Source organism: Aquarana catesbeiana, linkage group LG05 (genome assembly GCF_042186555.1).
Source record: "Aquarana catesbeiana isolate 2022-GZ linkage group LG05, ASM4218655v1, whole genome shotgun sequence".
NCBI lineage: Eukaryota > Metazoa > Chordata > Amphibia > Anura > Ranidae > Aquarana > Aquarana catesbeiana.
The window spans coordinates 47,943,123-48,009,407 of NC_133328.1; the positions used below are offsets into that span (position 1 = coordinate 47,943,123).

The window sequence follows — 66,285 nt, forward strand, 5'->3', positions numbered from 1 at the left end:
CCATGTGTCCAGCGCCCCGCATGTAGATTAGGGGGCCGGACGCATGGATAGGGGGGTGGTGCTCCTGGGCCCCTAATGGACGGTTCGCCACTGAAGGCTACAATATTCTAACAGTTCAATAGTGGAGATTCAGATTTCTACACACGGTGAATGGTTCTCTTTAAATAAGTGTAAGGCAAAGCATTTATACCACCTTGCAAAATCACAAATGACACACAACACACAGATGACATTTCTTTTCTATATTTCTTTATGAACAACTGCAAAAGTATTGGCACACATGCTACACGGAGGTCCACGGAATGTTTGGCACTGGCAGCCTACACATGTTTATTACATACAATTGTGATCTTTGACAACTCTTATGCTCATGAATACATGTTTTAAAACTTCTCTTTTTTACAAATCTCTTGATTTAAAAATTTTTTAAAACCCAATATCACTACAAAGCTGATGTGATGGACTGCTGAAAATACAAAACACAGTACAAGCCGCTATTAAAATCCCTGTAACACCGAAGGGTCAATTCACTAATATGTAGGAGTTATTCTCATTAAGTGTGGTATTTTATCACATGATACATTCTTCTGCAAAACAGTCAATCTACAAACATGCTGCTGAGGTGTGCCAGCGCGGAACTACAAGTCCCATGAGACATTGCAAGGCTGACAGTTACAAGCATGACGCCCAAAGGCAGAGGCATGATGGGATTTGTAGTTCTGCAACAGCTGGAGGGCCACAGGTTGAGTATCCATGCTGGTACAGGCTGCCTGCAGAAAATTCCAGGAGGGGGCGGAGCCAGACCAGTCGCCCCACATAAGGAGAGAGAGCAACAGATACCGGTCTCCATGCAGGGGGCAGGGGTGCCGCCCCCCTAATCCATGCACCTGGCCCCCTAATCTAAATACGGAGTGCTGGATGCATGGATTCCAATGGGGGGTTTTATTTTTAGAAACACGTGATTAGAGCCAGATGCTTTACTAGGCTTCAAAAGAGGGTGGGTTCAGGGCGCAAAACACTGCGCCCCGAGCCCATCCAGTTGTTTGACAATTATTATTCGCTATTGTCTTCCTGATTCTTCTCCCGGCCAACCAGGAAGCGGGTCCTGAGACCCATTACCCGATTGGCCGAGAGGAGAAACGATCCTATTGGCTGCCGAGGAGACGCAGGGGAAGCCGCCGTGAAGCACCAGGAGTAGGAGACGCAGGGTGAAGCTGCCGCCCGGAGGAAGTGCTGCCCGCCACCTAGATGGGGTACGTACTGGGCTGGTGACTGACCGACGGACCGACTGACCAGGGGGGTTTCCTGCATGTGAACTCTATTTGACTTCAGCTTTAATTCCTCCAACTGCAGCCCAGATAGTAAAGTCCTAGTGCTGGGCTGCCCGCACCTATGCGCTGTAGTCCAATGGACTTGAATGGGACTGTGGGTACCTCTCATTCAAGCCTATGGCACATTTGGGGTCTAAAAAAAATTGCTGGAAGATTCCCACAAGGATTTTTCCTGGTGTAACAAATTTACTTTGTACTTTGTCTACCATGATTATTTCCTATGCACAGCTCCATCTACTGGCTATAATGTGGTATTTTCTTGAAATACCTCAAACAGGAAAATACTGAAACTTGGCCACTAGATGGAGCTGATAATAATATGATTAATTCCTATTAGACAAAATATGATGAAAATTTGTTACGGCTGTGCAAACGCTTGTGACACTCGACCAGCGTTTTTGTAAAATAAATTGACCCCTTAGTGTGAAAACCCAGGCAGCTCAGCATTAGACTTTTGCCAGACATTGTTGGAGGCTGCAGCTGTCGGAGAAAGTAAGTATGGACCTGCTGGAGGGGGGACCCAGATCTATAGTACATATTAAGGGCGATAAGGAGGGGGTGGGGGGGACTTTTGATTTATAACTGTATATGTACTTCTCCCTAAAAAACTAAAAATATTTCCCCTGCCTTCTCCCCCCTGCTTCTCTCACATCACATTTGGATATTATTTTTTTTTTTCCTCATAAAGTTTTTTGGCCTGCAAAGCAGAACTTCTCGGTCATCTTTGCCTAGGCTAGACTAGAATGAGTTTTGCAGATTCTCAACATGTGAACATGTGCTTCAAGGTTTTGGGTCCTGGTAGAGCCCTGCACCACATTTGCACATGTGCCAAAAGACTTGGTGGGTATGGAAGTCACAAATCTCATCATATCTGCGCATACACAGAAACTTCCTTGCACTTACTGAGATGTGCATCGAGGCTCTGCCAGGACTCGAAGGCCGAGCACAGCCCTTCAGTTAGCGCATCTGCGCAAGTGCCAGACTGACAAAGATGGTGGAGCTAGGGAAGAGGTGGGATGAGGCCAAAGATAAGGAGGACTGAAGTTCCTCTTTAAGGAATGGTAACCCCTGCAATATTCTATTCTATTTCGAAATTCGAAAGACGGATATATTCTTTCGATTCTATTTTTTTATTTTACACTTAAAGTGGAGTTCCACCCAAAAAAAAGGCATTACTGTGCAAGAAATAAAATGAAAAAAAACATTTGGAGATTTTTTTTTTACTCACCTCTTAATGCCTGTTGCTATGTGGTCCCTTGAAATCTTCCTCCTTCCTCACCTCGGCTCCTTACGTCACTTCCCTCGGTGCCTCCACTCGCTACTGCTCCTGGGAGATGTGTGTTATCTTCCCAGGAGTCAGTGGGCAGCGCCAAGGGCTTCATTGCCATCACAACGGGGCAGGCACTTCCGACGATGTGATGGCAACCTGATTCCTGCCCCCTGTCGAATAATGCCCGCCCGGTACTATGCACGCGCAGCGCTTGCGCAGTACGGAGCCGCTGAACATTGGATTCCACTTTTCGGCAGCTCCATACTACGCAAGCGCTGCGCATGCGCAGTACAGGGCGGGCACTATTCGACTGGGGGCATTTCTCGTCAGAACAACGGCACTGCGAAAATTACTCAATGCGCATGCGCGAGATCGAGGAGAGAACGGGCACTGTATCCCGGAACAGGATGCTTGTGGGCTTCACATGCCCACAAGCAAAATGAAAACGGCCAAGAAAGGACTAACAAACTTTATTTAAGAGATAAATCCAGACATCGGGGGACACATTTTACAAAAGACGTGAGTGTTCAAATGCTAATTTAAAAGCTTCTGAAAGGGTTAAAAAAAAATTGATTGTAGTTGGAACACTGCTTTAAGATATTGCTCAAATTGATTAAATAACATGTAAGCAGGTGCAGTCTACTTTCTCCATTGCAGGTGGCGCTCATCCACAGCGGCAATGCAGGTGAAGGAGGAAGTCGCGAGGAACCTAGTTCCTCTATGATTTCCTCAGTCACCAGGATTCAGCTATCCGATTGGATGCCGGCACCCTATGTGACTTTGGCAGCCATCTTTGTCAGGCAGAGACTATTTAAGACTCTGGCCCCTTGTTTTGGCATGCATTGCGTGAGTGGCCAGAGTAGGGACAGGTCACCCGTCTGTCAGGTCCACCAAGCTGACATCAGTTCCGCCCTATACCCACAAGGGTCCCAGGACTTCTCCTCCAGCCCTGTGAGCACCTCCAGTGGCCATGGTTTTCTATCATCAGTGAGACCAAGACACTAAGCAGATTTTGCATTTGACTACAGATATATACTTGACCGAAAGTATCGGTACTCGTACTCGCTGATAAAAAAAACGGTATCGGTGCAACCCTACAAAAACCTTTAGTGAATAAGGGATAAAAAATGTTAGAAGTTAAAACTGCCAAATAACAAAAATAGAGCTCACCCTATATTGTGGTGAATTGACCCTCATGTAGAATATCTAACACTCCACAAATACACGGAAAAGTGCACCAATCAAGTTTTCTAAAAAAAAGTTCATGAATGTTATTGCCACAAAATGGAGGCGATACGGAAAATTGCACTACCCACCGAAGTGGTCTTCTATGACATCTTGGCTTTATCTGACATCCAGATATCTTGGTCTTGGTCATCATGTTCAGCTATATGAAAGCTCTTGTGTCCATTTTTTAACATTATAGGGATCTGTCATTAATTCTGTCAAGGTTGTCAAGTCTTTTGTGCCTTTTTAATGGTCAATCGCCCCTTTCACATGGAAAGGGGAAGTAGAATACTTCCCATTTTTGATAAGACTTGATGATCAGAAAGAGTCACCGCCATTCCCGTGGAATAAGAAAATGGATGACTTTCTTTTTTTGATGAGGCTCAGTGATGGGACAGTTGTCTATTTTGCTTTTGGTTGAGTTTTAGGACTGTTTTCTGCTCATCATAGAAGTTGAAGCCATGTTGTTCTGGGCTAGTAGTCATTTTTTTGTCAACACTTCACAAGAATAGAATCTCTAAAAGGATAAATTCACTTTTCTATACACATATACTTTTTTTTTTAAATATGGTGTCTGCTGCAAAATGCAGTACAATACTGTTCACTACAATTTATACCTCTTCTCCACTGCATCATACCTCCCAACTTTTTGAGATGGGAATGAGGGACATCTATCAGCAAAAGTATGCAGGCATAGGCCACACCCCTGGCCACACCCCCTTAAAGGAGAATTGTACAAAAAAACAAGATTAGTTAAATCCACAAGTGCTTTTTTTTTACCACTACCTTTATATTGGCTTTTGGAATTTACAAATGCAGCAATTTAGAAATCAGATGAAAGGTTTAGTGCTGGAAAACATTTTTTGATAGATAAAAAGTGAATTTTATATACATCTATATAGATCAGACCAAAATGAGGGACAAATGAGGAGGAATGAGGGGCATTGCGCCAAATCAGGGACAGTCCCTCAAAATCAGGGACAGTTGGGAGCTATGCTGCATGGAAGTAGTGGGACCTTAATGAAGGAGTCTTAAAGCGTGCTGGATTATTATCCTCAATTGGGTTGATTTACTAAAACTGCTGAGTGCAAAATCTGGTGCACCTCTGCATAGAAACCAATTAGCTTCCTTTTTTTTTTTTTTGGGCAAAGCTTAACCAATTTAGCTCCAGGCCTTTTCTGGCACTTTTTGTTTACATATCACAATCAGTATTTTTTTCTTAGAACCCCCAAACATTATATATTTGTTTAAAGCAGGGTCCCTAGAGAATAAATTGGTGGGTGTTGCAACTTTTTATGTCACACAGTATCTGAGAGGTTTTTCAAACGCAATTTTTTAAAAAAATACACTTTTTGGAATTTTAATGCACAAAAACACAATATAATACCCAATTGTTTAGTAGAATTTAAAAAATGATATTACGCTGAGTAAATAGATACCAAACATGTCATGCTTTAAAATTGCACACGCCCGTGCAACAGCAACAAACAACGTACATTTTAATATTCATAGACGGCACTTTAAAAGCCTTTACAGGTTACCACTTTAGATTTACACAGGAGGTCTGGAGCTAGAATTACTGCCCGTGATCTGATGTTTGCGGTGTGTGAAACGATCGATGTTTGCACGCGTGCGGGACCAACGCATGCATTACCTTTGCACACGAGCATGGAGGGATAGGGGCACTTTAAAAAAAATGTCCGTTATTTATTTATTTTTACACTGTTGCTTTAATTTTTTTTTTTTTTATCACTTTTATTGCTGTCACAAGGAATGTAAACATCCCTTGTGACAGCAATAGGCATTTGACAGGTACTCTTTATGGAGAGATCTATAAGACCCCAGATCTCTCCTTTGCCCTTAAAATCATTTGATCACACCAGATCAGTGTGATCAAATGCTTTTCATTTTCAAAAATGGCGCTATTTACTTCTGGGGGAAACCGGAAGTGATGTAAACTCATCGCTTGTGGGTTCCTATATTATAGACGTGATCAAAACTGTTCCTGTCTTTGTTCGCCTTTATGATCAGCCGGGTTCTGCCAACTGCTTGATCGGGTGTCCTGGTAGGATGGTATAGCCCAATGAAGCTGCGGAGGGGGGTGGGAAGGGGGGGCGGGAGGGGGGGTTAGGGCGTCTCCTCTGCCTGCTTGTCAAAGTAATCCAGAGGCTAGTTAGCTGCTAGGATTGATTTTAAATGAGAGCCGACTGTCAGCTCTAAAAAACAATACCTGGATGATGTCTAAAGCTCCAGGCATCATCCAGGTATAATGACTTGAAGTCTAGCGATGGCGCCGGTAGTAGTGGTGTTGAATAAGCTGACGTTAGAAGCTGATTGGCTAACATGCAGAGCTGCAGCAGATTTTGCACTCTCCAGTTTTAGTAAATCAAACCCAATAAGTCCAACCCCTGCCCCCTCCATCAAAGGGCCACCCCTTTGTGCAGGACTGTTGGTTTTCTTTTTTTTTGTACCCAGCACACTGTCCTCTGTACAGGCCAGCCTGTGAGAGGTGCATGCTCTCCAGTTTTTATTCAACCATTCTGACCTAATGATGACAACGTGATATCAATTCAGAGAAGCATAGCGCATGCTGCATTTTCATTCCTGAGTATTTGCTATTTCTTATGCTTGAAAATGATTTTATATGGAATGCATGCGCTATGCTTTTATGAATTGAGATTTATGCCCATTATATTGGCCCTTTAGGAGGTTTTTAAAACAACTCTACTGCCATGAAAAAAAAAATTAAAGAGGAATTGAACTCTGGATGCTGTGCCCAAGAAATGCCAGGCAGAGGATAAAAGTCTAGTCGCCTGTGGTCTCCCTGCTCTGAATCTTTTCCCCATTACTGACTTACCATGACTTGTTCTGCATTGTGTCTAAGCAGAAGCCATCTAAGTAGAGGCAGGGCTTTGCTACCTCATGTCTGAGTCTCCAGCAAGGACAACAATCAGCTGTACCTTAGTGACATTGCCAATACAAACCATCTGATACTAGCAGTCAGAGGCAGCAGTGCCTCACATCTCACAAAGCAGATACAGTGGAACCTTGGTTTACGAGTAACGCAGTTAACGAGCATTTTGAAAGACAAGCAACTTTTTTTTAAAAATCTGACTCAGTTTGCGAGTGTTGTCCCGCAAAACGAGCAGAATTCAAGCTAATGGGGTGTTCAGTACCGCATTTGGTCAGAGGTGCAGGGGCGCCGGTGACACTCGGAACGGTTCGGAGCAGTTCGGAGCCGTTTGGAAATACTCGGAATCACTTGTAGATACTCAACCACCTCGTAAATACTCAACCACCACTTTCCGAGCCTTTCCGAGGCTTTCCGAGTTCAGCTGAGCTGTCCCCGAGTATTTCCGAGGCTCTCCGGCGCCCCCCCACCTCTGGCCACATGCGGTATTGCATGCAATAGAAGTCAATGCAGAATGAATTAAATTAATTTCCATTAACATCTATGGGGAAACTCGCATTGATATGCGAGTGCTTTGGATTACAAGCATTCTCCTGTAGCAGATTATGCTCATAATCCAAGGTTCCACTGTATACAATTATGCACAGGAGTGCCTAGGCACACTGACATCCTGGGAAGGGCACTGCTTTTTTTCAGGTGTAATTTCAGTCAAAATGTAGGTTTTTCAGGGTACGGCTTAGCACTATTATAGCAACTATAGCACATTGTTTTTTTGAGTTCAGGTCCACTTTAAGTCGCCTTGCAAAATAATATAAAAATACTTAAAGTGGTTGTAAACCCTCACATATATAAGTGACTGGCCTCAAGTGATACACAGAGATGAAACAAATCCTCCTACATAAGTTGTATCTGTTTATCTGTAGTCTTCGCTTCTCTACATCCGTTCAAAGTGCTGAATTTATAAAGCTTGTCTGTGTTGTCAGAAAAAAGGGAGCAGGGAGCTGAAATTACACACTGCAGAGCTCAGTGAGGAGAGTTCTGACAACTGATTGGAGGGAAGGACACCCCCCCCCCCTTAACACAGCTTACAGGAACAGAGCTGGGCTATCAATCAGCTGGAGGTCTGGAGGTCCCTCCCCTGTCACCTTTTTTCTCTTGGAGTCAGGAAAACTTGTCAGAAGTTATTCATGCAGATAGCAGAGGAATGAAGCAGCTGACAGAAATGACGCTCAGTGCTCTTAATTGAGACACTGTAGAGGGATATGCTTTGTTCATATTTCATGTCTGAGGTTTACAACCACTTTATTAGCCCTGCTGATGGAGATTCCTATCTGCACTTTAGCAGCCAGAGAATCTTCAGCCTGTGTCCCCTGCTACACTCTGTGGTCCTACCCATGGACCACTAAAGGTGACTGTAGTGATGTGGCAGTAGGCGGGTGGAAACACAGTAGGGGACACAAGCATCTGACATACTGGGAAATTTCTTGAATTCTGAAGACTCTTTGATCACCATAGATCTAAAAGTGCAATAGCAGAAGTCACTGATTGCCAGACTGGCAAGTATTAATGATCCTCTTTTGCAGTATGCTTTTTTAATTATTTTTTTCTGGCGAGGGAGTTGCTTTAGTAACTGGATTAAATAGGGATATTGTCTATCTAGTTCTGCTTTAAAGAAAAAATGAAGAGGTTTCATTTATCAAAAGTGTCTTAGAGCAAGGGAAGACTCTTGCTGTCATTTTTCTGGCACAATTTTTGAAAATGGAGGAAAGCGGCGTCTGGCCACTATAGATGACCTAAACATATCTCCCTACACTTTTGAAAAAAAAAAAACTCCTTGTATTTTGCTTGTCTGATGTCACTGTAACATATGATGCCTTCTGCTGTCTATAAAGATAACAGAAGTACTGGTATGGCATTCCCAGGCCATAGGGTAAAATCCCCATTACATGACTGTGACTCTCTCAGGGGAGACGTGAGCCGCTGTGCTGCTTGTGTTCACCTTAAACTGACTCTTCTCCCATCCCCTTTTGATGCGGTGGAGCTTCTTGCTGACGCATGGGCACAACAGCACAATCTTGCCAAGGATGACTATTGTCGGGAGGACCAGCGCTATCACAAAGTTTGGCGGAGTGTAAAAGCGGTAGTTCTCCTCTTCGAAGGCTCGTTTCCAGCCATATATTAGAACATGGAAGGTGCTGATTAGCAAAGCCACATAGCCAAGAGTAGACTGTGGGGGGAAAAAAAAGACAGAAAAGGTTAAAAACAGATTCGAATGTGCAGATTTCTACCTCTAACATATTTTATAAACGTTTTCTATATTTTAAATATACAGTGGCAAGAAAAGGTGTGTGAACCCATTGGAATTAATCGATTTTCTGCAGGAATTTGCCATAAAATGTGATCTGATCCTCATCAAGGTCACAACAATAGACAAAGGCAATAACACACAGACAATTCTATTCTCTCATCTGTTTATTAAACATGACCATTAAACATTCACAGTGCTGGAGGAAAAAGCAAGTGAACCCTTATGCCGCGTACACATGACCGGACTTTACGGCATACTTGGTCCGGCGGACCGGAGTCCGTCGGACAATTCGATCATGTGTGGGCTCCAGCGGACTTTTTTTCCCCAAAAGTTCAACAGACCTAGAAATGAAACATGTTTCAAATCTTTTCAATGAACTGGTTGAAAAGTCTGCTCCTCTGTATGCTAGTCCAACGGACAAAAACCGACGCTAGGGCAGCTATTGGCTACTGGCTATGAACTTCCTTGCTTTAGTCCGGTCGTACGTCGGACTTTGGTTGATCGTGTGTAGGCAAGTCCGTTCATTCGGAAAGTCCGTCATAAAGTCCGTCGAAAAGTCTGCAGGACAAAGTCTGCCGTAAAGTCTGCTCGTGTGTACGCGGCATTGGAGTTAATAACTCGTCAAACCTTCTTTGGCAACAATGACTTCAAGCAAGTGCTTTCAGTAGCTCTAGTTTAGATCTGCACAAAGTTCAGGAGGAACTTTTTGGCCATTCCTCTTTAGAAAACTGCTTTAGCTCAGGCACATTGGAAGGATGTCTGGCCAAGATCATTCTACAGCATTTCTATGGGGTTAAGGTCTGGGCTCTGATTGGGCCCCCAACAGGTCAATTTTCCTTTTCTGAAGCAAGATTGTGGAGGGTTTACTTCAATACTTTGGGTCACTGTCCTGCTGCATCACCCAACTTCTACTAAGCTTCAGCCACCCTGACATTATCCTGTAGGATATTTTGGTAAACTTGGGAATTCATTTTCCCCTTGATGATGGCAAGTAGTTTAGTACCTGAGGCAGCGACGAAAGCCCAAATCAGGATGTTCCCTTCAACATTCTTCACAGTTGGGCTGATATTTTGATGTTGGTAAGCTATGCCATTTGTTGTGTCAAGCATGCCCAGGAAATTGCAAACCTAGGCACACTCTTTGGGGGAATCCAAAAGACAGTTTTGGAGTTCCAAGTTGGAGTTTTATATAACTGTATTAGTCAAAAATCAGACCAGTGGCATGTTAAACTAGGTTTATTGAGCAATTGCAAACAGGAATACAAAATGGCACAAAAAGGGTTACAATTATTACAAAGGTAAAATATCAGTGGAATGACTGCAGATGGTAACCCAGGTGGCCGAGGACAGTAAATCTGAAACAGGCTGCACACAGGCTGCCCCCCCCTTTTTACTTACCTGAACCCGGTCTTTCCAGCAATGGGGGCGAGCACACCAGCTCTAGCTGTTGTCTCGGGTCCTGATTGGATAGACAGATAGCAGCACAGCCATTGGATCCTGCTGCTGTCAATCAAATCCAATGCTGCGGGAGCCTTGGGGCAGGGCCGAGTCCTGCTGTCTGTGTCAATGGACGCAGCAGCAGGACACAGGAGCGCGCCCGCATGAGTGCCTCAAGGGAGAGCGGCTCTCCAACAGGGCACTCGAAAAGAGGAGGAGCCAGGAGAACCGCTGAGGGACCCCAGAAGAGGAGGATCAGGGCCACTCTGTGCAAAACCAACTGCACAGTGGAGGTTAGTATGACATGATTTTTTTTTTTTTTAAACAAACCTTTACATATCCTTTAAGGATTTACAGAAGATCTGTAAAGAAGAGTAGACCAAAACCCTCCTGAGATGTGTGCAAACCTGGTCACCAACTACAAGAAACGTCTTACCTTGTGCTTGCCAACAAGGGTTTCTCCACCAAGTACTAAGTCATGTTTTGCTTGGGGATCAAATAATAATTTTACTCACTGAACTGCAACTCAAATTTATAACATTTGTATAATGTGTGTGTGTTTTTTTTTTTTCATTTTTGGTTGATTCTCTCTATTCTTTAAAATACACCTATGATAAAAACTATAGACCCTTCATTTCTTTGTAATTGGGCAAACTTACAAAATCTGCAGGGCATCAAATAATTATTTTCCCCACTGTAGCTGCAATTCAAGACCAAACAACTATTTAACTTTGCCTTTAACTGGGCCCCTTGTATTCTTCATACAGAAACGTTTCATTGTCCCTGTTCAGCCCTTGGGTAGCTAATGTGTAAGAAATGTGTAAAATTTCACCTCTTCATTCCCCATAATCATTAGAGGATTAATCTTTATAAGCTTAATAGAGGATCAAAAAGATAGGAGAAGGAAATAAGAAGGTGATAGAGAAAAGCGGCTTTATTCTTTGGAGAAAGTAAAGTGATCTCAGCTGTTAGATGAAAGGCGGAGTACAAGTGACGGCTGGGCCTTCTGACATTACAAGCACATGGACAACTGCAACCAAATCAGTTATTGGATCAGGGATCAGTGATGATCCCGGTGCTGGATGGTCTGATGGTCTCAGGGATGACAAAGCATAAATAAGCATGAATTTAAACTGTAATTAAAACCATTACAATGTGCACCAAACACCATTGGATGGGATTGCACCTCCTGCAGTTACAGCCCAACGTGAAAAGGATGAAACAGTGAAATTACTCCTGATGGAGGCTGAGATTTTAGCTGACATCATTCCAGTGCAGATATAAGTATGATCTCCGTTATCTCTCAGTATCATATCATCAGCTTCCTGCTCAACATTCCCCATATGAAGACATTAATGAAAGCATTGCTTTCTCTCTCCAGATCCTACACAATCCTGCACAGATAGACAAAGCCATTGGAAGCTTCTCAGTAGGTCAATATATTTCTGTATAAAAACATTGGATTGATATCCCAGTATTCTGCAGATGTGTTGATGATTGTGGAAAGCACTGGAATATCTTTAACGCATGTATAGAGCTCAGAATATGAGACAGAAGCAGGACGGGGTGACCTAGTTAGTGATAGCAGGAGGATCGCCGGGAAATGATGGCTTGTGTTTAATTGCAGAATATTTTATGCAAAACAGACAATTAGAAGTTGTCTAAATTTAGGATCACATTGAAATTAGCAAACGCAGTTGATAAACAACAAAAAAAGTGCAGCGCGTACAATCAGGAGAAGCTGTATCTTAAACGGCCATAAATGATAAATAAATAATACAGTGACAACACATTAAGTAGTGCTAAATAGTGAAAACATACAGTTGTGCTCATAAGTTTACACACCCTGGCAGAATTGATGATTTCTTGGCCATTTTTCAGAGAATATGAATGATAACACAAAAACTTTTCTTTCACTCATAGTGTTTGACTGAAGCCATTTATTATCAGTCAACTCTGTTTACTCTTTTTAAATTATAATGACAACAGAAACTACCCAAATGACCCTGATCAAAAGTTTACATACCCCAGTTCTTAATACTGTGTATTGCCCCTTTTAACATCAATGACAGCTTGAAGTCTTTTGTGGTATTTGTGGATGAGGCTCTTTATCTTCTCAGATGGTAAAGCTGCCCATTCCTCTTGGCAAAAAGCCTCCAGTTCCTGTAAATTCTTGGGCTGTCTTGCATGAACTGCACGTTTGAGATCTCCCCAGAGTGGCTCAATGATATTGAGGTCAGGAGACTGAGATGACCACTCCAGAACCTTCACTTTATTCTGCTGTAGCCAATGACAGGTCGACTTGGCCTTGTGTTTTGGATCATTGTCATGTTGGAATGTCCAAGTACGTCCCATGTGCAGCTTCCTGGCTGATGAATGCAAATGTTCCTCCAGTATTTTTTGATAACATACTGCATTCATCTTGCCATCAATTTTGACCAAATTTCCTGTGCCTTTATAGCTCACACATCCCCAAAACATCAGTGATCCACCTCCGTGTTTCACAGTAGAAATTGTGTACCTACATCATAGGCCTTGTTGACTCCTCTCCAAATGTAGCGTTTATAGTTGTGGCCAAAAATCTCAATTTTGGTCTCATTACTCCAAATGACTTTGTGACAGAAGGTTTGAGGCTTGTCTCTGTGCTGTTTGGTGTATTGTAAGCGGGATACTTTGTGGTATTTGCGTAGTAATGGCTTTCTTCTGGCGACTCGACCACGCAGCCCATCTTTCTTCAAGTGCCTCCTTATTGTGCATCTTGAAACAGCCACACCACATGTTTTCAGAGAGTCCTGTATTTCATCTGAAGTTATTTGTGGGTTTTTCTTTGCAACCCGAACAATTTTCCTGGCAGTTGTGGCTGAAATTCTAGTTGGTCTACCTGACCGTGATTTGGTTTCAACAGAACCCCTCATTTGACACTTGTTGATTAGAGTTTGAAGACTACTGATTGGCATTCCCAATTCCTTGGATATCTTTTTATATCCCTTTCCTGTTTTATACAGTTCAACTACCTTTTCTTGCAGACCCTTTAAAAATTATTTTGCTTTTTCCTATGAATCCAGAAACGTCAGTGCAGCACTGATTGAAAGATGCAAGGGTCTGTCAGGAGTCCACAAACTCATTGACCTTTTATACACACACACTAATTACAAGCAAACAGGTGAGGGTGGCTAACTTTAGACCCCTTTCACACTGAGCCGCCCCGGGCGTCAGCAGTAAAGCGGCGCTATGTTTAGCGCCGCTTTAACGTCGTTTTAGCGGCGCTAATCAGCCGATAGCGTGGCGGTTTTTACCCCCCACTAGAGACTGAAAGGAAGCTGCTGGCAGGACTTTTTGTGACGCCCTGCCAGTGCAGCGCCCCAGTGTGCAAGCACTGGGTTTGCAGCTGAGGCTTTTTTCAGGCGCTATGCAGGCGCTATTTTTAGCGATGTAGCACCTGAAAAATGCCTCCAGTGTAAAAGGGGTCTAAAAGTGGTTGTACACCCTGTACAACCACTTTTACCTACAGGTAAGCCTATATAAAGGCTTATCTGTAGGTGCTGGAAATATCTCCTAAACCTCCACGGTTTAGGAGATATTTACTAAAAAGCCGTGTGCCGATGTCTACGGGCAGATCGTGCCATTTCTAAAGGGGTCATGCCATGACTGGTGGCTCCCGCCCGCATGTGCAGGAGTGACGTCACAGAGCCAGTCACAGAGCCGGAGTTCGCAGCCCCGGATGGAAGAGGGGGGAAGATGAACGCTCGCTGCTAGTGGGGACAGCGGTGACATCACATTCTTCGGTTTCAGGTATGTGACACATAATGGGCTACTATGCTATGCATAGTAGCCCATTATGCTTTACCTTTGCAGGGAAATAAAGATGAAGTAAAACCCATCAGGGTTTACTTCCTCTTTAATAGCCATTCAAACCCCTCTGTGTCAACTTGTGTGCATGTTATCAGGCCAAAATCTCCAGGGTATGTAAACTTTTGATTAGGGTAATTTGGATAGTTTCTGTTGTCATTATGATTTAAAAGAGTAAACACAGTTGATTGCTAATAAATGGCTTAACACTAACCGTAAGTGAAAGAAATGTTTTTGTGTTATCATTCATATTCTCTGAAAAATGACCAAGAAATCATAAATTCTGCCAGGGTATATAAACTTATGAGCACAACTGTATATATAATGTCCATAGAAATTCAAAAACAGAAAATTGTGGATAATACACCTCTGAAGTGAGTAGAGGTAGATATAAAGAGAAGTCTCAACTGAAACTCTGTGTTAAATTAGAAAGGGATCCAAGGATAGCTGATGTGACACCCAAAACTTATCCACACTAGAGGCTTACCAGAATGCCAGCGACCCCCTTATTCAGGGTGGTCAAAGAACGCTCAGCTAAACAATGGGGATGAATTCCATAACAGCAGCAAGGATATCAGCATAGGTAACTCTCCACAGTGGTAAGGATATGTCTGACAGCCAGATGAATCCTGACCTGCTCACAGTTGATCATTGGATATGCAAAGTGAGGGCTCAACAGAGTGTTGAGAAGAATTGCACATATATTATTCTAGGTAACAAACAGCATGTAAAACGCCAAAGGTAAAATCGGTTCTTCCTCCAGTAACAAAAATGGGCGACACTCTGCTGCGCATGCGTGGTAGCGTGTGTGCGTGGCTTCTCCCTGCGCGTTTCGCCAGAAAAGACGTCATCAGTTCGGGCAGTTCCCCCATGACGGCTTTCTGACGAGCCTCCCGGCCCTTTAAGAACTTTTAGATGCCAGGAGGTGGGCATTTGGGTCATGTGACTGCTGAGATTGGCTGTCACATGATTGAAAAGCTCCCAAGTATGCATTGGGTGCATTTTGGTCCCAGACGGTGACTGTGCTGGGAGCACACAGGGTGTGCGCTCTCTGCACAGTTTTGTGTTTACATAGGGCCGCATATATTCATTAAAGCCCACCTGCTGAGAGGCCACATACTGTATATGCGCATGGCTGGCGGGAAGAGGTTAAAAGAGTGTCTCCCCAACTCCTTTTAAGATTTAATAATGGCATCCCTGGCCCAGGTGTCTGCAGAGTAATCCAGCTTAGGGTGAATGCCCTGGAGCAGGAGGGGTGTGTTTGCCTCCGGCTGTGTCCAGGCCAGGTTTTTGATGATGTCACATGCTGATATTAGAAGGTTTTCCCAGTCCCTCCCCTCTCACCTTTTGTAGACTTCATTGTGGGAGGTAAGGATATGGATCATTTACCACCTTGCCCTTGCTTCTGATGGTGACCTGCATCGGGGCCTGCACTCTGTGATCATGAGCACAGTAGGTTCAGGTGTTATTAGGCACACTTCGCATGCTGCTATTATCCCCACCCCCTGCTCCTCCCCTGTCCCACCCTTAATAGAATTTTGATTTTGTTACTACGGTGTCCCCAGATCAGCACCTGCTCCTGAAGATGTTTGTTTGGCGAAACGCATTGGATAGGACCTTCGTACGTCATATCCAGTGCATGCATTTGCAAGTTTGCGTTACACAGACTGCAATAACCAGGAAGGAGGTTTCTCTTGCATGATTTATTGCACATTTAGTAACAAATGTACAGGGATTGGACAAAAATATGGAAACACTACATGATTTGCAGGACTTTCATCATTCACTGCAAGTGCTGCTAGTAATATGGAGTAATGTCAGAGATTACTGAGTTTCAGAGGGCAAATTGTTGGTGCCCGCTTAGCTGGTGCCTCTGTGACTGAAGTTGCCAATTTATTTGTGGTGTCGCCAGATACAGTATCAAGGGTTATGATGGCATATACAGTTTCCGGGAAAACGTAGTCTGATAAGCATAAGCGCGGTCAACATAGTCAACTGAGACACAACAGGAAGTGAAAATAAATCTCTCATAGACTTTTATGGAGTTGAATTTAGGGGCTGTAGTGTACATGAAGCCTTAAAGGGGTTGTAAACTCCGAAGGTTTTTTTTATCTTAATGCATTCTATGCATTGAGATAAAAAGCCTTCTGTGTGCAGCAGCCCCCCTAATACCTACCTGAGCCCCATCTCTATCCAGCGATGCCCACGAGTGTCTCGGCCATCCGAGACTCTCCCTCCTGATTAACTGAGACACAGCAGCGGCGCCATTGGCTCCTGCTACTGTTAATCAAAGTCAGTCAGCCAATCAGGAGAGAGAAGGGGCGGGGCCGTGCCGCGGCTCAATGTCTGAATGGACGCAGGAAGCTGTGACATGGCTCGGATATCCCCATAGCATGGAGGGAGGGGCCAGGAGCATCAAAGAGGGACCTGAGAAAAGGAGGATCCAGGCTGCTCTCTGCAAATCCACTGCACAGAGCAGGTACAGTATCTCACAAAAGTGAGTACACCCCTCACATTTTTGTAAATATTTTATTCTATCTTTTCATGTGACAACACTGAAGAAATGACACACAATGTAAAGTAGTGAGTGTACAGCTTGTATAACAATGTAAATTTGCTGTTCCCTCAAAATAACTCAACACACAGCTATTAATGTCTAAACCGCTGGCAACAAAACTGAGTACACCCCTAAGTGAAAATGTCCAAATTGGGCCCATATTCCAGGAGCCTAGGCCATCCTGGAAGGTGAATATTGCAGCAAAAGCTGTTTTTCATTTTATCTTTTAATGGGCTATTCATTTTTATCTTGTTACCTTTGCCTGAAGTTCGAATTTATAGTATAACTAATCACCTTTTTTTTTTTTTTGTTTTTTTTTTTTTTTGTTTTGTGCAGAGTGAAGATTAGAACACCAGTTAGGTTTTTATTGTTAAATGTGCCCCCAGTAGAAGATTCACCCACTTTATTTGTCCTGTTTACCATTATCACCAAAAGTGAAAGAGAAATTCCCACATTTTGGGTTGTTACCAGAACATGAATGAGGGGAAATCCTCCATGGGCGACAATAGTTCTACTGACAACCAGGCTTTCCCTCATTTTGGAGAGATTTCCTCCCACTTCCTGTTTTGGCTATGAGACAGGAAGTGAAGGGAAAGCTCCCTAATGGGACACAGATGGCAATAACAACTGACAGGGATTGTAACCCTCCCTTACTCTTTCTGAAATAAAAAAAAAAAGTTTTGCCTTCAGTTCCACTTTAAAGTGATTGTAAAGGCAGAAGGGTTTTTTTGCATTAAGATAAAAAGCCTTATGTGTGCAGCAGCCCCCCTGTGTGCCTTCTGTGTGCAGCAGCCCCCCTAATACTTACTTCTCTTTCCAGCGATATCCACAAGTCCTTCAGCTGTCCAAGACTCTCCCTCCTGATTGGCTGAGACACAATAGTGGCACCTTTGTCTCCTGCGGCTATCAAAGTCAGTTAGCCAATCAGGAGAGAGAGGGGCGGGGCCGAACGGTAGCTCCGTGTCGGAATGGACACACTGAGCTGCAGCTTGGGTGCCCCCCCTAGAAAGCTGCTTGCTGTGGGGGCACTCGGCAGGGGGAGGGGTTAGAAGGGCTAGAGAGGCTAGAAGCAGCAAAGAGGGACACGAGAAGAGTAGGATCTGGGCTGCTCTGTGCGAATCCACTGCACAATGCAGGTAAGTATAACATGATTGTTATTTAACCACTTCAGCCCCGGAAGATTTGGCTGCTGAATGGCCGGGCCATTTTTTGCAATTCGGCACTGCGTCAGATTAACTGACAATTGCGCGGTCGTGCGACGCTTCTCCGAAACGTCCTTTTTTTCCCCACAAATAGAGCTTTCTTTTGGTGGTATTTGTTCGCCTCTGCAGTTTTTATTTTTTGCGCCATAAACATAAATAAATAAAAAAGAGAGACAATTTTGAAAAAAACACAATATTTTGTACTTTTTGCTATAATAAATACCCCCATTTTTAAAAAAAAAAAAAGCTAATTTTGTCTCAGTTTAGGCTGATATGTATTCTTCTACATATTTTTTGGTAAAAAAATGTAATAAGTGTATATTGATTGGTTTGCGCAAAAGTTATAGCGTCTACAAAATAGGGGATAGATTTATAGCATTTTTATTATTATTATTTTTTTTTTACTAGTAATGCCAGCGATCTGCAATTTTTATCGGGACTGTGACATTATGACAGACACATCGGACAATTTTGACACATTTTTGGGACCATTGGCATTTATACAGCAATCAGTGCTTTTAAAATGCATTGATTACTGTAAAAATGTCACTGGCAGGGAAGGGGTCAATGGCGACCCTAGGGGGGGGCCAGAGGGGGCCCTGACCCCCCCAACATTATGCTGTGCCCCACCATGTGCCCCCCCAAAAAAAAAAATTTTTTTTTTTTTTTTTTTTTTACAAAAAATCAATGTCTAAGAGGGAGAGAGTCCCCAGTCAGCTCCTGCGGGTGATTCCTCCCCCCTCCCCTGCTCACTGACACTGCATAATGCGAGCGTTCACACAACCACGGCCACCTGATCTGCTCCTTTACCTGCATCCTCATTGGCAGGGAGAAGAGCGAGTTGCAGGAAGGACTCCACCAGGACTTTCAGTTACTGAAAAAACAGACTGATTTCTCCCGTCCTTAGGACAGGAGGACCAGCCTGTAAATTCCAAGAGATGCCAGACCAGAGCTGTCAATAGCAGGGGCAGGACAGCAAGAGGAGGCTGGGGAACCCCACAGTGGCAGAACACCAGGGCCCGGAGGCAAGACAACCTTTGCAACCCTGATAGTTCTCCCACTGCTTTGGATCCTTATATTTTCTTGATATGCTGGTGACATATATCTCTTGTTTTCTGCCACCCTGGGGGTCCCCAATACAGTAGGAAGGGAGCTCACTGCAGAACATGTGAAAGGGCCCGTTGTGGGGTCATAGTAAAGGGCCCCAGGATATATATATATATATATATATATATATATATATATATATATATATATATATATATATGTATTTTATAGTTGCCCCCCTACTTTTGTCCCTGTCCCCCCATGTGCCTCCCCTAAATTTGAAAGCTGGAGACGCCACTGGAAGGGGTTAACACTAGGGGGCGATCAAGGGGTTAACTGTGTTCCCTGTGTGTGTTTCTAACTGTAGGGGGAGGGGACTGACTAGAGGGGATGACAGATCGTGGTTCCTAGCTATTAGGAACTCACGATCTGTCATTCCTCACAGAACAGAACAGGGATTTGTGTATTTAACACACACGTCCCTGTTCTGCCTCTCGTGCCCACAAACGCTCGTGGCCGGCGGTCATCGCGACCATCGGCCATGAGTACCGGCACCCCCCGCAGTGCAGCTATGGCGATTTGCGGGATTGTGCCGACCTGCCGCAGTATAATGACGGCGGCTGGTTGGCAAGTGGTTAAAAAAAACTAGACTTTACAATCACTTTAAGCTTTTTAAATATTTCCCAGAAACAGAGAACCCTCTATGAGTAAGTCTATAGCCGTAGGACTGTTTTGCTGCAATAAGGGAGGAAACCAGACATGACATGCAAACGCTAAAGGAAAAAACATGAAGCCAAAGTAAAGCTCAGTGTTGACTTAGGATTTCTAAACTGATTTGGAATTTCTAAACTTGAAGTTTTGGTGTTGGGAAATGTGCTGTGTTATTCCGGGAGTAATCCATAAACCCAAACAGGTCTGAAATAAACAGCTACTGTGTACGGCAAATGTAACTGTGATTATTAGCAATGTTCACTGTGGATAAAATCTGTGGAATTTATATTATTATACATGATTAATATAGCGCCAACTGTTCGTGGAGCTTACATTTTAAAGGGAGGTGGTACAAAGGTAATAGCTGCGGGGAATGAACTGATGAAGGTCGCACGGGTATGGTTCTTTGGTGGGTGTGGGATAGGCTTCCCTAAATAAATGTGTTTTTAGGGATCTCCTAAAGGTGGATAGGATAGGAGCTGATTGGACATACCGGGGCAGGGAGTTCCAGAGGATGGGAGAGACTCTAGTGAAGTCCTGTAGACAAGCATGGGAGGAGGTAACAAGGGAGCTAGAGAGCAGGAGGTCCTGGAAGGAGCGGAGGGACGATTTGGGCAATATCTTCAGATAAGGTTGGTGATGTAGCTGGAGGCGATGTTGTGGATGGCCGTGTATGTTGTGGCTAGTAGTTTGAATTTTATACAGTGGGGTAGTGGAAGTCAGTAAAGGGATTGGCAGAGAGGGGCAGCAGTCACGGACCGGTTAGTGAGGTGTATGAGTCTAGCAGCAGTGTTCTTAATAGACTGAAGGGGGATTGCCTGTGTAAGGGTAGGCCATTGAGGAGAGAGTTGCAATAGTCAAGGCGGGAAATAATCAAGGAGTGAAAAAGTTGCTTTGTGGTGTCATTAGTTGGGAAGGGGCAAATTTTGGAGATGTTGCGGAGGTTAAGGCGGCAATATTTAGCCAGTGATTGGACGTGGGGGCTGAAGGAGAGGTCAGAGTCTAGGATTACACCCAGCACCCTGGCATGTGTGGAGGGACCAATGATGGTGCCATTGATCTTAATGGTAAAGTCATAGGGAGGGGACCGGGAAGGAGGAAATATGACAAGCTTAGTTTTAGAAAGATTGAGCTTGAGAAAGTGGTGTGACATCCATATCGATATGTCATTAAGTTTGTGATCTGTGAGGAGATCGAGGGGGTGAGTTGAGAAGTGGAGAGATAGCTCTGGGTGTCCTCAGCATAGAGGTGGTATTGGAAGCCATGGGAGGTTATCAACTGGGCCAGGGAAGAGGTATAGATGGAGAATAGGAGGGGCCCAAGGACGAAGCCTTGGGGTACCCCAACAGAAAGAGGAAGAGGAGCGGAAGAGATGGAGTTGTAAGAGACACTGAAAGTGCGCTGAGATAGGTAGGAGGAGAACCAGGATAAAGCAGAATCATGGAGGCCAAGGGAGTGGAGTTTGCTGAGGAGGAGCAGGTGGTCAGCTGTGTCGAAGGCAGCAGAGAGGTCCAAGAGTATGTGTATGGAGTACTGGTCATTGGTTTTAGCAGTTAGTAGGTCGTTGGTGAGTTTTAGTAGGGCAGTTTCAGTGGAATGTTGTGGGCGGAAGGGGATCAAGAAGGTTGTTGTCAATAAAATAAAAAGGTAAAATGCTGATTTTTGTATAGGGTGCTGCAGGATATCCTGATGATGAATTAATTTGTTAAGGCTGCATTCACACCTGAGTGTTTTCAGCTCGTAAAACTCTCATCTTAAAAGTTCCAAAACACCCAACAAGCAAAATCCTAATCATTTAAATGGCCCCTGTTCACATCTGAGCATTGTGTCGCCTGAATCAAAATGCCTGAAGCCCAAAAAAGTACATGAGCTTCTTTTTAGGCAGATTACAGGCATTTTACCGCTTTTTACATTAGTGATCTTTGGACCTCAAAACGCCTGTACAAAAATGCTGCAAAAACTCAGCAAAAACGGCAGTAAAAATGCCAGAAAAACGCCCTAAAAAATGCCTGAAAATGATACACTCAAGTGTGAATGCAGCCTTAAGCTAATCTCCAGCCTCCATTAAGATGATCACATTCACATGTATTTAAAAAAAAAACTTCAAAATCTTTGTCAGTCACATTAGTCTTTATTGTCTTGCATTGTCTTGGACTGTAAAAATTATATATGTGTTTCAATAAGCATTTTCCTAATTTAAAAAACAAAACAAAAAAAACTTATAAATGCAATACTGTATGTTCTCCTCTACACTTTGTCACTCTTCCATTCCTTCAAAATTCCCCCATCAACTATAGACCCCATTCTTTCCTGGGTGAGGCCAGGTTTCATCCCTGACCAAGACTACAGTCCTTCAGGAAGGGCTTGCCAGGCTACTTTGCAACATTGCAACATTAAAGTTCACACCTTTGCGTGTGCTATTCATGCATTTTTTATGTGTTTTAATACCTTCTGTTTTTTTATAAATAGGAGGAGACTGCAAAATGCATTCACAAGTGTTTTTGATGCATTTCCATTGAAGTCTATAGGCCCAAAAACACCATGAAGACTCCTGGGAGGTATGTGGATTTTACTTCCTGGAATCGATCTGCCCTAAGCTCAAGCATGCAAGCAAGAGACACTGCTTAACTGAGAAACCCTCCTCCCCCCATCCAGACGAAAGAAAAAAATACCCAAGACGATTCCTGGGATGTATGACACAATTTTGGCATAAACCAGGAAGCAACTGAAGAAATGTACAAAAAATAAAATAAAAAAAAAAGTTTTAAAACAAGTAAATTTAATATACCTCCTATCTAGGTAAGCCAGGTACACACTAACAGTTTTGGGTTGCATGAAAAAAAAACTGACAGCTCTGGTCGGGAGTCGCTGTACTAACCATGCAAGGTTATTCCAGCAGTCTTCTCCACTGAGCTGTTGTGCTCAGACAGGGGGACGGCCCCCTGCCAGAACACTATGACCAGCACTCTCTGCCATTGGCTGAGAGCGCAGATCGGGAGTCAGTTGGATGCTGGTTTTCCAGCATGCACATCATACATACACACGGGCAGAATGCCGGACGTTTTTTTTTTTAACCGGCAAATGTCTCCCGATATACTGCTCATGTGTACGGGGCTTTACTAATGCTAGCAGCATAGGGATTAAAAATAGTTCATGTTGGTTTAGAGAGTTTAGTTCACTTTTAACCTGGGAGTATCTCGTAATAGTCACATTCAACTGGACTTGTTCTGTAATGTGGAAGATATTTTGTAACTTATTCAAATTGCTTCTTCCGTTGTAATGAGTCAGAAAAGTCCCCCAGCATTTATATCCACGTAGGTAATACTGACACCTTCATCGAATTACCATAAATTTGGAGATGCTTTTGTTTAAGGGAGGTGTGGAAATTGTGGAACCACCCTGTTCTAGTTACATAACCCCACTCTTGGTGTCAGAAAGGCTTCATAGATACATAGAAGATCATATTCGCCAGCACACCAAGGATCCTCAAATGTCGTCCAAAGGTTTTTATTGCAGAAAGATCAAATCACAAGACGTCCTAATCCTTCAAAGTTGTGGATTGTTGTTAAATCCCTTGGATAGAGATGTTAAAATGGCATTATATATGGAAGATAGATGATATCAGAGGCTCCACCCCTGCTCAGTGATGGTTTCTCCAGTTTGTGATAGATGGCCTCTTTCAAGTCTCTTGCAAACAAGATGACCTCTCTATCCAAAATGTGCACCTCAAAAGAATGTCTCTAATCCTTAAGGTGTAAGAAAACTGCTGAGTTATGATCTGTAGTAGGGATGGGCTCAATGTTTAAGTTGAATGTAAGTTCGACTCGAACATCAGCTGTTCGTTTGTTCGTAAAACAAACAAACTTATGGGGCACTCTCAGCAAGTTCGCCCGCCACGGAGCACCCCATAATGCACTGCAAGATCGCAGTGCATTGACAGCTGCTGATTGGCCAAAGCATGCACCTGACCTGCATGCTTTGGCAAATAACATTGTGATGTGCTGTGAGAGCCATGATTGCCCAAAGGCAGGGTGCCTTTGGCCAAACGTGGCTCAGGGGGAGTCCACGCTCCACACTATATAAGGCTGCTGCTTACACGGCGGCCGTATATAGTGAATGAATACAGTTAGTGTAGTATATATAATACAGTTCAGAGTATATAGTGCAGTTAGTGTAGTATATATATTACAGTTCAGAGTATATAGTGCAGTCCGTGTAGTATATATATAATACAGTTCAGAGTATGTAGTGCAGTCTGTGTAGTATATATAATACAGTTCAGAGTGTATATAGTGCAGTCCATGTAGTATATATAATGCAGTGCACAGTATATAGTGCAGTCCGTGTAATATATATAATACACTGGAGAGTATATAGTGCAGTCCGTGTAGTAAATATAATACAGTTCAGAGTATATAGTGCAGTCTGTGTAGTATATATAATACAGTTCAGAATTCAGAGGCACGCCTGGGAGGATGCAGTCTGGGATGGGTGCAGAACCAGAGGAATGGACTGCGATGTCATGGGTAGTGGAGAAGGGCAGCTGCAGCCAGGGGGGCTGGCAGGGCCTGAAGATGGCTTACTGGGCTCAGTAGCCGCATGCAGGACAGCTAGCACCAGAGACTTTCTATTTTGCTACACTATAAGGGCCCGCAGTCCCTGCCTGCAAAGGGCAAATGCTAAGGCCTGGCGGAGCCAGTGTCAGGCCTATCCACTTTGTGCTAGCTGTGTCTGAACATTAGAGAGGAAGCGATGTGCAGGTGGAGAGAGGAGTGAACATTAGAGAGGAAGCGATGTGCAGGAGGAGAGAGGAATGAACATTAGAGAGGAAGCGATGTGCAGGTGGAGAGAGGAGTGAACATTCGAGAGAAAGCAATGTGCAGGAGGAGAAATGGAGTGTATATACCTGAGTGTAATTGTCCCAGCAAGTTCTGCAAAATTCCATTGGGCATCCTATACTGCTTATACCCCATCCAAGTTCAAATCCCTCAATAAAACATAAAAACAAGCACATGGACTGTTTTTCTGTCTTGGAGTGTCTGAGAGGTGAACGCCGGGCCAGGCAGGGTGACAGGTCTGCCACAACACTTAGCAGCTCCTACGGGGGTACCGCTACATATATATATAAAATACAGTGGAGAGTATATAGTGCAGTCTGTGTAATATATATAATACAGTTTAGAGTATATAGTGCAGTACATGTAGTATATATAATACAGTTCAGAGTATATAGTGCAGTCAGTGTAGTATACATAATTAAGTTCAGAGTATATAGTGCAGTCAGTGTAGTATATATAATACAGTGGAGAATATATAGTGTAGTCAGTGTACTATATATAATTCAGTGCAGGGTATATAATGCAGTGCAGAGTATATAATACAGTGTATTGAAGTGATTAAGGGGAACCCTATGACAGAATTAAGAAAAAAAACTGCGTGGGGTCCCCCCAAAATCCATACCAGACCCTTCGGGTCTGGTATAAATGTTAAGGGGAACTCAATGCCAAAATTAAAAAGAAAAACAGCGTGGGGTCCCCCCCAAAATCCATACCAGGCCCTTCTCAGGCGGCATGATTGACGATAGATGTACATCGCAGGACACTTTTTTTTCTTTTTTAATAAAGGAATTGTCAAAAACTGTCAAAAACTGTCTGTTATGGTTTTCACTTTTTGACACTTTTTTGATGAATGGGTAGGGGTACAATGTACCTGATACCCGTTCACATAGGAGGGGGGGCCCGGTATCCGGGGGCCCTCACGTTAAAGGGGGTTCCAGATTCCGATAAGCCCACTGCTCGCAGACCCCGACAACCACAGCTCAGGGTTGTAGGAAAGAGGCTCTTGTCCCCATCAACATGGGGACAAGGTGCTTTGGGGTGAGGGCATGTGGCCTGGTATGGTTCTGGAGGGGGGGGGGGCACTCACTTGTCCCCCCCCATCCTAACCTCCAGATGCGTGCTCGGATAAGGGTCTGGTGTGAATTTTGGAATTCTATACTGCCGGGAGTCGGCAATAAATTACAGCTGCGACCAAGTTTAAATGACATTTTTTCCATTAGAAATGTTATTATTGCTGCAGCATGTTCTACACATCGCACAGATGTGCCACTTTACAGGCAGACTAATATTTCATTTTTTATTGTTTAAGCATTATTAAAATCACTGCTCCTGAAAAAACAATCGTTTTAAAAACGTATTTTTGCATTGATGCATGTCCCCTGGGGCAGTACCCAGGTCCCCATATACTTTTTATGGCATTAACTGGCATATAAGCCTTTAAAATGAGGACCTTTGATTTTTCAAGTTCGTGTCCCATAGACTTTAATAGAGTTTGCATGTTCGCTAGAACTTTTTGCCTGTTCGAGGTGTTCTGGTGCAAACTGAATGGGGGGGGGGGGTGTTCGACCCATCCCTAATCTGTAGGATCTGCTCTCCTGTTTTGGCCCATTTCTTTGCGGAGAGGTTTGCTTTGTCTCCCCATTATACAGGTCTTTGCATTCCTCACTGCACTGCATATACCATAGATATACTGTACATATTGGATTCTTTTCCTAACACTCATTAGAAGTGGCTTGGATAAGCTACGGAAGGTCTTTAACATGACAAAACAAATTCAGCTGAATGTGACCAACAGCTATTAGATATACTATGACATAGATAAACGCGACCCTTCACAGACATTACCTGAGAGGTTATCACAATTTATATCTATGCCTGCGTGGATTTCATCCGGGTACTCCGGTTTCCTCCAACACTCCAAAGACATGCTGGTGGGTTCATTGAGTCATCTAAATTGGCTCAAATATATGTGTATGTATGAATGCGAGTTAGGGACCTTAGATTGTAAGCTCCTTAAGGGCAGGGACTGAATGTAAAATATATGTAAAATATATATATATACGTAAAGTGCTGTGTAAATTGACAGCGCTATATAAGTAAATAGTCATCAGCGAGAGCGATGTCCTCACGAGACGATAATTGGCCTCGGGTCCAGGCGTCAGCTTCACAGCCAGTTTCCCACTGCGCATCTGCAAGCCACACTTTGCTTTGTGAATGGTCCCACAGCCTTCTGGGACCTGTGATGTGTCCCAAAAGGTCAAAACCAGGTACTTGCTCCCCCTCCTAATAAAAAGTGCCAAATGTGGCAGAGGAGGGGGGAAGGTTGCAACCAAGCGGGACTTCCTCTTTTGGGTGAAGTTTTGCTTTAAATTGGCTTGTGATTTCTCAATGTCGTCAGTAGATGTCACTGGTATCACTGGTCATAGTATGAGATTTCACAAACAAAACTAAGAATATATGAATATTTATATTTTTTGGAGCTAATCCAGTAGGAAGTTTATGCCGCTGGTGCATGCTGGGGGATGATATAAATATTTGGGACAGGCCATGTGCTTGCTCTCTTCTCCTGGGCTGAGGCCCAGGGAGGTGCTGCTGTATGGCGCTCTTCTGTTCTGGCCCAAATAACCTTTTTGGGGTCTAACGTGGTGTGCTGAAGTGGTCACAAAGCTGTCCTGCCTTTTCTAGAGGAAGCTGTGCCAAGGAGAAGTCCCAAGGGATGCCCTTTGCTGTAGAGAACCAGGAAGAAGGCTGGTCTTTCAGAAGGGTCTAGTGACTCACTGAAATTTTGGAACGTTCTTACAGTGTTCCCAGGTTGGCTTAAAAGTTCTGACACTGTGAAGCTGGACATTGATCTGGAGAGTCTGTAAGTGATCTGCTACAGTATCTGGGACCCCTAACCCTCATCTTCGTAACCTTTCTGCAATAAAATTTTAAAAGGACAAAAGTGACTGTCTTCCAATATACTTTCTTGGCCCCCCATTTTAGCCATGGACTCAGCCCTGGTGTGAAATGCTAGCCCGCTCTTTCCTCTTGAGGTGCTAGCCAGCCTTTGGGGTGTCAGAGGGGTGCTAAAAAAAAAATAATACAAATAATAATACAGCTCTTGCTTCAATATACACCTTGTCTTCAGTGGCGTGCCCCACAGAAACTCTGGTCCACCACCAGTATTCTTCCAGGGTGAATGATGGCCAGCATCATTCAACACATTTCATGTAAGCCCAGGAGGACATGGACACATCACCATCTCAGGCCTGGGCTCACAATAACACCCCTCCCTGCAGTTGTTAGGGCTGCCAACTCTGCCACAAAGAGAAGAGGAAGAAGACCTGGAGATGTGACGGAAAAAGGAAAAAACTTCAAGCCAAAGTAAAGTTCAGTGTTGATGTAGGGTTTCAAAAGATGATGTTTTGATGTTGGCAAATATGCTATATTCTTACGGAAGTATTCCTTAAGCCTAAAAAGACCTGAAATAAACAGCTATGAAGCCAATGCAACTGTGATTCTTAGCAACTGTAATGGACAAAAAGGAACTTAGAGTAAATAAGTGATGGACAGAGGGCCCCATAAGATCAACCTAACACAATCAGAGCACTATTGGAGCAACCGAAGGTCCTATGAAAAAACTTTTAAAAAGGCAAAATTTGCATAGATTTAGGAACAAGCCTCGCAATGTGACAGTGCTCAGGCATCGAGCATTGCATTATGGGATGGAGGAGAGGTGGTGTGAATACTTTCCACATATTTTGACAGTTGGGATATTGCAGGGGACCACGGCCGAGCTGTCAGCAAGCTAATAACGGCAAGAAAAGTGCAATGTGGCGTGGTTTCCAAACTTTCCAAACAAAGGACCAGTTTACAGTCCTTTCCAACTAGGGGGGCCGAACTTTGGCCAGTAGGAGAAGAAATTGTTCAGGCGTCAGTGAAAACAAACAGTTCCCTTTCTCTGGTATTAGGGGGTGGAACAGTTCCCCATTGTTGGTGTCATTGGAAGAAATAATGCCCCATTATTGGTGTCAGCGGGAGAAATAGCATACACCATTGTTGGTGCTGGTGTCAGTGGCAGGAATTAGGCCCCATTGTTGGTGTCACTGGGAGGAATAGTGTCTCAAGGGCCAAATAAAGGCCTGCAAAGGGCCGCATCTGGCCCCCAGGCCACAGTTTGGAGACCACTGCTATAATGCCTGCTATCCACAACATGTTTGAAATGACAAAAATAGGTTTAAAGAGACACTGGGGGTTATTTACGAAAGGCACTTGAAAGTGCAGTCGCTGTAAATCCGAGGGGGACATGCAAGGAGAATAAAAAAAACGCATTTTGGCTTGCACATGATTGGATGATAAAATCAGCAGAGCTTCCCCTCATTTCAGATCTACCCCTCAGATTTAAAGCGACTGCACTTCCAAGTGCACTTTCAGTGCAATTTCAAGTACACTTTGCACTTGTAGTTTGCACTTGTAGTGCAAAGTGGATTTGCCTTTCGTAAATAACCACAACTGTCACAATCAGGGCAAAGGGCAATGGGGGTTATTTACGAAAGGCAAATCCACTTTGCACTACAAGTGCAAAGTGCACTTGAAATTGCACCGAAAGTGCACTTAGAAGTGCAGTCACTGTAAATCTGAGGGGTAGATCTGAAATGAGGGGAAGCTCTGCTGATTTTATTATCCAATCATGTGCAAGCTAAAATGCTGTTTTTTATTTTCCTTGCATGTCCCCCTCAGATCTACAGCGACTTTACTTCCATGTGCACTTTCAGTGCAATTTCAAGTGCACTTTGCACTTGTAGTTTGCACTTGTAGTGCAAAGTGGATTTGCCTTTAGTAAATAACCCCCAGTGTCTGCAGATAGCCCACTCCCTAGCCCCCCCTGCCGGTCTATGCTCCAGTGATGGTCAGTGTCAAAGCTAAGACAGGAGAACAACGTCACTACCCCCCTCACTGAACAGTGTTTTGGGCTCCATTGAGGTCCACGTGCTGTCCCATGAAGAAGGTCTCATGCTTGCTTATACCTGGCAGCTCCACTCCGAGAGCTCCTGTGGTGCCTAAAGACAGGGAGGGAGTGTGGCTGGGAAACTACAACTGCCTGGAGGTGGGCATTGTGCAGATAATATCATTTCTTTAAGACCCTCTGTCTGTGCTGACTAAAAGCATTCCGGTACCTGAATGAAGCTGAATTCTCTCCAGTTTAAGGCACTATTGACGGAAGGGATGGAGGTCACCGCCAGCAAGGAGAGCAATCCAAGGCTCATAATGCCGAATGAGATGTACATTTCCACTCTCCACACTTCTTCTTCATTCCACGAGTTATCCACGTTACCATGAACCTACAAAACACGGACCGTTACATCATTGTAGACAGTTTAACAGATTGCTTATAATAAAATAAAGCTTAGAGGATGGGTGGATATGCTGGCATGATCTGACTGTCCAAAGGTGACTCCTAGATCAGACATAAACATGAATACTTGGGTCACCTGAGCATTTGTGTTTTTTGCAATAGAGTGAAGATATGGAAGTAATATGCACACACCTTCAGTACCAGTTTATTTCAGAGAGACACAATAGTGATATTACAAGGTTTCCTTAGCAGTCCAATCATTATTTCCTCTGAAATCTTTCAACTGGTGACATTTATAGTCCACAAATGTAAGAATGTTGCCTGATACAACTAACATTACAAAGATGACCCTGTGTTTATGTCCGCCTTAAAGATGAACTCCAGGTTTACTTTGTTTTCCCCACACTTGTAGCAAGTCCTCTCCTGTGTTTAAAGTAGAACTTTTGTTAGAAAATTAGGTCATGCTAGATGACTTCAGGCTAGCCCCTTTTTGCAGGTACTGCTACGTAAAACATTAATAATAAGTGTCTATATTGTTTAAAATCCAGTAATACAATATCACACCCTGCTCTGCACATGCTCAGTTGCTCTCCATTTTTGGCATTGTGCTTAAAATCAGAGCCACTAGAGGCTGATCTGCTGACAGCCTAAAGATTTACTGCTGCTTGGTGGCTCTTGGCTTCAGCAAAAAAATCACAGCCTCCGGGAACAATGCAAATGCTAACAATGCAAATGGAAGCAATTTACAGCACACACTAATTTTGGTAGCATAATTATTTAATGTGGAATGTACGTTCCTTGCTAAAGAACATTATTTATTATCAAGTTGTTACGGGAATAGTTCCGCTTTAAACTGATTCATCGAAATCCCCTGCAAACCCAGATCTCCACAATATAACTTTTTAAAGGCGCAGGAGCTATCTTGAGCCTACCTCCTGATCTGTACCGTTATTAGCTTTCCTTACCATCAATTACCATATTTTATTCTGAATGAATTTTGAATTCTAAAAGAATATTCCCCAGGATCACTTCAGACATTCAGGCTCAAGCAACTGATCATCAGATTGCACAGCTAAAGTCTGCAGCACCCAGTGCCCAGCAGGGAGGAGTATGCACATTTAAAGGATAATGTGCCATTTACAGAAGCCTGCCAGCCCATCACCACCTGAGGCAGAGCAAAGACCAGCAGGAAGACACAGGGATGACGTCACTGGGTCTCAAAATATTGATTGAAAATGTTTTAATTGCATGTTGATATGGGGGGGGGGGTGAAGGAAGAACAAGGGAAAGTATTATTTAGACACTTCAGAATTAAGGTGGGTGGCTTAAACGTCACACTTCAAACATGTACTAAAAATGCAGCGTCTGCCTATTCTTTTGTTTTTGTTTGTTTGAACTATCATGTGGTGATTGTAAAGTCTTGTTTTTTTTCTAAAAAAATAACAAACATGTTATGCTTACAGTATCTCACAAAAGTAAGTACACCCGTCACATTTTTGTAAATCTTTTATTATATCTTTTCATGTGACAACACTGAAGAAATGACACTTTGCTACAATGTAAAGTAGTGAGTGTACAGCTTGTATAACAGTGTAAATTTGCTGTCCCCTCAAAATAACTCAACACAGCCATTAATGTCTAAACCGCTGGCAACAAAAGTGAGTACACCCCTAAGTGAAAATGTAAATTGGGCCCAAAGTGTCAATATTTTGTGTGGCCACCATTATTTTCCAGCATTGCCTTAACCCTCTTGGGCATGGAGTTTACCAGAACTTCACAGGTTGCCACTGGAGTCCTCTTCCACTCCTCCATGATGACATCACGGAGCTGGTGGATGTTAGAGACCTTGCGCTTCTCCACCTTCCGTTTGAGGACGCCCCACAGATGCTCAATAGTGTTTAGGTCTGGAGACATGCTTGGCCAGTCCATCACCTTTACCCTCAGCTTCTTTAGCATGGCAGTGGTCATCTTGTAGGTGTGTTTGGGGTCGTTATAATGTTGGAATGCTGCCCTGCCCTCCAGTCTCCGAAGGGAGGGGATCATGCTCTGCTTCAGTATGTCACAGTACATGTTGGCATTCATGGTTCCCTCAATGATCTGTAGCTCCCCAGTGCTGGCAGCCCTCATGCAGCCCCAGACCATGACACTCCCACCACCATGCTTGACTGTAGGCAAGACACACTTGTCTTTGTACTCCTCCCCGCCACACACGCTTGACACCATCTGAGCCAAATAAGTTTATCTTGGTCTCATCAGACCACAGGACATGGTTCCAGTAATCCTTGTCCTTAGTCTGCTTGTCTTGAACTGTTTGCGGGATATCTTGTGCATCATCTTTAGAAGAGGCTTCCTTCTGGGATGACAGCCATGCAGACCAATTTGATGCAGTGTGCGGTGTATGGTCTGAGCACTGACAGGCTGACCCCCCACCCCTTCAACCTCTGCAGCAATGCTGGCAGCACTCATATGTCTATTTCCCAAAGACAACCTCTGGATAGGACGCTGAGCACGTGCACTCAACTTCTTTGGTTGACCATGGTGAGGCCTGTTCTGAGTGGAACCTGTCCTGTTAAACTGCTGTATAGTCTTGGCTACCGTGCTGCAGCTCAGTTTCAGGGTCTTGGCAATCTTCTTATAGCCTAGGCCATCTTTATGTAGAGCAACAATTCTTTTTTTCAGATCCTCAGAGAGTTCTTTGCCATGAGGTACCATGTTGAACTTCCAGTGACCATTATGAGAGAGTGAGAGCGATAACACCAAATTTAACACACCTGCTCCCCATTCACACCTGAGACCTTGTAACACTAACGAGTCACATGACACCGGGGAGGGAAAATGGCTAATTGGGCCCAATTTGGACATTTTCACTTAGGGGTGTACTCAGTTTTGTTGCCAGCGGTTTAGACATTAATGGCTGTGTGTTGAGTTATTTTGAGGGGACAGCAAATTTACACTGTTACACAAGCTGTACACTCACTACTTTACATTGTAGTAAAGTGTAATTTCTTCAGTGTTGTCACATGAAAAGATATAATAAGATATTTACAAAAATGTGAGGGGTGTACTCACTTTTGGGAGATACTGTACCTGCTCTGTGCAGTGGATTTGCTCTGTGCAGCCTGGATCCTCCTTTTCTCAGGTCCCTCTTTGACGTTCCTGGCCCCTCCCTCCTTGCTATCGGGACACCAGAGCCAAGTGACAGCTTCCTGCGTCCATTCCTGCGTCCCGTCCCCTCTCTCTCCTGATTGGCTGACTGACTTTGATTAACAGCAGCGGGAGACAATGGCGCAGCTGCTGTGTCTCAGCCAATCAGGAGGAGGAGTCTCGGACGGCTGAGACACTCGTGGACATCGCTGGATAGAGATGGGGCTCAAGGAGGTATTAGGGGGGCTGCTGCACACAGAAGGCTTTTTATCTCAATGCACAGAATGCATTAAGATAAAAAAACCTTCTGACTTTACAACCCCTTAAAGGCTTCATGTACACTACAGCACCTAAACTCAACTCCATACAAGTCTATGAGAGATTTATTTTCACTTCCTGTTGTGGACATAAAATGAGAGAAAATTCCTTCAATGAGACAAGAAGAAAAAAACAGGCAGGGGTTTTAACCCTTACCCACTGTATCAAATATGTAAAAAATGGTTTTAGCTGTATATATACTTTATAGTAGAACTAAACTCTCTCAATCAACATTAACCATTTTTATTCCTTATGCTACTAGCCTTGGTAAATAGATAGGAAAGTATATCATAGTTACTTGATTTAAAGGGGTTGTAAAGGTAATTTTTTTTTTCTTTAAAAATAACAAACATGTTATACTTACCTTCACTGTGCAGCTCGTTCTGCACAGAGTGGCCCCGAACTTGCTCTTCTGGGGTCCCTCGGCGGCTGTTTCAGCTCCTCCCCGCAATAACTAACCACCTTAATGCGAGCTCCCTCGCATGGTGGTTAGTTATTGCGGGCGCGCTCCCCTGATACAGCCGGCGGCTATAGCCGCTCGCTGTATCACTCGGCCCCGCCCCCGGTGCGCCGCGTCATTTGATGTGATTGACAGCAGCGCGAGCCAATGGCTGCGCTGCTTTCAATCCATCCACTATAGCCAATCAGCGACCAGGCTGATCGGCTGAATGGAGGTCGGGAACGAGCGGCCGAGTTTCGAGGTGTCAGGTAAGTAAAACGGGGGGGGCTGGGGGTGGCGGTATTATCAAAAGTTTTTTCACCTTAATGCATAGAATGCATTAAGGTGAAAAAATGTATACCTTTACAACCCCTTTAAACTTTTTTTTTATTCCTTCCATTGCTTCCTGGTTTCTGGCCTAGGCCTAAATGATGTCATACATCCCCGGAGTCCTCATGGGCATTTGTTTTTCTTTCATCTGGAGGAGGGGAGGAGAAGTGGAGGAAGAGCACACCCTCTTGCCTGTGTTTCCTCAGATATGGCTACCCTTTAGAATTTGTAACGGAAGTGACATTCAGTCGCCGTCATCTTGCTACACCCCGCATTTGTCCACAGTAAGGATACAGTAAGAAGGCGGACATCTTGTTACACCCACCGCAGTCTTGCATTTCACACTTATTTTTACCAGTAAACTCTGCATATATCGTGAAATACAGGATTTAGAACTCCAAGATTTGATGTTGAATTTTAAAAGTAACGGCAAGCCTGCTAATCTCACAGGTTTGCTAAACTGACAGAACATCACTGCTTTCAAAAATCAACATCAAAACAATCTGACGGACTTCTAAATCCCGTATTTTATGATATAAGCTGAGTTTACTGTTAAGAATAAGTGTAATAATGCAAGACTGTGGTGGATGTAACAAGATGTCTGCCTGCCGCCTTCTCAGTGTATCCTTACTGTGGAGGAGTGCGGGGTGTAGCAAGATGGCGGCGATGGAACGTCACTTCCGTTACAAATTCTGATGGGTTGCCATATCTGATAAAACACCTGCAAGCCTGTACTAAGGGCAGATGGATTCCAGGAAGTAAATGCTACATGAATCCTTTGCCCACAGGTAGAAATGTTAGAGGGTGTTTTTCAAAGTGATATCTCAACAAAATAAAAACATGGAGACATGCATGGATGAGTGAGTTTGCTTTGAACAATTAATTAAACAGCATTTTTAGTTTAGTTCGACTTTAAGCAGACTTCATGAAAAAGCAGTTTCATTCGCTGTTAGCCTACTGCATGAACATGTAGTTAAAATGACACTTTTTATTTAAAGCGTTACTAAACCCAGGACCCTGCATTTACTATATCTGGTCCCCCACAGTACACAGAACATGGAAATGCAATTATTTTAGTAAATATAAACTGCTATACCTTTTCTCATCAGCAGTATATAGCAGTCTTGTGACTTCTATCAGTGTCTGGTTAAAACTTGTAGGAGGAGTTTTCATCCTCCCCTGATCGTCCTATGAGGCTGCGGGGCCCCTGACTCTCTGTCTGGACAGTGCTGACTGCTCCTGTGGGTCACATGCACCCTCCCAAGAATAAATAAACTATGGCAATTCACACCAAACTGAGCATGTGCAGCTTGCCCCCAAGGCTCGGTTCTATCAGCAGATAGATTGGGGAAAGTAAAAGAAGAGGAGGTTAAGAGAAAACAGGATCAAGCAGCCTTTTTACACAATGCAGAGGATTAACCCCTTAGGTTCAACAGTGAGTATAACAAGCATGCTTTACTGCATATACAGATTGATTTTACTGTCGTGTGTTTAGTATCACTTTAATATCGGAGGCCCTGAGTCATTATCACTCAAACATCTCTCACCTGTTGATAAGCAGTATTGAGAAATGAGTAGCGCTCGGACCTTCTCATAGGCAAGCACATGCTGTAGACCACATGGACGGCTGCAAAGAAGTAGCTGAGCAGACCGAGCTGTTTCCGACACTGCAACCAGTTCTCCAGCCAGTGCGGGAAGCGTCGGTACTTTGTGCCATAATACAGCTGGTGGGCCCCGGCCAGGAGCCCCGCCAAGTACACCAATGATAGGAGAGTGATGGCCACGATTGGTAAGGTCTTATTCACAATCTCTATAGGGATCTTGTAGAAGTCACTCTGCTGGTTTTTTACGTACGGGTGAATGATGTCCCTGATGAAGGAATAGATGAAGAAGAAAGTTGCCAGGCTGATGGCCACCACGACAGGACCCTTCCACGGGGTGAAGAGCCGGAGAGGCAAGTTTTCAATCTCTCGGGAAGAAGATAATGTCCCCATGTCAATTGGAATAAAGTTCATCTGACGAGCAAGCTCTATGACGTGATGGCGCGCCTGGACGTTATTGCTGCAGATATATACCTGAAAACACCACAGAAGGTCATTAGTATGTAAAAAAAAAAAGCCCACCTCATTGTAGGAGCCTTTCAGGTTTTTTTTGGGCAAGTTTCAGCTTTTAAGACATCATATGACTCATGACGTTCCTTGTTTATGAGTTCTAATAAGTGAAACACTCCTGATCATTTTTTAGCAGCAAGCATATTCTGATGGCAAGTATAATGCTATAATGAAATACTTGCCTAAATGATCCCAGCTTTAAGGGCCAGTTTTACATTGCCGCACTGCGGTTAGGCTGCAGCATGGGTGTCCCCGCATTTTCCCATAGATTTTCTATTTGATTGTGTGTTTTTGGTGTGTTTTCTGATGCAGCATGCAAGACTTTGGGTGCACTTTCAGAAAATACACCAAAAATGCGCAATCGAACAGAAAGGCTATGGGAAACCGCAGGTTAAAAGAGAAGTATGAGGTTTTGGGTTTTTGCAGATTTATACTTACCTAGGTGGATGCAGCATCGGTCTGATGCTGCATCTCTGTCCCTCGGTGCCTCTATACTGGAAACCGAGTGATCAAACACTGCAGATTGCTCAGGTTCTCAGAGCTCTCTGAGCAGAGAGCTGGTGACTGTCACTCACCGCTCTTTGCTCTTCCCCCCTCCTCACTCACTGAAGCGATGGGCTGTGGAGGGGGTGGGAGCGGCCGGCTCAGGCTCTCAATGGCTCGCTGAGAGGCTAAGTCGGGTGCCAGTCCAGGCATGTGGGTGGATCCTGACCCCAGTGTCGCGGTCTTGCCCGAGCCTGGACAGGCACTATGACGTCAGCAGTCAGCAGACAGCAGACTTCAGCCCGCTGTCTGCTGAAAACGAGTAACAGGAGTGCAGAACGAACTGAACTCCTGTGATGCACAGGAGAAGTACAGCCAAACAAGCATTGTTTATAAGTTCATAAGCGTTGAACATAAGTTCTATGTGCTGGTTTTAAATATAATTAATTTTATTTATGTTTGTTTAAATAAAATTATAAAACTGTTCTAGTCTGCTCTGACAGCTACTCTTTTCACACAAGGAGCTAACATTCTCCACCCCATCTGCAACACATCCGACACAAAAAATATGTATGTGTTTGATCTCCACTGTGGTTTTTATTTTTTTGTGCTATAAACAAAAAAAGACCGCCAATTTTGAAAACAAAAAACTATATTTTTTACTTTCTGCTAGAAAACATATCCAATAAAAAATGGAAAAATCGAATTTCTTCATAAATTTAGGCCAATATGTATTCTGCTACATATTTTTGGTAAAAAGAATCCCAATAAGCATATATTGATTTGTTTGCGCAAAAGTTATAGTGTCTACAAACTATGGGATACAGTCTATACTGGAATTTTTATTTATTTTTTATAAACTAGTAATGGCGGCGATCAGTGACTTATAGCAGGACTGTGATATTGCAGCGGGTAACTGGACACTAATTGACAATTTGTGGGAACCAGTGACACTAATACAGTGATCAGTGCTAAAAATATACACTGTCACTGTAAAAATGGCACTGGCTGGGAAGCGAAGCTAGGGCAATCAAAGTGTCAAATGTGTTAAATATGTGCCTAGCCAGTGTTTTTGTGTACTGTGTGTGTGATGCTTTTACTCAGAGAAGTGATGGATTTTCTTTCCCTGCTTTGCAGGGATTATGACTAAGCGAACCTTGATTCGTGAAATGCGTTAATCTTGCCATGCCTGCATAGAGGTCTCATGATGTCTTATGATGTATCTTGATAGATTTTTATCTTCAATAAAGTAATTATCACTGCTTCATACCTGGGAGTGCGGTCAACCTTTCTTGAACCAAAAAAAATCCATCATTTCCTCCCTGTGATAATGGAGCTCTGACTTATTTACATAGACAGAGCTCCGTCCTGTGTGTCTTCCTGATGATCAGCGGGTGGCGGTAGACATCCATTGGCCGACACCTGCTGATTGACTTCTGCTGTGACAAATCACAGCAGAAGGGACACACGCCTGCCCCCTACCTGGAAGTATTATGTATATATATATATATATATATATATATATATATATATATATATATATATATATATACATATATATATATATGTGATTCTGCACAACGCAGCCATCCTGTAGCAGTAAATCTGCTATAGGGCAGTTGGCAAGTGGTTAAAAAAGTCACTAACAAATTAAAGCTGAACTCCAGCTAACACTTTTTAAAGTGGAACTAACCCCTTTGCTTTAAGCCATTACAGCAACAGTTTTCAAGGGGGCAAACAGAGCAAACCCAGAAGGAATACCAGAAGAAAATGAAAGCACCCATGACCAATGATGCTCTGACAGTGCATCTGTGGAGGGCATCATTTGATGGGTAAGTCTGACTTAATGTGCTAATATACTATGAATACTAGCACATTATGGCTTAAAGTGGTTCTTAAACCACTCTATACTGTATACACCATCAGCACTGCCTCTTATTGTAGTATTCCCCTCTGGGTGTGATTTATAAAAATAAATGCTGCAAATACCTAATTTCACTGCCGAGATTGCGATCACATGACTGGCCAGCTTTCTCCTTTCCTCCTCTGAGAGATGCAGTGGGCGGGGCTGAGATTCCTCTGCTGATGTCAGCCTGGAGGGGAGGAGGAGAGGAGGAGATAGCTGGCTGGTCATGTGATCGCAATCTTGGCTGCTAAATGAGGTATTTGCAGCATTTCTATTTATAAATCATTCACAGAGGGGGACACTGCAATAGGAGGCAGTGCTGATTGTGTATACAGGTTAGTTTTATGAGAGCAGCAGGAGGGGGGAGGGGCAGCTCACACACAGAGAGGGGAGGGGGGAGGACACAGGAGCAGAGGGGAGAGCAGATAGCAGGCTGCTGATGACAGAGGCATGTAAACTGACCACGGTGTCTGGTCTCAGCAGCCATGATACACCGTGGTCAGTTTACAGAGGGGAGGGGAGAAACTGTCAGGATCAGCCAGGTTTTTTAGGTGTTACAGGGGGCCAAATGACACAGGACAAGCACTGTGTCATATAACATGCTTTAAAGGAGCAGGATTCATTTTTTTGGGGGGGGTTAAGAAGTGCTTCAAACCTCCTGGTAAGAAATATAGTGGGGTTTGTTTCCACTTAAAGGTATACATGATATAGATGGTTCTGTGTAAGAGGTTTCAAACTTACTTGGCTGCTGGCATCCTTTGGGCCGAGTTGCATTGCCCATGCAGAGATGACATTGAACCCCTTAACCACATAGCAGTCTGGGAAGAGGGAGGACAGATATTCGGCATTGGATTCCGGGTACTGGTCCACTCGCATGTTATTGCTCACATCCACCAGAATCTTCCCGCTTAGTAAATGCTTCAAGTCCCATAAAGAGGAATAATGTTCTCTGTGTATTGCTACAAAGATGATGTTGGCTTTCAAAATGGCATCCTCATGGTGTGTCACATCCACCACGTGTGGGAAAAAGTCGGCGGCACATTTTGGTTCTCGGCTTCCGATCACCACGTGATAACCGCACCTTATAAGCCGGATGGTCAAGGATTTGGCAAAGTCTCCACTCCCCAGTATGCCTATTGTAGTTTTTTCCTCTTTGACGCCATTTGTGCCATTGGGTAAGAAAGAGTTGTTCACACTCTTTGGACTTCCCATCATTGTGATGGACTCCATAGTTTAGTAGATTGTCTTCTGTCTGTTATTACTGGAAAAACAAAAAATAGCTTTTAATTCTTTTTTGACTTTGACAAGACATGAAACTTACGGCCCGCACACACGATACGAAAATCGGAAGTAAAATTTTGTCCGACGAACGATCTGCCGATTTTTGGATCGTTAGTACGGTGCTTTTGACAGCCGATTCCGATTTTTCGTCCGACAAAAGCTGGATGTGCAGACTATAAAATTTTTGTCGTACGTGAACCCAACGTCTGATTTTCATTTAATTATTACGGAAATAATTGTAAGCAAGACTACGCATGTTCAGAAACAAAAGAATACATACAAAACTATTCAACACATGACGTCACTTCTGAAGTTGCATTCTGTCACATGAGAATTTTCGTATAGTGAGTAAACTCTTCGCTTTCGACATGAGACTAGCATGCAACAAAAAATAGACGAACGGTTGTCTGAAAATCTGATTGTGTGCATTGTACAATGCAATATCTGCATATACTCTCCATGCCCCCTCCCCCTGCATAAATCGCCTGCTGATAGTATGCCCAAAGCTGTGATTAAAAAAAAAAGTTCGATTTATAATGATCTTACATCCGTCTTATTGCAAGGGCGTCTTTTTGTGAGATTTAGCTGTTTTGTATTCCCCAGGATCTCGCTGGGAGGAGTGTTTCATCACTTGTCTAGGCGCTACAGGTGGAAGATTGGGTAAATATAAAGCTAGGTAGGTTCATACTTGTGCGTCTGCATTTTCATACTTTTTTTGGATACGTTTTTCATGTGCTGTCACTGAAGTCTATAGGGTCAAAACCACACTATGCACCTTTTTCCAAGTCACGTGGAAGCGTGGTGCATAGGTAGGAACAGGCCCTATAGACTATAGGAGATTTTTCTTCTTGTGCATTTTGAATGGAGACTTAAACGTATGGCCAAAGCCTGTCTCTTGTGGTTCACAGGGGCACATTTACTTTTTCTCTCCTGTGACCGAGAGTTAGCTGATGTCTGTTTCCATTATCAGTTGACATAGCAGAGCCACACCAGGCTCTGGAAGGACCCCGACAATATTGTCAGGATCCACTCAGCTACATGATTAACAGCTAGCTCTGCCTCTCAGTGAGCGGTTGAGAGTCAGAGCCAGCTTCACCCGCCCTCTCCTCTGCCCGGTGCTCCATTAAGTGCTGAAGGGTGTAGAGCAGAAAACGGTGACTGATAGCCACAGCTCTCCACTCTGAGTAGACCGAGAACTGAGCGATCAGTGGTCATGTGATCACTCAATTCTCAGTCTTATTGCTGATATCTGATTCCTCCTGTATTGAATTACAAACTGTTGGTGCTATATAAATCCTGAATAATAATTATAATAATAATAATATGGGACAGCTGCAGCATAGGAAGTGAATATGAATGCTTATTTTTTTTAAAACCCCAAACTTCCCCATTAATTTAAAGTAGTTGGATATAACGCAGCACTCCCACTATATAAAATTACCTATTCGAATAGGGGTTGTCCCTGGAAGTTTGAGAAGGTCTGGGCACCGAACACTGACTGATATGCTTAATATAGTGTGTGGGATTAACCCTTTCGTGACTAAGCCTATTTTTGAAATTTGGTGTTAACAAGGTAAAATCCGTATTTTTTGCTAGAAAATTACTTAGAACCCCCAAACATTATATATATATTTTTAGTAGAGGATCTAGAGAATAAAATGGTGATTGTTGCAATATTTTATATCACACGGTATTTGTGCAGCGGTGTTTTAAACACAAATTTTTGGGAAAAGGACACTTTCATGAATTTTAAAAAATCCAAACAGTAAAGTTACCCCAATTTTTTTGTATAATGTGAAAGATGATGTTACGCCGAGTAAATAGATACCAAACATGTCACGCTTTATAATTGCACGCACTCGTGGAATGGCGACAAACTACGGTACCTAAGAATTTCCACAGGCGACACTTTAAAAAATTTTTACGGTTACCCTGTTAGTCTTACAGAGGAGGTCTAGTGCTAGAATTATTGCTCTCGCTCTGACGATCGCGGCGATACTTCACATGTGTGATTTGAACACCGTTTACATATGCAGGCGCGACTTCCATATGCGTTTTCTTTGCTGTGCAAGCTCGAGGCGACGGGGGCGCTTTCAAAAAATTTTTTTTTCTTATTTATTTTATTTATTTTTATATTTATAAATTGTGTTAAAAAAATTTTTTTTTTTGATGACTTTTATTGCTGTCACAAGGAATGTAAACATCCCTTGTGACAATAATAGGTGGTGACAGGTACTCTTTATGGAGGGATCGGGGGTCTAAAAGACCCCCGATCCCTCCTTTGCACTTCAAAGTATTCAGATCGCCGAAAACAGCGATTCTGAATACTGTGTATTTTTTTAAAACCAGCGCCATTGGCAGCCGAGTAAACGGGAAGTGACGTCATGACGTTGCTTCCGTGTTTACAATTAGGAGGCTGGAAAGAAGCTGCCCACGGCTTCGTTCCAGCCCACCCCCAGCCGCCGGAGGCAGCCAATTGGTCACCGGGCCTCCTGATCGAACGGGAGGCCCGGTAAGAGCGGCGGGAGACGGCGGGTGGGGGGGATGTCCCCTGCCGCTCCTCCGGTATAACAGCTGAGCGGCTTTTAGCCTCATTGGTTGTTATACTCGGATAGCTGATTGCCCACTCTAAACAACGCTACCGGGATGATGCCTGCAGCTGCGGGCATCATCCCAGTATAACCCCGGAAAGCCGAGTACGCACATCTGTGTACGCTCGGCGGGAAGGGGTTAAATATGGGAAGTCATAGGATCATGTAACAGCATTGGTATCCCCGCAAACTATCATAATATAGACCATGTCTTGCATCTGAATTACGCTAATAATGATGGGCAGCGATCCCTTCGGGACTATGTACAACCTAATTGTGTTTAGCTCAGTATATTACTTAAAGTGGATGTAAACCGAAATTTTTTTTTTTTTTTATGTCATAATGTAGAGTATAAGATTTCCTATCATTTAATCCCAGTCTTGCCACACACAGTTAATCCATCTCTGAGCAATCCTCTTTTATTGTTCAGGGAGATAAAACTTGACAAACAGAGAAAAACTTTGTCAAATCCTCCCCCTTGCTGTGAGTGACAGGTGATTTACATCTCGTGCACTAGCCTAAGACATGCATTATTTTTTAATTCCCACCCCCACTCCTTTCTTCAGCAGCTCTGCAAGGATTGGCTGTTCCACACCTCACCATGATTTGGCATGCTGAAGTCATGTGGTTACTTTCCTGTCTTTTCACTGGATGTTAGAGATCATAGCAGAAGTTCAGTGTAAGAAATACACAGGAGAAAATGCATATTGACAAGGGGAGTGTAGAGGTGGGCGGGGAGTCTACTGACATCACGACTCCACCCACCGAGCTCCAGACAACAGACCCGCCCACCGAATCTGCAGTTTTTCGGGTCTCATAACAGACAGAGGGGAGACATTTGACAGGTAAAGATACATGCAGGAGGCGTGTATATCCTTATAGATAACCCCTATGGCAGTAGTTTAGAAAGGATGACATTGGGTTTACATCCACCTTAAGGCATTTGACACTGTTGTTACTCTGTTTTCTAGTCTTGCATAACTTGTACTATGTACTATATTCAATAAAGCACCACTGTTTGTTAAAAAAAAAAAAAAGTTGGATATGGCCCTTGCATATACCCAGAGTGACTGGATTTGGGTGATACAAAGAGATGAAACAAATCCTCCTACATAAGTTGTACCTGTTTATCTGCAATCTCCTCTTCTCTACATTCCTTCAGAATTGATGAAGCTTGTATCAGCTGTCAGAAAAAAAGGAGATGGAGAGCTGAAGTAACACACTGCAAAGCTCAGTGAGGAGAGATCTGAGATCTGATTGGAGGGAAGGGACACCCATCACCCCCGTCACCATTTTATTCTTGATGGCAGGAAAACTTGTCATAAGTGAGACATACTGATCATAGAGGAAGGAGGTAGCAGACACAAAAGACACTTAGTGCTCTGGAATGAGACAAGTACACACTATAGAGGGAAATGATTTGTTTGTATTTCATGACTGAGGTTTACAACCACTCTCACATATTTTCTACAGGTAAATTTTGGACCTACCATCAGTAGATTTTTACAGTGGGAATAAGCCGGGGCAATATACACGGAAATTTCACTGCAAGGTCTTCTTTAAAGTAAAAACCTTTTTTTTTGTCAGCATTTTCTAAAACTGATTGCTAAGCAGAAGGGTCAACCTTTACTATAACCACCTAAACATTCTCAGCATCTCCATGCAAAAGTCTTTGCATTTCACAAAAAATCTCTCTAATTTCACATCAGTTCTGCAAAGTCATTTGGTAAAAGCTTTGAGCGAATAAAGTGAGACGGGATGGCAGTTCTGGGGCAATCTGTACTGTTGCTTTGGTTGCAGGGAAAATAAATTTGGATCATAGCTGGCGGCAGATTGAAATGAGATGGTACATTTTATTACAATTAAATGACAAAAAGTATTGTAAAGCATTAAAATATGTTTTATCACTTTCTTGAATGCAAGCAGAATTTTCCTTACATGGAGATTTTTGTGGGATTTACAGTACATGTACAAAGTATATAATGTACACCTCACTTATGTAAAATGCTATTTTCAAAATATCTATTCATTAAAGGATAAGTCCACATGTACACAAGTATTTAGCACCCACTGTCACATTTAAAAAATAGCGCAGCTGTGCGGGGCTTCACCCACACAGCTTCATTATTTATTCACAGAAATCTGTAAATAAATAACCTACAAGTACCATGTTCCACTGCGGCAGATGGCTTGTAGTTCTCAATGAATTGGGATCAATGTCCTGGTAACTGTCTGCCCTTATGGAGATACCGGCAGAGAGCTCTCAGCAGTGTCAGCAGGAGCCTGACATTGTGCCCACGATCCACAGATCGCAGGTGCAATGCTCTGCAGACTTAATTGTAAAAAACAAGTACATGCAAATTTTGTACCTGCAACATCATGTGCATTTATTATTTTTTTTTAGAGAGCTCTTTTTTTATTCAAACTCCCTCCAGGGCTGGGACAAAGGGTGGGCAGGAGGGGTGGCTGCCTTGGGCACTGTGGTATCATGTGAGGTAGGGGGGCACCCACAAGGAGGTTGGAGGGAGGGGATTTGTGTTGAGAGGGGGAATTTGGGGGGGGGGGGTGGCAGGGGATAAGAATTGTTCTAGGAGGGGGGATTTGGGGAGGTGTGCTGTTGGTGATTTGAGGGGATTTGTGTTGGAAGGAGGGATGGGGGAAGAAGATTTGTGCAAGGAGGGAGGATTTTGGGTGTTTTGTGTTTGAAAAGGTAATATAGTAGAGTAGTGGAATTTGTGCTAGGAGGGGATTTTTTTGGGGGGGGGGTGGATTTGTTCCAGCAGGGATGGCTGGGGGTATTTGTGCTATGAGGGGGGATTGGGGGGAATTTGTGCTGGGGGGGGTAGAGTGTCTGGGGAGAGGGGTAGAGTATTTGTACTAGAAGGGGGGAATTTTGTTGGGGGGGGGGGGTGGTGGACTTGTGCTGGGGCATATGGGAAGTGAAAGGATTTGAGCTGGGGGTTAGAGGGGGAGCAAAGAATCGTGCTGGAAAGGGGACTTCAGCAGGGGGGCAGATTTGTACTGGGAGGAGGGGGAAATGCTTATGCTTAAGGGGCAAGCATGCACATTAGTGCTCAGTTTTTTTTAGGGGATTTTTGCTGACACATAGTGCCCTACACCTTGAAAAAAGGGGGGGGGGGCACAATTTGGCATGTTTGCCCTGGGCTCTAGGTGACCTTGTCCCGGTACTGACTCCCTCACATGATCCTTCTTTCTCTTGATGCAGTAGCTCTGAGCTCAGCATTTGAGACCTCTCACCTGTGATGGTGGTGTGAACAATAATTCTAAGGCTCTGTGAGCGACATCCTGGGAGTTTTCAAGTCAGGCCTCATGAGGTATGTAAATTGCAAACATCTAACTCTTTAAAGCGATTGTAAAGGAAAATTAAAAAAAAACAAAACAATAAACATCTCTATACTTACCTGCTCTGTGTAATTAAAAAGGCACAGAGCAGCCCCAAACCTCCACTTCTTGGGTCCCCCGCCAGTACTCCTGGCTCCTCCTATTTGTCCAGTGCCCCCAATGGGAAGCCGCTTGCATGGGGGTACTTGTGTGTGCTCGCTCCTGTGCCCCACTGCTGCATCTATTGACACAAGCATCAGGACTTTCCCCCGCTCCCTCATCACTGGAGTTGATTGACAGTAGCAGGAATCAATGACTCCTGCTGCTATCAATCTGCCCAATGTAGAGAGAGACAGCGGCGAGAGCAGCTGCTCTCATGTACATTGCTGGATCAGATTGGGCTCAAGTAAAAATAAGGGGGGGGGGGGGATCCTGCAGCAAAGACGGTTTTTTACCTTAATGGATAGTAATGGTATTGCACAGAGCAGCCCAGAGACTCCTCTTCTGGGGTCCCATGCTGGTGCTATCCACTCCTCCTCTTTTCCTCATAGCAAGCAAGTGACCTCATAGCAAGCCATGTGCTATGGGGGAAGGTGTGTGGGCAAACTCTGGAGCCGGGCTATGTGCATCCATAGAAACACACAGCGTGGCTTGTCCCCATCCCCGCTTCCTCCTTATAGGATTTAATTGACAGCAGTAGAAAGCAAAGCCTCCCACTGCTCTCTGTGTAGCCTGTGAATGCAGGAAGAGAGGAGCGTTGGATCTAGAGTGATATTGGGTGAGTATTTCGCGAGGAAGGGCACAGTGATAAAATATTTTTTGCTTTTATGCATATCTCATACCTGAGGGGTCACTTTGAAAGCTGAAAATCACTGTAATAGTCAATAATACTACAGTGATAGCTGTAATCTGGATTCAGAGTCCAACAGCTTCCCCACTGCACACTAACCACAGGAGGTTGCTCACTCGGCACTGCCGCCAGGGGCGCCCGGGTGCGCCCCCTCTCTCCAGGCCATCCCCCTATAAGCAATGGATAGATTCATGCATAGCATGAATCTATCCATGGCCGCCGCCCCTCTATTTATGCGTCCGGCCCCTTTCAGGGCACTGGGCGCATGAATTACAGCAACGTTTTTTTTTAAGCACCTGATTAGAGCCAGTAGCTCTAATAGTCTTCAAAATAGGTTGGGCTCAGGTCGCACTTGGGTGCAACCCAAGCCCACCCAGGTGTGTTGCAACAGCGAATAAATATTCGCTGTTAAAACACGGACCCTCATCCTGGTCAATCAGGAAGCGGGTCTGATACCCGTCACACGATTGGCTGAAAGGACAGGTGATCCTATTGGACGCCTAGGAGGAGGGGAGAAGACGCACGTCGGAAGTGAGGAGGAGAAGAGCCGCCGCTCCACGGATGCCTGATCCCCGCCGCCGCTCCACGGATGCCAGATCCCTGCTGCCGCTCCATAGATGCCTGATCCCCAATGCCGCTCCACGGATGCCAGATCCCTGCTGCCGCTCCATAGATGCCTGATCCCCAATGCCGCTCCACAGATGCCCGATCCCCACCGCCTCCACGGATGCCCGATCCCCATTTAAACATTAATGGCTGTGTGTTGAGTTATTTTGAGGGGACAGCAAATTTACACTGTTATACAAGCTGTACACTCACTACATTACATTGTAGCAAAGTGTCATTTCTTCAGTGTTGTCACATGAAAAGATAGAATAAAATATTTACAAAAATGTGAGGGGTGTACTCACTTTTGTGAGATACTGTATATATATATATATATATATATATATATATATATATATATATATATATATACACACATATATATAATTAAACATAACACATATTGCAGACAGCATCAGGCAGATGTGTTGCAATGGTGATAGGAAATAATACATCGTATATATATTTATAGATCGTGCAGTAAATATATCTATTTATAAACACTCTGTAGATTCTATTTATAGTGTAACATATTTCAGGTAGATGTGTTAAAATGTTGCAGGGAAATAAACATTTGTATGAGAAAATGCATTCCATAGAGATAGAAGGAATGGATGGAGTGCGGGGAGCAAAGGAGGAAATGAAGAGATGACTGTATCCATTCATCCATCCACCCCCCAGGATGGCCCCTCCCCCCCCCCCAGGTATACAGAGGTATACACTCACCTGTGTGTGATGGCTCAGGGTGACAATGTCCAGTGCGGGGACATCATAGAACGTCATACCAGTCTGCTGCCTGGCCGCCTGCAGACGAGGACTAGGATCTGCGCAGCCCCGCCAATCCCTGAGCGCCTCTAAGCAGCAGCCTGCCCTGCGGAGGGTGAGAGGATCCCGCTGATTGGCTGAGGCTGGCTGCGCTGTAGGAGAGAGGATGGAGCTGATGGATCATCCCTGGCTGCTGGATCCAGGGAAGGGTGAAGAGTGTTCCATGTATGATGGTGCGATGGTCTGCAGAGATAGGAGAAGACAAGGTGCATGGCTCTATTCACACTGACCGATGTCCCTGCAGGAGAAGATTAGTCCTGGATGTCCTTGTCTATGAACACACAGCAGGGTCATGTCTCTGGATGCAGCATTCAGAATTCTCAGCTCCAATTTTGGAAATGTTCTTTCTGGAAATGTCTCATAGGTCATTCAAGTGTCATTAACCCTTTTCGATGTCAGAGGGGGTTTCAATTTTTGTTTGCACACATTAATATGTACCTTTTAGACCTGACAATAAATTATTATTATTGTTAATAATAATAATAATAATCTATTTTCTGAAAGCAGGAACCTTAGAGAATAAAATGGTGGTAGCTGTAATTGTTTGTGTTGCTTGATTAGTACAGCTATTTATCAAACACATATTTTTAGTAAACAATAAAGTTCATTTTAGAGCTCCCACACACAAAATGTTACCCAATTTTTTGGTAAAGGATGAGGTTGCATCAAGTAATGTCAACAGAGGCGGCTCTAGGCTTTGTGAGGCCTTAGGCAAAACTTACACATGAGGCCCCACGGACTGGGACACTCTGTGATGAGGCCGCTATTCCTCAGGCTGCGGGCAGTATCTGATTTGTCCGTCAGCTCCTAAGCCACAGAGTCCCAGTGGGGGTAGGCGGAGCCGCCGTCGTCAACTTCAGTGATTGCGAACAGGCAAATTAGGCGGCCATGAGGCCCCTGTGAGTGCGAGGCCTTAGGCGACCGCCTAATTTGCCTAATTAGAGAGCCACCTCTGAATGTCAAGCCTTAAATTGATTACACCCGTGAAATGAGACAAACTTCAGTACTCAAAATTGTCCAAAGTTGTTGCTTTAAAAAACTTTACAGGTCATCAATTTATAACAGAGGTCTCCAACCTTTTCAATACAAAGGCCACATCATATATTTTACAAATGTTTGTGGGTCAACAAAAATCCCCATCAGAATCTCCCCTTATACCAGGTTCTCTTTTAGAGTCCCCCTTACATCAGGGTCCCTATCAGAGACCCCCTTACATCAGGTCTCTATCAGAAACCTCTTACATCAGGGTGCCTATCAGAGTCCCCCTTACATCAGGTCTCTATCAGAAACCCCTTACATCAGGTCTCTATCAGAAACCTCTTACATCAGGGTCCCTATCAAAGTCCCCCTTACATCAGGTCTCTATCAGAAACCCCTTACATCAGGGTCCCTATCAGAGTCCCGCTTTCATCAGGGTCCCTATCAGAGTCCCCCTTACATCGGAGATCCCCTTACATCTGGTCTCTATCAGAAACCCCCTTACATCAGGGTCCCTATTGGAGCCCCCCTAACATCAGGGTCCCTAATAGAGTCCCTATCAGAGACCCCCTTACATCAGGTCTCTATCAGAAACCCCGTTACATCAGGGTCCCTATCAGAGCCCCCCTAACACCAGGGTGCCTATCAGAGCTCCCCTGACATCAGGGTCCCTATCAGAGACCCCCTTACATCAGAGTTCCTATCAGAGACCCCCTTACATCAGGATCCCTATCAAAAACCCCCTTACATCAGGGTCCCTATCAGAGACCCCCTTACATAAGGGTCCCTATCAGAATCCCCCTTACATCAGGGTCCGTATCAAAGCCCCACTAACATCAGAGTCCCTATCAGGGCCCCCTTTAAATTGGGTCCCTATCAGAGCTCCCCTTACATCAGGCTCCCTTCCTCCTTTACTGAATTTTAAGGGATTGTAAAGTCTCATGGTTTTTCACCTTAATGTATTCTATGCAGCTTCTTTGCTGCAGTTGCCCCCAGGCCCCCCCCCCCTTTTTCTTACATGAGCCCATTCGTTCCAACGATGTGCATGAGCCCAGCGGCTCCAGCCGCTGGCTCTGTCCTCATTGGATCGACTGATAGCAGCAGGAGCCATTGGCTCATAGGCGTGCGCATGTGCCCAGGCACACCCTAATCACCCTGTGCAGCACAAATTCCCCCTACTGCCCTGGCTCCCTCCCTCCCCTCCCCCCACAGTGCTTCTGGCTTCCCTCCTCTCCTCTCCTCTCCTCTCCTGCTGACTGATGCTGCTGGGATGTTTTAGGATGAGTGGGGGAAGTGGCTGGTAAACATGTAATTTACTGGCCCCTTCTCTTTCTGAGTGAACATCGTAAGTGATTGATAGTGTGTATTTGAGCTTGGGTTGCACACCCTAATGTAATAGGCTGTGCACACCTATGTTCCCACTGCTGTCAATCAAATCCAGTGACGGGGAGCAGGGCTGAGTCCTGCTGTCTGTGTCAATGGACATAGCAGCTGAACTCAGAAGTGTACCCGCCTGGGTGCCCCCAGGGAAAGCAGCTCTCTGTGGGGGCACCCGATGAAGTGGAGGATCGGGGCTGCTTTGTGCCGTTCGGAAATGCACGGAAAGGCCCGAGGACAGTTCGGCTGACCTCGGCAAACCTCGGAAAGACTTTCCGAGGTCAGCCGAAGTGTCCCTGGGGCCTTTTCGGCCGTTTCTGAGGCTCTCTGGCGCCCCCCGCCTCTGGCCGCATGCGGTATTGCATCCCATTGAAGTCAATGTGGAACAAATTATTTTCATTTCCATTGACTTCAATGGGAAAACTCGCTTTGATATGCGAGTACTTTGGATTACGAGCATACTCCTGGAACGGATTATGCTTGTAATCCGAGGTTCCACTGTATAGGCAAATCTTTTTTTCCATTTTGGATAGTGTAAGGGAGGATTATAACCCCATGTCAGATTGTTTTTTGCCATCTGTATCCCATTGCGGAGATTTATCTTCACTTCCTGTACCATAGACAAACAGAAAGTGAGAGAAAATCCATGCAAATTCAGGGAATTCCTTGGGGACCACGAGGTCACCAGAAGTAGTGTCCCCATTTGAAGATTTCTCTTCTATTACTTTTCTAAGGACAACCCAAAATTTGGGATATTCTTTCACTTTCAGTGATAATGGTAAACACGACAAATAGAGAAGATGAATTTCCCTAACGGGCGCACAGATAGCAATACAATCTAACAGGTGTTCTAATCCCTCTCCACTCTATCCCCCCCCAAAAAAAAATATTTGCCCCTAGTTCTACTTTAAAGGATAAGTTCACCTTTCGTAATATGCAGAGCCAGCGCTACCTATCGGCAGAGGCGTCGTCAGGGGGTGGCTATTGAGGCTACAGCCCCGAGCCTGGGGCTAATAGCCCCGAGTCTCTTGTCCCGGTCCTAGAATGCAGGGGACAGGGGCGGACTGAGCTGTGGTAGCGCTGGCTCCGGCTCCAGCTCCAGATCCGCCCCGCCTGACTCTACTCTTGGTCACTGGTTGCTATAGCCGCCTAGCGGCTAGCAACCAGTGATGTCACTGCCCACTCTGCCCACACTGCCCAGCATTCAAAGCGGAGGAGGATTGCACTTCCTCCTCCTCCATGCTAGTGCTCATGGGGCCTGCCATTTCTGGACTGGAGCATCCCTCCGGTGGAGTGCAGAGCAGCAGGGATGGGGATACCTGGGCAGCAGGGAAGAGCCCAGGAGGGAGAGAGAGAAGACATCGCCATCCTGAGCAGCATCCCCAGTGCCTCTCAGAGCCTGCACTCTATCAGTCCTCGCGCGCTGTGACTGGAAGAGGAAGAAGGCTGGAATTACAATTCGGCCGCCGTGCAACATCGATCGGCGCTCAGGCGGGCGGCTCTCCTCCTCTCCTCTGGCTGCCTCACACACCAGCACCACGGCTGAGCTGCTGCTGCAGGACCTGGACACATGAAGTCTGTCTCCTTCTGGTCAGGTAAATCAGTCAGTGTGCGTATGGCAGGTACCAGGTCAGTGTATGTATATCAGGTAGGTCAGTGTATGTAGGTCAGTGTGGGTCAGGTAGGTCAGTGTGTGTGGGTCAGTGTATGTAGGTCAGTGTGGGTCAGGTAGGTCAGTGTGTGTGGGTCAGTGTATGTAGGTCAGTGTGGGTTAGGTAGGTCAATGTATGTCAGTGTGGGTCAGTAGGTTAGTGTATGTCAGGTAGGTCAGTGTATGTAGGTCAGTTTATGTCAGGTAGGTCAGTGTGGGTTAGGTAGGTCAGTGTATGTAGGTCAGTGTGGGTCAGGTAGGTCAGTGTGAGTCAGGTAGGTCAGTGTATGTAGGTCAGTGTGGGTCAGGTAGGTCAGTGTAGGTCAGGTAGGTCAGTGTATGTAGGTCAGTGTATGTCAGGTAGGTCAGTGTAGGTCAGTGTATGTAGGTCAGTGTAGGTCAGTGTATGTCAGGTAGGTCAGTGTGTGTAGGTCAGTGTGTATCAGGTAGGTCAGTGTGGGTCAGGTAGGTCAGTGTATGTAGGTCAGTGTGTCAGGTAGGTCAGTGTATGTAGGTCAGTGTATGTCAGTGTATGTAGGTCAGTGTATGTCAGCTAGGTAGGTCAGTGTGTGTATGTCAGGTAGGTCAGTGTGTGTGTCAGGTAGGTCAGTGTATGTCAGGTAGGTAGGTCAGTTTAGTGGTCAGCATTGATGGGCACTGGTAAGCCAGGCAGCAACCAGCAAGTCAGCCTACCCCCCGCCACACAACCACACAACCCCTCTGCCCAACCAAAAAAACCCAGCGCCACGAGAGCCCCCCCCTGCCGTGCCAGCCTTGGACTTCGGGCTGAAGCCCCTGCCTATAGGCAAGGTAGGTGCCGACCTAGAGTGCACATCAGTCGGGGGCTCTGCCAGGGCCAAATCTAGGGGGAAGAATGTGCCACGGGCACAGTATTGAGAGGGGCGCCACTGGTACCTCTAAACCGTGCAGTGCGATCCGCACCGAGTGCAGACTCAGTGAAAGTGTCGCAGGCTGCCTGACACAGCGCTTTCCCGCACAGCTGCGGAACCCCCAACTGAATCTGTACCCGATGCTTCAGTGACAGCCAGAGTGAGCGAGAAATTCTCCTCCCTTGCTCTGCCCATATGATAGAGGCGGGAGGGCTTACTCTCACATGGAGCTCCGACATCTGAGGGAGCAGGACTGGGACAAGGGGAGACAGCAAGGGTAAGTTTTTTCCATGGGGGGAGAAGGGGCACCAGCAGGGGCGCTCGTGCATTAAGGGCGCATGAGCGCCTCCCCCTTTATCCTCGCCACCCCCCTATATGCATAATAGATAGATTTATGCATTGCATGAATCTATTCATGGCTGCCACCCTCTATTCAGGTGTCTGGCCCCTTTTCAGGCATTTCATGGGCATTTGATGGGAAATGCAGGAAAAAAGTTCCCTGTGTGTCCTCTTCATGCCAAATGAAAAAAAAAAATTGGTGTGGGTTCCCCCCCCAAAATCAATACCAGTTCCTTATCCGAGCATGTAGACTGGAGGACAGGATGGGGGGGGGGGGGGGCGAGCGCCCCCTCCCTCCTGAACTATACCAGGCCACATGCCCTCAACATGGGGAGGGTGCTTTGGGGTCTGCAGGTGGGGGGCTTATGGGAATCTGAAAGCCCCCAGATCCCAGCCCCCCCCTCACCAAAAGAAAGTGTCAAAAAGTAAAAACCACAATAGACAGTTTTTGACAATTCCTTTATTAAAAAAGAAAAAAAAAAGTGTTGTCCATCCATCTTTAATCATACCACCCGCGATTGAATATATACTGTATACTACATTGTATATATTAATACATTGCCTGCACTGTATATATATTCTACACTGACTGCACTGTATATAGACTATATATATGCTAAACTGCCTAATCTAGCTCAAGTTCTCTCAATCTCTCCACATTATCACACTACATACGACCGCTGTGTAAGCAGCCTTATATAGTGTGGGGCATGGACTTAGCACCCTGCCTTTGGCCAATCGTGGCTCTCCCAACAGATCACGCTGTGATTGGCCAAATCATGCAGGTATACAAGCTGTACACTCACTACTTTACATTGTAGCAAAGTGTAATTTCTTCAGTGTTGCCACATGAAAAGATATAATAAAATATTTACAAAAATGTGAGGGGTGTACTCACTTTTGTGAGATACTGTATATATTTCTAATACTCCTCAGTTCCATCTAGTGGCCATAATGTGTTATCTTTCTACTGTCTATAATAAGAATAAAAATAGAGATAATAGCCTTATTTTTGCCCAATTTGCACAAACGGATGAACATTCAGATTCGCTGGAGAAATGTGATTTTTTTTTATAATTAAACCCCTAATATTTGTCAACCTTATTGAACAATTCTCCCATTGCCAGGTCTGACAACCCTCATTTATCAGGTTTAGTTGATGGATGCTCCACTTGCCAGTTTAAAATCTGTCTGTGCGATATCAATCACTGCTAACAATTTTATACTTCCATGATGGCACAGGCTGGTTGTTGTAAATTATTCTGAATAGGTCTCCAGCTCAGTCATCCACATACAGCCAGGCAGGAGTCACATACTGATGATTGGGTAGATAATGTATGTTCATAGTTAATAGATTAACTGCAGTACAGGTTCACATGCTATGTACTGGTAATGTTGGAAATGGGTCAGTGGTTTGGTTAAGTACAGTGAATTCCCCATCAACCTCAAGCACTTTTCTATACCACTGTCCTGCTGTATAGACAAATATATGAAGTAGTTAATTATTTCTAGTTGGATAGTGTAATTAGTTCTTCATTTATAAAGGATGGAAGTAACTGAATAGAACTTAAAGGCAGAGCAAGACAAATCTTATGTAATTCCATTCTCATTACAATTAATCAATTAAAGGACACAAAATACAGCACAAGGGTTATAACTTGCAGTCAATAGGACGTGTCCCTTGTGCTAATAGTTCTACTTGTTAAATCCTCCTCAGTCGACATCCCCCCAGCCTCCGTAATCTTCTGATGTGGCGAGGGGTCAATAGAACTGTGGGAGTTGTCACCGGCTATCATCAAGAAAGTCCAACTATGCCCACCCGTAAGAGGTAGGGTGGTGGTTGTTTCTCACACCCTCCATCTTTCCCTCCTCCTTTGATGCCAAGTGCTGGATCACATGAGAGGCCTACCCCAGGGTGGGTTGTCTAGGCCAGTGGTTCTCAACCCTGTCCTCAAGTACCCCCAACAGGCCATGTTTGCAGGTTTTCTTTTATCTTGCACAGGTGCTTCAAATCAGAGTCAATGGCTTGGTATTTTGGACAGCTATTTTATCTAAGAGAAATTCCGAAAACATGGCCTGTTGGGGGTACTTGAGGACAGCGTTGAGAACCGCTGGTCTAGGCTATGCTAGGCACATTGTACAGGGTCACCAGACATGGGGAATACCTTTACTCTGTGCCTTCTTCATCAATGCCCTGGGATGAGGCTGAGGCTGCCATGGGGGAATACTCAACCTTAACATGGACCTCTACTCTTAGAGATGAACGTACACCATGCACACTGACACTATAACTGTTCTCCAGTTAACTCTCGATTCCCTTGACAATGTACACCTTCTCTATAATCTGCATTTTGGAGGGACATGCTGAGCCAATCACTCTGCACGGGCTCCACCTGCACGTAACTTAACTCTTGAACCTCCGTACCTCTGTACAGGATGGGAAACCTCTTTGGCATCATGTTGCTCTGGGAGAAAGACTGCTGGCAGAAGGAGTGTCGACAACATCTCCCTCGCTGCTAGGGGCCGTGCCAATCTGCCCTATACCACCCCAGCCTGCCCTATACCACCGCAGCCTGCCCTATGCCACCCCAACCTGCCCTATACCACCCCAGTCTGCCCTATACCACCCAAACCTGCCCTATACCACCCTATACTATCATTTACAGGGGCCATTTGGGGGTGCACCCTGTGACCGTGCGCTGCCTGCAGGGCGCTGGGCAGGATAGACAGGAGGGGGTGACACCAACCCAAGTGACGGAACTGGCTGCCCTGGCGTATCTGCAAAGGTGAAGTAACAATTATAGTCCTTCAGAGGCACTCTCATGCAGATGCAAGTCCTTCTGAGGCATGTTCCAGTGCTGGTGTCTTCCAGGCAAACCCCAGGTTCAGATGACTTTACATCCTGATGTTTATAGATGGCCTCCTTCTACTCATCGTGGGTATTATTCTCAATCGATATCTCTTTCCCTTACGGGTCTTGGTTACAGCTTCCTCTCTCAGGGGCTAACCTCTCCCCTCCAAGGTTCTCTGGACAGAACTCTGACCTCTGCCTACCTGCTCCCTTTTATATCACACGGGACCAGTGGGCTGGACCCAGAGAAGAACATGCCAAAGAAGCAGGAAAGGCTTTAACCCCTACCCTCCCGGCCAAGACAGCATCTAACTACTTCATCCTGCTTACATACCCTTTCTATCGAGCTGTTCTATTCATATAGGCCGTATTATAGCTTCTATGAATTTAAAATGGTAGTGAATTCTCTTTTTTTATTTTTACTTACTGGTAAGCTTATAATAAAGCTTAGTGCAAGAAAAAAAAGAACACCGGGAAAACAAGGGGTTACTATTGGTAACAAATGGATCATACTAAAAATTAGAATTTATTTATATCAACAAGATAAAAGGCAAAATATAGTGTTCTTTGCCAAAATTAGTACTGCAGCTTCAAAATAACACAGGCTTCCACATACTACAGTGAGTATGTAGGGTGTAGATACCAAACAAATACTGACAAAAAACATGACAACATAGACACACAGGGAAAAGAAACGTCTGGACACCATGTAGAAATATACAGACAAAATGTCAAGCAAAATGGTCGCCTATATATATGTGTACACATGGGGATACCCAGTAAAAAAACGACATCATGTCTGTGTATGGCCCCAGGGGGAAGAAACCAGCTGGTGATGCTAGAGTATGCAGATATACAGTAGCATGGATTGGCTGGAGATAGGGTTGCCACCTCGTCCCTTTAAACCCAAACACATATGAATTACAGGTGTTCCCTCTTCATCAGAGCCTTAGAAAGTAAAAGAAAGTCTGTAGGATGTGGTAGATATACATGGAGAGGGATGGCTGATTAGGAGATGTATCCCATAGTGGGTGATGTATTCTCCTTTACTCCATTACTGTTTCCCATGGACATAACTAATTTTTAATAAATATCTTGTAACCTAGTTTGTATGAATTCGTACTAATTTCTTTGTACTCATCTATTTTGTTTATGAATAAACTATATCACTTTGATTCATGCGTTAGATCACGTGTCTTCCATCCCCTCATTTCCACTCAGCCTCTTTCGGATCACCCCTGGTCTGTTTAGGCAGCGGGACACGCATGATCATCCTATATTACTTACCATTCAAAATGACTACTATTTTATTATTATTATTATACAGGATTAATATAGCGCCAAGTTTACGCAGCACTTTACAACATGAGGGCAGACAGTACACGTACAATACAAATCAATGCAGGAGGAATCAGAGGGCCCTGCTCGGTAGAGCTTACAATCTAGAAGGGAGGGTCAAGTGGAAACAAAAGGTAATAACTGTGGGGGATGAGCTGATGGAAAAAATGAAAATACAGTTGTTAGGTGTGGGTAGGGTAGGCTTCTCTGAAGAGAAGGGTTTTCAGGGATCATCTAAAAGCTAATAAAGTGGGGGCGTGTCCTGGCTATGGAGGAGTGAGGACGTGCTTCGCCTCAGCTCCGCTCCACCGCCGCTATTTAACACAGCTAAAACGGGGAATACAGCCAACCACCGGCTCCGCACATGTCACAACGGGCACGGCAGCCCTCTCAGCCGTCACGGACAGACAATTCCCGGCAGGGACAGCTGGACTCGTACTTTTCAGGGTCCCGAGGGCAAGGCCGCGAGGCCTCCAAGATGGCGCCGGCCGGGAAGTCACAGAATGCCACCAAATCCTCTCAGCCAGCCGCGGCCTCGGCTCGGCTGCCGAAAGGGACAGTCTCCTCCGCCTCTCAAGCTTCCTCCCCAGGCTCGGTGAGTGACTCCATCCCTCCAGCCTCACCTGTATCCCTGGATGGCCGCTCTGAAGTGTCTGACTTCCTGGGGGATGAGGACATCAGACGCCATATTATGTCCCTCCCCACTAGAGAAGACTTAGAACGTTTTACATGTAGAGTGGAGAAGGCTTTCACTGAAGACATAGCCCAGCTTAAGGCAGACACGTCACATTTGGGAAAAAGGGTGGAATCCTTGGAAGAGAAACTGGAAGAGGCTCTCCCCACTATTGCTCTGCTGCAATCTAAGTGCAAAACACAAGACCAACAGATTGAAGCTTTGCTCTGTCACTTAGATGACGTTGAAAACCGCAGCAGGAGAGCCAATATCAGGATCAGAGGCCTGCCAGAGGCCACAGCCTCTAGAGATATTATCCCCACATTGACGGACATCTTCAGAGATATTTTGGGCCTACCGCCCTCTGCGCCTGTGGAGATTGACCGAGCGCACAGGGCGCTGAGACCTCAGTCCCAGGACGTTGACAACCCCAGAGACATAATCTGCAAACTCCATAAATATACCTTCAAAGATCGCATTATGCAGAAAATGCGCAACAGGTCATTTTATGACTTTGATGGGGCACATTTATTTTTCTATCAGGACATATCCAGGCGTACCCTTATGCAACACAGGGCCCTGCGCCCTCTTCTGACGGTGATCCAGGCAGCAGGACTTACATATCGCTGGGGCTTTCCCTTCTACCTACAGGTGACCAAAGATGGCCGACAAGTCACTCTTCGTAATAAGGATGATCTTCCACACGGCGGGGACCACCCGACGCGCCAGGGATACAGATCCCACCAGCATGGTCGATGGCTACACGCAAAAACCGAAGGAGAGACAGACAGCACCTGAGTCGCGATCCGTCTACGGGCCCCTCCCTACACGAGACTGACGAGGACATCCCTCACCTTGATACATTTAGGTGGTAATCACCCAAGTCGGGCGGCTGTGAGAAACCCGCCCTCATTTATCGAACTTCCTCATAATCTACATTAAGAGTCTCGATAGCCTGGAAGACCCATCAGGTCTGCCCCAGATGGGACCTGACACTTTACAGGCACTTATGGATGTCACCCTTGATTCCTCGATGACAGAACTCTGCTGGTTAATGTTAGGAATAAAGCTGAGACACATCATTTAGATTAAGAGTCAATAAGCTTATGCTCAATCTTACTAAACCCCCCTATTTTTGTCAACACGCTTGTAAGATGCGGTGGATGAGGATGGGACTTCCTGCCATTCCCCCATGCCGGCACACGTTCCCCACGTAGGCCCCCCTCTTTTGGAAGCAGTCCCTTATAGGGACACTGGGTTATGGTCTGGGCCCCCCCCCCCTGGGTGGGAGATGCCTATACCTGGCCCACAGTTGGTTAGTTTACTAATACAGTTTACACTACCTTACTACGTTATTGTCGCAATGACAGTTAATTTTTTATGTGTGTTCTTTATTCTATGTTTTCTCACCTCTCTCCCTTTTTTTCTTCTTACTCACCTTCCTAGGAGCATCATCCTGCTTCGTGTCCTGCACTGGGCGAGTCAGCAAATCAGACATTTCCTGAACCTTCTGAATCCTCCATGACCAGGGTCAAGGTAATATCCTATAACGTAAGAGGCCTCTGTTCTCCTGGGAAACGAAACAAATTATGGTGGGAACTCAAGAAGCTAGGTGCGCAGGTGGTCCTATTACAGGAAACCCATTTCACCCATCACTCCTTACCTAAATTGCCGACTCATTTGTATACTCAATGGTTCCACAGTGTCTCCCCTACCTCAAAGTCTAAGGGCACGTCAATTGCAATTCACAAAACCTGCCCTCTTCAGGTCACGGGCAACAAAATAGACCCCCAAGGCCGATATGTTTTTTTGAAAGGTACCATTGCAGGTCAAATGTATACTTTTGCGACAGTATATGCCCCCAATTCTAACCAGATAACATTCATAGATGCTACCCTCGAGCTACTAGCAGAGTTTAAGGAGGGCTCTGTGGTCCTTGCAGGAGACTTCAACGTAAGCCCGGATCCTATTCTTGACACATCTAGCTCCCGCCCCTCAAGCTCTTACGCCTTCCTTAAACATTTTCGTAAATCCCTTCAAGCTCACCTCTTAGTTGATAGCTGGAGGATTCTGAATCCTACAGGGAAGGACTTTAGCTATTATTCGGCCGTGCATGATACTTATACTCGCATAGACCATATTTATGTTGACCACCCATCACTGGGGCTTCTGCAGTCTGCGTCCATAGGAAGCATCACCCTGTCTGACCACGCACCAGTAGGGGTGGTCCTTAAACTCTCATCCAGCACCCATAAGGCATGGACGTGGAGACTGAATGAGAACTTGTTGGACGATACTGCAGCGGCGGCCAAGGTGTCAGAGGCCATTACCAATTATTTTAGAGAGAACACTAGAGACAGCATCAGTGCGGGAATGGTGTGGGAGGGACACAAAGCGATAATTAGGGGGGGAGTTGATATCATTGGGATCCAATCTTAAAAAAATGCGCCAAGCAGACTTTACAAGAGTTCTCGAAGCCTTACAGAAGGCAGAACTCGAGCACAAGAGAGGTGGGAGCCCTGAGGCATTGCAGAGACTGACCGATCTAAGGGAACTGTTTTTGCGTTTGCTGGATAGACAAACACTTAGACAGGCCAGATATATGTCCCACAAGTACTATGAGCATGGCAATAAATGTGGCCGCATGCTCGCAAGAGCTCTACGCAAGAAGTATTCTCAAACTTATATTCAGAAACTTCGCTCCTCGTCTGGGGACACAGTGGTCCAGTCCTCTGCGATTGCCTCAGGGTTCCAGGAATACTATACTCAACTTTATAATTTAGCCCCTGATCAGCCCCTTGATACTCAGACACCTAAATATGTGGCCATCCAAGACTATTTAGAATCAGCTGGTGTCCCACCCTTGACCGAGGCCCAATGCGCAGACATGGAACTACCGCTCACCCTTAGTGAGATAGAACTGACCATAAAATCCCTCCCCAATGGGAAAAGCCCTGGACCAGACGGCTACACAGGAGCTTATTATAGGACCTTCTCGCCCCTCCTCGTACCCCATATGTGCGCAAATTTGAATTCCATCGCAGAGGGTGCTTGCATCCCCTCGGAAGCGCTACTAGCCCATATTACTGTTCTGCCAAAAGAGGGTAAAGACCCAGTGCTCCCACAAAGCTACCGCCCCATATCCCTCCTTAATGTCGATATCAAAATCTTAGCGAAAACCTTGGCAAACAGGCTTGGGAAAATTATCCCTCACATCATTCATCCTGACCAAACAGGGTTTATCACTGGGAGGGAGGCGAGGGACAACTCCATAAGAGCTATCCAACTTATCCACTGGGCTCGTAATGACCCTGCCCAGAAGCCATATATACTTCTATCTACTGATGCCGAGAAGGCTTTCGACCGCGTGGATTGGTCATACCTAAAGGCGGTGTTAGAGGCTCAAGGGTTAGGACAGCGCATGCTGACCTCAATCACGGCTCTCTACTCCACCCCTTGCGCACAAGTTAAAGTAAATGGGGTACTATCCCCCCGATTCCCCATTAGGAATGGCACGAGACAAGGGTGCCCTCTTTCCCCCCTCCTCTTCACTCTGGTGCTTGAGCCACTGTTGAGCACGGTAAGAGCGAATCCAGATATAAAGGGTTTGAAGGTGGGGAACACTGAGCACAAATTGTCTGCATATGCAGAAGATGTGCTCTTCCACTTGTCGGAGCCTCTGCTCTCGTTGCCAATCCTGATGAAAGAATTGAAGCGCTACGGGAGACTCTCCAATTTTAAAATTAACTTTTCTAAGTCCGAAATACTACCCGTTCACCTGACTCCCCCACTAATGAACAGTTTACAAACTGCCTTTCCTTTCACCTGGGCTAAGGCATCTATTAGATATCTGGGCATAAGATTGACAGACCGATACGACACCCTTTACTCTACTAACTATCCCCCCCTGCTTGAAGCAGTTAAGAAAGACCTCTCCCAATGGAACAAGACCGCCTTCACGTGGCTGGGTGGCATTAATATTATAAAAATGAACATACTGCCACGCATTCTTTTCTATTTACAGATGATTCCCATCCGCCTGCCCAGAGAATTCTTTACACGAATAAACAGTATGCTTTCTGGATTTGTGTGGAATTCGCGGAAACCCAGAATAGCTCTAAGGGTGCTGCGGCGCTCCAAACAGACAGGTGGATTGGGAATCCCAGACATCCTGAGATATTACCGGGCGATTGCACTACAGAGAATCCTCAACTGGCGTTTCCACACCCAGTCCAAGATCTGGGTCTCCCTTGAGAAATATCTAGCCGGAAGAAATTTAGCTTATGCACCATGGCTATCTCGAGAGCACAGGGGATTGTCTGATACTACCTCCCCGCTGACGAAACATGCTCTCATGTTATGGGACAAGACAAACCAAATTTTTAATTTATCCCCTCCCATGTACAAACCTGAATTAAGGTCATGGAGGCAGACTAAAGGGTGGCAGGGCCTCTCCTGAAAGAGCGGACCTCGGCCTTTCTCTGCCAGCTCTAACGTAGCAACACAGGCTTCTCCAGTTGGGGCGATGACTTAGGGGAGGTAGTTGGAGGCTATATAGCCCCCCTCCCTTGGGAAAGTTGTCCCAGGGATACACCCTACACCTGCGGGGTGCGGGTGTAGTCCACTGAGGGAGGAGACAGTTACATACGGGATTCTGTTCCCTTGGTTAATTTCATGTGCGCTGGTGAGAAAGGGATTATGTAAAGCACCAACACCTCAACATAAGGAAGAGGTTGTTCTTTTTTTTTTAACTCCATGGCCATGCTTCCTTTCTCTTAGTTTTATCCTATAGGTAGTCTATGTTTATATGTCTGTTTCCAGAGATTTCAGTTATCTTGATATGAGTCTGTAAAAACTGGATTCTATATGTTGTGTTAAACTGAAATTGTTTCTAAAATAAAGATTTAAAAAAAAAAAAAAAGCTAATAACGTAGGAGATAAGCGGACAGATTGGGGTAGGGCATTCCATAGGATTGGAGAGGCTTTGGAAAAGTCCTGGAGGCGAGTATGGGAGGAGGTGACAAGGGAGCTGGGGAGCAGGAGGTCTTGAGAGGAACGAAGAGAACGGGTAGGTTGGTATTTAGAGACTAAGCTAGTGATGTAGCTGGGGGTGAAATTTACATCAATACCGCCTGCACGAGAAACACTTTTTCTGTTTATAATTTTACATATGAATTACACAGGTTCTGAGGCTAATTTAATGCAGATAAGGCACCAAGTGAGCTTAATTACAACCTTAATCAGCCACAGAACCTGTGTAATTAATATGTGTTCAGTTTTAGAGGGATGAGGTGGCAACCCTAGCTGGAGATCATCAAGTATTGACAAGAAGAAAGATGCAGGATATGATGAAAGGTAGGGGAACCGGTAAGTCCTTCAAAACTAGGGAGCTTGTTAATGCATGATTGTGTAACAGCCCAAATAGTGATGACACAATTGCTGATAAACCTGGGGATAGGCAGTCTTGTAATAGTCCACATCCAAGTAATTAAAGGTTGAGTGCCATGTGCTGTACATTTAAGCTGGAGGTGCAGTTCCTCTGGGAGTCAAATCTCCTGCGGCCATGATTATAGTGTTGAGCCTGCAGTTTATCACGTGATCGTGGTATACAGATCAGCCAAAAAGGTTTATAGTGGCAGTATTTTAATGTAAAAGGAAGATTTATAAGCTGTGGGCACTGGGGGGGGGGACAATGAACTATTTTCATATTACTGGGTTTAGTAACACTTTAACCACTTGACAACTGGGCACTTAAACCCCCCTCGTGACCAGACCAATTTTCAGCTTTCAGCTCTCTCACACTTTGAATGACAATTACTCAGTCATGTAATACTGTACCCAAATGAATTTTTTGTCCTTTTTTTATACAAATAGAGCTTTATTTTGGTGGTATTTGATCACCTCTGGGTTTTTTATTTTTTGCGCTATAAGTGAAAAAAGAACGAAAATTTTGAAAAAAAACGCCGGCGATGAGAGATGATCTCATATGTTTACATATGAGATCCTCTCTCATTGGCAGAGCGATCGCACTGTAAATGGCCGTTGTCATTGGCCGTTTACGGCGATCTGTGACTGGCTGTGTCTGAGGGACATGGCCAGCACAAAACTTCCCCGATGCGCGCCCGCGGGAGCGCGCAACGCCGAAGTAAAAGGGAGGATGTCCAGGGACGCCCTCCCGGCAATTGGAGTCCGTGCTGTAGCCGTCTTTCGGCTATAGCGCGGACGCCTAGTGGTTAAGGAGCGGGCTGGCCACCGCGTCCTTAACAACCAATGACTTATCAGCTGTCAGTGGGTTCCCCGCTGGCAGATGAATGTATGCCAGAAAATATGGGTACCCCCAAAATCCATACCAGACCCTTACCTGAGCATGCAGCCTGGCAGGCAAGATAAGGGAGGGGACAAGCGAGCGCCCCCCCTCCTGAACCATACCAGGCCACATGCCCTTAACAAGGATGGGTGCTTTGTGGCAAGGACGCCTCTTCCCCACAACCCTGGCCACCATGTTGAGGGCAAGTGGCCTGTTATAGTTCATCAGGGGGGCACTTACTTTCCTGACCTACCAGACTGCATGCTCAGCTAAGGGTCTGGTATGGATTGGGGGGGAGGGGGGGTGGGGGCTGGGAGAGACCACACACAATTTTTTTTTTAATTCTGGCATGGGTTCCTCTAAAAAAAGTATGGGTCCCCCCCCCTCCAATCCATACCACTCCCTTTGGATCTGGTTTGTCTGGTTTGGATTGGGGGGGGGGATTGGGGGGCTCCATACTTTTTTTTTTTTTATTTTTCATTGCTGGCAATTCTTTGGTTTCACTGACAGATGATAAGTCGACACTTGTTAACCACTTCCCGCCCGCCATATGCCGAATGACAGCCGGGAAGTGGTTCTGTTATCCTGACTGGGTGTCATATGACGTCCAGCAGGATAACATTCCGGCGCACGCCCGTGGGGCGGCTCTCCCTGTCAGAGGGGGGATCTGTGCTGATAATCAGCACATTGATTATCAGCACAGCCCCCTCAGTTGTGCCAATCACCTGCCAATCAGTGCCTAGCAATAAAGCAATAAACACTATAATAAAGTCTCCCAGTGCCCACCACAGGGCCAATCAGTGCCCAGCAGTAACACCTGTCAGTAATCTATCAGTACCTCATCATGAGTACCACCTATCAGTGCCACCTGTCAGTGCCCATCACAGCCGCCTGTCAGTGCCCATCAGTGCCGCCTATCAGTGCCCACCAGTGCTGCATATCAGTGCCGCCTATTGGAGCCCATCAGTGCTGCATATCAGTGCCGCCTATCAGTGCCTCCTCATCAGTGCCACTTTATCAGTGCCAACTCATCAGTGCCGCCTCATCAGTGCCGCCTCATCAGTGCCCGTCAGTGAAGGGAAAAACAAAATTTTATGAGAGAAACTAAGAAAAATGTTTTTTTTTCTAAAAAATTTTTTAGTTTGTTTAGCAAAAAATAAAAACCCCAGAGGTGATTAAATACCACCAAAAGAAAGCTCTATTTGTGGGAAGAAAATTATAAAAATTTAGTTTGGGTACAGTGTAGCATGACCGCGCAATTGTCATTCAAAGTGCGACAGCACTGAAAGCTGAAAATTGCCTGCTCCTTAACAACCAGCTATTGGTAAAGACACCAGTGGCCGCCGGCTCTGAAAATATACATCTGAGCCGTATATGGAAATTGTAGCTGAACAGCTGCTTTGGAAATTCACAGTGAAAACGGATAGGGAATTCGCACCAGATGTGTGAACCTAGTCTAAGACTTCTGGAGCTCCGCCCGCCAGCCAATGAGGAGTGACGTTGCATCTGCGCACATCACCCCTCCCATCCACTGCATGAGGATCTCAAGCTGGGAAGGCCTGCTGCATAGCTAATGGACGGAAGGGATAGTTCATAGGATTTAAGGCTCCTAATATATGCAATTTATACA

The 66,285-nt window shown here is 44.9% G+C and overlaps 1 protein-coding gene across 1 annotated transcript; it reads right to left on the reverse strand.

The window, feature by feature from the left end:
* Nucleotides 1-7,867: 7,867 nt before the first annotated feature.
* On the reverse strand, nucleotides 7,868-48,585 carry STEAP2 (STEAP2 metalloreductase). Its single transcript, XM_073629703.1, has 5 exons — nucleotides 48,153-48,585; nucleotides 39,498-40,017; nucleotides 35,804-36,331; nucleotides 29,847-30,011; nucleotides 7,868-8,966 (listed from the first exon to the last, which is right to left on the reverse strand). Exons 2-5 carry the CDS (start codon nucleotides 39,984-39,986, stop codon nucleotides 8,682-8,684), a joined length of 1,467 nt encoding a protein of 488 aa, XP_073485804.1. The 5' UTR covers nucleotides 39,987-40,017; nucleotides 48,153-48,585; the 3' UTR covers nucleotides 7,868-8,681.
* Between the last annotated feature and the right edge of the window lie 17,700 nt (nucleotides 48,586-66,285).

Coding starts and splice junctions, on each gene's coding strand:
- STEAP2 (XM_073629703.1), bottom strand. CDS start 39,986: ATGGAGTCCATCACAATGATGGGAAGTCCAAAGAGTGTGAACAACTCT. Junction 30,012..35,803: donor TCAATACTGCTTATCAACAG/GTGAGAGATGTT, acceptor CGTGTTTTGTAG/GTTCATGGTAACGTGGATAA. Junction 8,967..29,846: donor GAGAATTCAGCTTCATTCAG/GTACCGGAATGC, acceptor TTCCCCCCACAG/TCTACTCTTGGCTATGTGGC.